Source organism: Rousettus aegyptiacus, unplaced genomic scaffold (assembly GCF_014176215.1).
Source record: "Rousettus aegyptiacus isolate mRouAeg1 unplaced genomic scaffold, mRouAeg1.p scaffold_m13_p_16, whole genome shotgun sequence".
Lineage (NCBI taxonomy): Eukaryota > Metazoa > Chordata > Mammalia > Chiroptera > Pteropodidae > Rousettus > Rousettus aegyptiacus.
In genome coordinates, this window is record NW_023416291.1 from 48,716,508 (window position 1) to 48,788,596 (window position 72,089).

At 37.1% G+C, this 72,089-nt stretch overlaps 1 protein-coding gene across 1 annotated transcript; it reads left to right on the forward strand.

Annotated features, from left to right (window-relative positions):
• The first annotated feature begins 9,334 nt into the window (after positions 1-9,334).
• On the forward strand, positions 9,335-39,438 carry NAF1 (nuclear assembly factor 1 ribonucleoprotein). Its single transcript, XM_016154570.2, has 8 exons — positions 9,335-9,857; positions 13,821-13,992; positions 21,308-21,401; positions 22,774-22,856; positions 29,149-29,309; positions 32,524-32,575; positions 35,713-35,815; positions 38,539-39,438. The coding sequence occupies exons 1-8, from the start codon at positions 9,511-9,513 to the stop codon at positions 38,982-38,984; spliced, it is 1,458 nt and encodes a 485-aa protein (XP_016010056.2). The 5' UTR covers positions 9,335-9,510; the 3' UTR covers positions 38,985-39,438.
• The last annotated feature ends 32,651 nt before the right edge of the window (positions 39,439-72,089 follow it).

A 72,089-nucleotide genomic window follows, 5' to 3' on the forward strand; every position in this document is an offset into this window, starting at 1 on the left:
GGTTATTTGAGGTCAAGTGTAGATTCCGAAGCAGTATTAGCCAAGGTGTTCTGAAATGTGTTGATGGAATGAAGAGATAGCATTTAATGGCATCAAAAGTGTAATAGATATACGCTAATAAATGAAACGTCTGATGAGATGGGATTGGAAAAAAAAATTACCAAAGGCGACTAGAAGAAGAGAGAGTTAAAGATGGATGTAGAGTTAGTTTACATCTAGCAGTTACATACAGCTCAGAGATGCCTTGTGACCTGGAGCCTTGAGCCTGCCGTGGAATCTGGCGTGTCAGAAAGGGCACAATAATAACTCACTCCTTTCTGCTTGCCCTATCCGTCATAACCACAGACATGCCTGGTCTGGAGTGTGCTCGAGGGAGCAAGAGGACCTGTGTATCCCTCGGACCTATAATCTAGCCATGCACTGAAGCCAAGTGTCAGGACCGCTCTGAGACCAAAGGGAGGAGGCAGTGTCCAGAAGTTAGGCATAATAGTGAAGACTAACATACAAATTGCAGTGCTTAAGGCAAGAAGGGGATGAGATTGATAACAGTGAGTCACTGGTACGGGCAACCTAGACTTCCAGCATTTACCCTCTGCTCTCAGAGAGGCATGCTTTCCTGCAAGGCTTTGAGGGGTCATTGGCCTTAGTCATAAAAGAGTGTGCAGCCGTAGGGAGCTCTTCCAGGACTGGATGGGCAGGTGGCTGGGAAAGTCTGAGCACTATAACTCTGTCTGGCAGACTCACGCCTTATGACCCAAAACACAGCTTTCCTTCGGTCTTTCGCTCTCGCATTAAATCTGCCCGGTAGATGAAATCCTTCTCCTGCCGGTGTGAAAACTCCATCCCTCTCTTCGGTAAGAGAAAGTCCTATGATCTTTTAAAGTGGCAGATATAATTGCAGCTCAGAAATGTCACATGTACTAGATAATGATCGAAATTCTAAATTTGATTTCGACATAAAATGTCATTTCCAGCTGAGGCTTCCTCTGAGCGGGTCAGTGACGGTGGGAAGGAGGACATGATCTTCCTTTTGCCTTTTATCCTAGCTTGTTATCATTCTAGGTTTTTCGGTCCTTCCTGTATTAATGAGACGACAGGAAAAAGATACAAGAAACTGGAGGAGGCAGTGGTAATCACAACAGTCCACCAACTTCGTCTTCCAAAACCTTCTTCACAAACTCCTTTGAATATCTATCTTTTTTTTTTTTTTTCATTTTTTGAATGTGAGTGAGAGTTTAGGGTTTTTATAAATGACTTTTGGCTATTTCCTTTGAAACTCGACATTTAAGGAAGTCTAGTGTTTCATTCAAGGATGTCTAGCACATTCATGAATGGAATACCTCATGAATTCTGGTGCCTCAATCGAAAGTCCCAATTTATTATACTGTTACAACTATGCTCTGTGGTGCTGGTTTCTGAGTTTGGGCTGCTATAACAAATTACTAGAGACTGAGTGGCTTCTAAACAGCAGACATTTATTCTCACAGTTCTGAAGAGTTAAAGTTTGAGATCAGGAAGCCAGCACAAGGGGGGGGGGGCGGTTCTGATGAGCCCCCCATTCCTGTTTGCAGACTGCTCACTGTTCCTTTTTAATCTCACTGCCAGAAAAGTAAGGAAGCTCTCTTAGATCTCTTGTCTAAGAAAAATAATTCCATTTACGAGGGCTTGACATTCAGGACTTAATCACTTCCCAAAGTCCCCTCTTATTAAATACTGTCACATTGGGTGGGGGATGGGAGGGTGGGGGGCAGTTAGTGTTAACATATAAATTCGAGGGCTCACAAACAGTCTTTAGTAATTGGTATATGTGAATTTTGTCCCCAGGAAAAAAAGTAACCTTGTAATCCTGCCTAGAGAATTTGTTTTCCTGGAGACAATTTTTTTAGGGACCTGATTCATATGGTCCATCTGCTAGCTCTAGGAGCAGTGGGCAATGGGGATGTCTATTTATCATAAGAGAGATATGAAGTCTTTGAAAGACTGAAACCAACTGGTGCTCTTAGTCATATTTAATGCGGTTAGAAGAACTTTAAAATGCTTGCCATGAAAACGAGGTTCTAGTGGTTGGAGCAGAGGATAATATAACACTACAGATGGATGATCATTTTTAAGGGTCAACAATAATGTAAGTGGCAGTCTAAGCCAAAGTTTATGTTTCCAACTAGCAAAAGCACTCAAGTTTTAGATTACATCCTGTATATTTTGACATCTCTGAGCGCAGCGCGTTGGGTGTAGAAATTGCAAAATTTCCAGCCAAAAGAAAGTAAAGCAGCCCAGTATTTCTCAGTCTCCATTCTTTTGTTAAAATTGTCTCTGACAACACCATCTTCATTCTCATCACTGCGTTGGCGATGCCCTTATAAACCTACGTTTTTATGTCAGACTTAGAAGTTTGCTTTTATCTTAAGACAACAGAGAGTTAGTTATTGGAAGGTTCTGAACCAGAAAAACTATACGATATTGGCATTTCAGAAATCTCACACTGGCAAGAGTGTAAGGATGAATTAGAGAGAGGCGAGACTAATCGGTCAACAACAGTTAAGAGAGAATGGAGGAAAAGTCAAGAATAAAACTGAGAAAACAAAAATAAAGCAAAGGGGGAGAAATACAAGATGATTCCTCAAATAGCAAAAGCGGAAAGAGTGATAAACAGTGTCAGACGCCTCGAGGCCAGCACAGGTGAATGCTAGAAAATATTGATTGGATTTGGCAATTCAACTGAAGTCATTTATGGCTTTAAAAGTTCTAGTGTAGCCCTTGTCATAAGTGTGCCTGTAATGAGCTAAGGAACGGAAGATGAGGAAGTGGATTAAACCAAGTGCAGACTATTTCTTCAAGAAGTCTTCCTATGAAGAAAAAAAAAAAGGCAAAAAAAAAAAGGAGGGGTAAAAAAAAAAGTTTAAGGGGGGAAAAGAAAAGAGAAGAGTAAGAAAAAGGTAGATTTTTAACTGAAAATGGCTGAGATGAGAATGATGAGAAAGGAAGAAAGAAATGAAATCCACAGCACATCTGAATCAGCTCTTACGTCATAAGGGACCTTTTCGTTTTTGAGATCAAAAGCTAGTGGTAAGAATGGGTATGGATATTTATAAATGTGGAAGCAGAAAGGGGAGGGAGTCCATAATCTAATGCTTGTTTGACGGGACTGAGGTTCAGAAGGATGGCGATGCGGCACCGTCATGATGCTGTCCAACACGGTAGCAATGGCGGCGAAATGGACTTTTGGGTCTAGACGGAATTACCATTCCAGTCACTGTATTAGCTGGAAACTTCAGGCCTCTGCTGAAGGAACATTTACCTTTAAATTAACATTAAATAAAAGTAAAAAATTCAGTTCTTTGGTTACCCTAGTCACAGTTCAGTTGCTCAGTAGCCAAATGTGGCTAGTGGCTACTGTGCCGGACAGTATAGGACCTTTCCGTCATTGTAGAGATTTCCACAGAACAGCACTGGTTTGGAATAGCCTCTTTGCGGGAGTGGGACATTTAGGTATTTGTTTGGGACGGGTTAGGTGTTGCCATTCTGCATTGAAAACTCATTTTTGTGTGTGTGTATGTGTTTCTTCCTCAACTCTGACCTCTAGAGGTTGAACTTTGGGTGGCCAGTAAATAACATCACTTTCTTCTCCTTTTAAGTACACAGCAATTTAGAAATAAGACTGAAGAGACGGTTGGATGGAGAAAAAAATGACCTTAATTACTGACAATCCTAGAGGACATGGTGTTAGATCTTTAGCAGAATGAACTTTTGGCACAAGATGGACTTCATTTATTTATTATATTTGTTGAAATCTTCAGGCCCCTGGAGAATGCACAGGAACATTTACGAGCTGTATAACTTTGGAAAACTCGCTCATCTACTTTGAGCCTCGGTTTTCTTATCTATAAAATGGCAGTGATGATTATATCTACTTCACGATATTGTGGAAATAATTAAACAGATTTATATGATGCGTAGAATAGTGGCCGGCACACAATTAAATGACACAGATGTGCCCGCACCTGTTATAGTGCATAATGGAGGACAGCTCAGATGCACCTTTCCTGCCAACAAGTAAAACTGAAGAAGGATCAAAAAGGTACTGGGCCAAGCATGTCCAGCTCCTTTTCCCAAGTTCAGGTGCGTCCCTCTCTTCACGAGCGGGATGTGAGAGGAGACTGGAAAGCGAGAGGTGTTGCTTTCACGCTCTCAGCCCTGAGTAGTGAAGTGGCTCTCTTCCCCCTGCAGAAGCACGAGGAGCGGAGTGTAAGTATTTCCCCTTACATTCTTGGTACCTATTTTTTCTGCTTCTGTCCACACTCAAATAAGTCTGGTAAAATGATTGGGGCCGAAATAGCATGTATGCCTTTCTTTTCCTTACTGCATTAGTCTGCAGCGCAAAACTCAGGCATTGACCCAGTCTTCCGAAAACGGGAATAATGACTTGCTTAAATAGTCAGTCACACATCCTGCCTCTCTAGTCACTGTGTGATAAATATTAGAAGATCATCTCATTTCCATTTAATATGGGCATTTAATAACTGAACTGTCTGTGTGTCTATTCATGTCTTTTTAAACACCGAAATAAACTAACATTGATCAGTATGTCATCTGACTTAAAAATTTGGAAACAGAAAACAAACACTATATAAAATGACATTTCCCGAAAAGCATTAAGTTTTGGGTATATTTTTATTTTACTTATTTTATTTTATTTTATAATTTTATTTATTTATTTTATTTTATTATTTTATTTCGTTTTATATTTTATATTTATTTCATTTTATTATTTTATTTTATTATTTTATTTCATTTTATATTTTATTTTATCATTTTATTTCATTATTTTATTATTTTATTTCATTTTATATTTTATTTTATCTTATTTATTATTTTATTTCATTTTATATTTTATATTTTATATTTATTTTATTTTGTTATTTTATTTTATTTTATTTTATTTTATTTTATTGCCACTAAATTCTTTCTTCAAATGAAATCTTACTTAAAACCAACATGTGTAAGAGATCTGGAATGCCAGTCTTCCCATCCTCCCCATTCCCTAACCCAAACCTTGATCAACTCCTGCCTGAAGGGTCTATGGAGCTCTGCTCTGCTGGCCGTTCATTTTTTAAAACTGATGTTTTATATCGTGAGTTCCATGAACTGAAGGGCCTTTTCTGTTTTGTTTACCATTTACCATCCAACCTACCACTAGTTGGTACTTGGTAAATATTTACTGAATGAATGGGTGAATGAATATGACTTGGACTATCTATCACACGAAGCAAATAGGTGAGGCTGAAACTTAGTACATAGTGAGTGACTAGAAGGATGTAGGTGGCATTACCAGGATAGGAGATGAAGGAGGAAAAGTACGTGGGAAAGGATGCTGAGATCCATTTTAGATCTGAGCGTATGAGGGGCTTGTGGGGCATCCAAAGAGAGGTATCGACAGACAATGAGCTAGTCGGTTTATTCAGCTTAGACTCAGTGGTCTATATCACTTCAACTCCTCCTTTAAAAGGCCTTTTCGTTCATTTTACTTTCAAGCACTATGCTGCTCTGGGGATGTTTCCTGCCCTCACATAGTCACTAGGGCAGCTTCTTGAACTTTAATGTGCATGCAAATCACCTGAGGAATTTTGTTGAGATGCAGATTCTGATTCAGAAGGTAGGGCCTGAGCTTCTGCATTTTTAGCAAGTTTCCATGTGATGCATTATGGTATTTTGAGTAGCAAGGCATTTCAAATCAGTGAAAATGGCACTAAGAGCTGGTTAGCTATATATTTTTTGTTCTTGTAACAAGTAGGGACTGGTGAACTTGCAAAATTCTATTTATTTTTCAAATAAATTTCTTCTCATAAATTTTACTTTTGATCTTTATAGAATATGTTTAGTTTTTTTTTTTTTTACATGTTAGCTTTGAAATGCAACATGGCTTTTAATTTATAATTTAACTCAAGACAAACGTTCTTAATTTTAATAATAATCCTATAGACAACTATTCTTTCAAGGTTTTTTTTTTTTTTTTTTTTTCTCTGCCTTTTTTTAGCATTTAGCCACAGGCTAAAGACTTCAGGCTAAGTTTAGCAGTTGTTAGCCATAATGCAATAGAGTGGCAAGCTCTGGGAAGTAGGTAAATTCAAGATATTTTGTAACATTCAAATGCTTAAAAATAGGAGTGATTGCATAATAGTGACCTAGTTTAAAGGTAGGCAGAGGTACAAGTATTCTCATCCTGCAACACAGAGACTGTCCCCATCCCCAAAACTAACAGAGATTTTTATTGGAAACCAGTAGCCGTTCTTAGGTTAAACTTATTTAAACTGAATTAATAACTTAGGTTTTACCTGTAACTTTATCTGTAAATCATTTCTCCTTCAGTATTATTATTTCATAAAGATAATTTGTTTTCTCTTTCTTTCAAATTTCTTTTTTAGGATTTGTTATGATTCTGGACACCGACAGTCAAGTGTAAATTAGACAAAGATCTTAAGTTCATGAGACTTAATTTATGAGAAAACAGAATAAAGAAGTAAATAAATACAATAATTTCATCCGAAGATATGTATATTAAAAATAAAAAGGAGCAATAAACTAGAGGAGGGACTGGTATTGGGGGGAGTCTTAGATTGTGTGGTCTGGAAAGCTGTATCTGAGGTGTAATAGAGTAGAAACATGAATAAAATGAGGAAACGAACCATATTAATACGAAGAGAAGAGAGAACAGCAAAGTGAGACTGCCTTGTAAAGAATAAGCTTGGTGTATTGAAGATCAAGATGATCAGCCATGAACAGCACAAGGCAGGGAAAATTGGAGAGACAAGGAGCAGCCAGATCAGGCAGAGTTTTGAAGACCAAGAGCAGGGAGTCTGGATTTTCTTCTAAGTGGGATGGCAAATATTTCCGGTTTTAAATACAAAATTACATGATCTTATTTATTCTCCCTTATGAAGTTCTCCTACTTTCTCAGATTAAAAAATTCATGGTTCTTTTTAAAGGCCCAGCTCAAATGTCATAGTCATTGTAAAGCTTTCCTTATCTTTCCCAGGACTTCCCTTCTCTGTGGTATTCCCATTTTGTACATTCCACTACCACAGTATGGGCTCTACTATATACTGACGCCCTTATCACTTGTTTCCTACTTGTCATTTCTACTAAAATGTTTCCTCCTTGAGGGTAGGGACTGTGTTTAATTCACCATCCTCTATGCCCAGTTCATAGTGCAGTACATAGACACAGTAAGAAGTAAATGATTACTGAGTAAATAAATGGGTATTTGAATTGTTCCCAAACCTATGCTTCTGGCTGCTTTAATCTTTCTATCAAATTCCAGTCTCATATTTTCAAAAGGCTACTGGCATTTTCAACTGTCCAGTTTTTCCTCAAACTCAGTTTCCAAAACTCATTATCTCATTCCAACTTCTCCATATTTATTGGTAATAGTAACTTCTTTCTGTTTCCTTGTTTGGAAATTTTACAGTACTATAATTTTTCTGATACTAGGGATTTATCTTCTTTACTCTATTTCATTGACTCTAGCCCTGGTTCAGACTTCCATCACTTAATTCCTGGAAAAATGCAACAGACTTTTGGCTTGGTAGAGGGTCATTCTGACTCAGATTTCTTCTCCAATTCATACTACTTATCTCTGCAATACCATTGCCATGGACGGATCGTTTTATTTAGAAGTTCATGCATTGTTCTATTTATCGAGTATTTTTGCACACTTATTATGTGTATGACAAGGGCCATTCTCTCATATAAAATGTTAATCATTGCTCAAAAGCACTAAATAAGATAGGATTTGTACCTCCATTTTGCAGATAAGGAAAACGAGATTTAGCTGTTAGGCTACTTGTCCAGGGTCACAGTTATAGCAACAAGGAAACAGGAGAGCTGAAATTTGAACACAAGTCTATTAGCTGGAACACTGAGCTCTGCTTAGTCGTTGCATTAGTGAGCAATACCTCAAGTTTAAACTCCTGCCTCTCTTTGGAGGATTTCCATGATACAGCCCACCAGTCTTACTTAACTTCTTATTACTGCGCCTTGTAGTCCACATTCCAAGTATCTTTCTAGTTATCTTCTGTGTATTGATCTTTTCAATTCAATTGATAGTATCCTCAAAACCAGAGACTATGTGTTACTCGTCTGGAATTTCTGTGAAGATCTATAAATGTGGAAGGCATACAATAATTCTCATTGAATATAGCAAGCCCTCTGTATCTATAGGTTCGATCCATCTCGGATGGAGAATATTTTTTAAAAATGTTACCTCGTTGCTGATGTACTATGTACAGTTAGGCCCATGATGGCTTCATTAGTATTGAACACACACAGAAGACTTTTTTCTTTCTCTGAACAATATAACAACAGTTTACACAGCATTTACGTTGTATTTGGAATTATAAGTAATCTAGATGATTTTCAGCATACTGGAGGATGTGAGTAGGTTGTATTCAAGTACTACACCATTTTATTTAAGGGACTTGAGCTTCTGTGGATTTGGTACTGAGGGGGAGGGGAAGAGGGTCCTGGAAAAAATTCCCCCCCACCCCAGGACTGTAATTGATAAAATTCTTAACACAGTGCTTGGGCATGTCCATGCTTAAACGGTAACGGTGATTATTTATTATTACTAGAGGTGCTGATGCATCCGATTGAAGTTCTAATAGGGACCCAGAAAATTCCATTCCACACCTTAACCTTTACAACTTTTTGCTTGCTTGCTTTATGACTTAGAGTAATGGTTTCCCAGGCTAAGTTACTACATTTTCGTCCTTCCCCACCCTTTCTATGAAACAGTGTCAACTACAACATGGACATCACCAAGCAGCACCATTCTGCCCACGGTCACTGCTCTTTGAGAGTGCTTTGGAGAAAAAAAAATACATTGAATAGTTGCGATTTTTCTTTTTGAGATGAATGGTCAATGTGCTTGTTATCTATCAATGGATTTAACTTCACTTTAATGACGTTTACTAGAAATTTTCTAGTGAACTATTTTCTAGAAATTACTAGAAATTTTCTGTTCAAGACTTCCTGGCTCAAGTTTCTGATGTACAGACCCTCGCACAATCAGGCATCTCCCTTGTTCTACAATCTCTCCTTCCATGTATTGGCTTGCGACAGAATTGACCCAGATCCAGCCATCGGACCTTACGGGCGTGCGCAGCACACAGCTCCGAGGAAGCAGAGAAAGAGGCGGGCTCAGGGCCACCTGCAGCCTGGTATTCGACGGTCCTGCGGCGCGCCCCGCCCCCAGCGAGCTCCGCCCCCAACAAGCCCCGCCCCCAGCGAGCGCAGCCGCGTCACGTGACGTCACACGCCTCCCGGAAGTGCCGCTAAGTCAACGGCGGGGGCGTGTCCCCCAGGCAAACCCGCGTGGAGTGCCCGGAGGACCGCGGGAAGTAGGGGGGCCGGGCGGGGCTCCGGCCACTGTCAAGGTTGCCTTATTTCCCGAGCAAGCCGCGACGCTGCCCGAGGCCCCAAACGCGAGGCCGATCGGGTCCCCGGCGCGACGCCATGGAAGTCGTGGAGGCCGCCGCGGCTCAGCTGGAGACTCTCAAATTCCACGGCTCCGGCGTGGGGGTTGGTCAAGGTCAGGCCGCGCAGCCCCCGAGCCCCGTCGCGGTCGCGGCGCCACCGCCGTTACTCCGGTCGGAGGAGGGGGCCCCGGACACCGAGGCCCCGCTAGCCGGGGAGCAGCCGCCCGAGCTCGTGCTGCCGAGCCCGGGTGTCGGCGGGAACCCGGCGCCGCCGCCGCTGCGGCCAGAACCGCCACCTGGAGGGAACTGCGTCACCGGCGCCGCCGCCCTGGCGCGGCCACCGGACAACTTGGACACCTCGGACTCGGATTCGGACTCGGACAGGTCGGGCGCCTGCGGGTCCCGAAGCCGCGCGGGGGACAGGGCCCGCGGAGCCGGCGTGGGGCGCCCGGGCCCTGGGCCGGACGGGATGCTCGCGGGCGCCGGGGGTGGGGGAAGGAGGAGGTCCCTGACGCTCGCTGCGCACGTGTTGACAAGTGACTCGAACCGCCCATTTGTCGCTGTTCACCGCAAATGCGGTTGTGGATCTTGAGCCTTAAGAATCAGATCGCTCTTCTCTACATGTGGTGGTCTGAGGATATTGGATTATTCCTCTAACCACTTAGTTGGGCGAGTCCTTTTGTAGTGATAACTTTTGAGTTTTGCGTCAGATCCGACTTCATCGAGTTTAGCGTGTGGTCTTGTTTTTGAATCAGGATTTTGTGGGGAGCGCAAGTTCTTGAAATTTGCAAGATATTGTTATGTATTTTATGTTCTGATTAGGTTTTATAAGCCCCACCCCACGTGTCTTTTAAATTTAAAACTTCTGTGGTAGGAGAGGACTTGAGTATGTAGGATGTTCCTAAACCCACACTGAACATTGTTTGCAAGTATTTGAGTGTGTTGTGTTGGGATACCCAACAGAGGTGAACAAAATAGACATGATTCCTGTCCTACGTTCTAGTGAGAGGGATGGAAAATATAAGTAAACATCAAATAAATAGAGTTGGTGAAAATTACCAAGGAGCAAGTAGGGCACCGAAGAACTATTAGGAGAGCCCAAGCCTGTGGGACCCTGTGGGACCCTGTAGCCAAGTTAAAGTTTTAATTCTAAATGCTTGAGAAGCTGTTGAAGAATTTCAGGTAGAGAAATGACATGCTCAGGTTCACATTCTAATAAGCTTTGCTCTGTAGAGGAAAAATTGAACTGGGTCAAGAGTAGAAGAAGCAGGAGTGGAAATCGTAGGAAAGATTTTGCATGAGTCCGTGCTAGTGTGGAAATAGGTGGAAAGATGTTGCTGGAGTCCATGATGTGACCACGGTTGTCTGGATTAAATATTTTGAAGTCACCCTGATCAGGCTTGCTAATCAATGTGGCAGTGGGCTAGACAGAGAGCCATCAACTGGGTGGATTGCTGTGCTGTTTACTGAGATGGGGGCTGGAGACCGATAAGAATATTTATTTTGAATAATTTGAGATTTCTCTGACAAGACAATTAGAGATGCCAGGTAAGCAGTAGTATAATGATGAGTTTAGAGTTTGAAGGACAGTACTGGACTAGAGACGTACCATTTCAGCATCAGATTACAGATAAAACTTTAACTTTTTATTGACATTTTCAAACTTGGATAAAGCAGAGAATGTATAATGAATGCTCATCACCAAATTGAAGTTTCCAATATTTTGCTAATCTCATTTTATCTCACATTTCTAATTTTTTTTTAACCTGATAGTTTTAAAGCAGATCTCAGCATGACACCTTACCCGTAAATTCTTTACTATGCATCTCTAATTGATAAAATACTTTTTACATAACCACCAACCTTAGTAAAAATCCTAATTCCTTAATATCACCTAATGCTCAATCTGTACTCAGATTTTTCTGGTTGTCTCAAGCACAAAAATCTATCATTTAACGGTTCATTTGAATTAGAGTTCAAACAAGAGTCAAACCGTGCATTTGAGTGTATGGCTTTTATTTCTTTTTTTAAGTGAAGATGGTATTTAAAGCCATAAAGACAGGACGTGAGGGATGAATACCACTGTAGCACAGCGGATGCCAAAAAATGGAAGTTTTTTGAGGGAATGGGGCACCATGTCCAATATTGTTGAGAAGTTAAGTAAGATGACAGAAAGGTATCCACCGGACTTGGCAACTTGGAGATTGTTGATGACCTTGTTAAAGACTGGTAGTGATGGAAGCCAATGGAGGAGTAAGGACTGAATAAGAAATCAAAGAATAGAGACAGAATGTGTTAATAGCTCTTTCAGTAAATGTTAAGGAGAGAAATGAGGCGCACAGCAGGAGGGATTGAAAAGAGGTACTGCAGGACACAGGTATGCTGATGGGCATGACCTGAAGCAGAGGAAGAGATTCATGATACAGTACAGTGGGGAGGAGTTCACTTGCAAATGGGATGGGTTCCTCGGCCCAAGGGCTGACTGTGGCCTTTGCCCGTTTCCCCCTGTAACTGGAGGAAAGACAATACTTGCTAGAGCTAGTGTCTTGATTTCAGGCCCTTCATATCCATCTGGGAAGACATGTTTTTCAGTAAATTATGGCATAGTAAGGAGGACGTTTGAAAAAAGTGCTGTGGGAAATGTGGAAGGAAGTATATAATCCTACTTTTGCTGGGAACAGGTGGCTTCAGAGGCGATAATGTACGAGTTGAACCTGTAAAAAATAAAATTTCTTCGCATCGAAGACATTCTAGTCTAAGGAAATAGCACAAAGGGAAAGTTGCATAAACCTCTATGCGAGATGTAAAGCTCTGTATGAGAAGTGGTAGGAGGTGGGATTGTCATGGTTACCAGGAGCCTGGTTGCAAGGGGCCTTGAGATGCCATGCTGTGGAGCATGACCTTCACCTTGTACACAGTGCGGATTTGGGGAGAAAAATTGTTAAGGTTTTTCTCTGTGTTTTAATTTTTCTTAACGAAAGGGAAGGATAGTATAAACCTTTGTAGCCATCACCTTGATTTAACTGTTATTAATATTTCAGAGCTATTAGTTTCACATGTGTATGTTAATGAGCCATTTTAAAGTCATTTACAGCCATGATACTTTATCCCTAAATATTCCAGCTTTCATTCTCTAAGAGAGCATTGTCTTACATAATCACAATGCTGTTATCACATGTAACAAAATCAGTAATAATTCCCTCATGTCTAATGTCCCGTCTTGAACATTTTTTTAAAGCAAGAGTGTGAACTGATTAGGATAGAGACCATGTGAACCCGAAGGTACTAGCAAAACAGCAGTAGGATACAGGGGTGATTGTTGTGGGGACAGACCAGTATTGACATCAGTTATACAATTATTACAGAAAAGTAGGTGAGAACGGAAGACTCAACATAGGAGTAGCAGTGGAAATGAGATAGAGAAGTGGAATAGGAGTGATATTTACTAATCTGAAGATAGGATTTTGTCACTGACTGTGAGAATGTGATAGCTCAAAATGATTCCAAGGCTTCTACCTACAGGGACTGGATTAAATAAAGACTAAGAAACAAATAAAATTGAAGCTCAAAGAGAAGCGATTCAATAAGGAGAATGTACTTCTTTTTACTCCTTTAATTTACTAGTGTAAATTCATTAACTTGTTAATTTCCTAGTGTTACTAGTGTGAAGTAAGTGTGCACCATTCATACAGACGTGGCCAGCATGCAGCTCGAGATTAGGCATGGAGGTAGAGATACCAGCACCGAAGATGTGGGCGTTGTCTGCACATGGTTGGTGTTGGACAGCATTGGAGTAGATGAAGTTTTTGATGGGCAGAGTACAGAGAGAGAAAAGAAGATGAAGATGGATGACCTTTTAGAAAAGCACATAAAAGGGGCCGAAGTGGGATAACTAGGGAAACAACTTCAACTTGTTACTGGTAACAAGAGTCGCTGTGGAAGTCAAGGGCTAAAGGAGTTTCCGGAGAGTAGAGTGGTCAGCATGGTTGGGAACTTTGCGTTTCCAAGGGTCTCAAGACTGACCAGAAACCCTTTTTTTGGCAATTAAGTGAACTGATTATTGGTGATCAATAAAAGTACCTTGCTTGCCCAGAGCCCTGTCAGTGATTTGTCACATGCTTAATTATATTCAGACATATGTGTGACACGTGAGTCTGTTGTAATAGGGGTTTTGAAAATGTTATCAAATGGATTAAAGACTATTTTCCAAACACCACAATCCAGTTTAAAACACTGGCTTTTGAATTACACCAGTAACAGTAAACATGTTAGATATTCTCTAGTTGAATAAGGTTAATTCCATCATATTAGTGATATACTAAGTTTTCAACTCTTTATTTCTTACAGTGATACAGATTCGGATAGTTCGAGCTCCTCCTCATCCTCATCATTTTCCTCATCTTCCTCTTCCTCTCGGATGTCGCTCCTCCCAGTGCTGTCGGATGGAGAAGATGATTTACAAGTTGAGAAGGAAAATAAGAATTTTCCTCTTAAAACAAAAGACGAGTTACTTCTTAACGTAAGTACTTAGATTTGTTACTGAACCTCATTCGGATATTCTGAAATATATTGTGGTACATTAATATCGATTTCATTTGGTCTATATCTGTTCCATAAATTTGAAAACTTCTCAATTTCTTACTTGACATACTTTTGCCATGCGTTTTCTTAAGTAAAAGAGAGGATTGATCGGAATGATTTCTAAGGTTGCTTCTCACATTTAATAATTGTTCTTCCCAGGGAATTAAATTTATCTTGCTATTTTTCATTTTTTATCTTTCCTAGAAGATATTTCTTATGTAATTTATAACCTTTTCGTTGTTGTCATCCTTCAGTCAGAAATTTCAATGACAATTGAAATTGTTCTTTTTAATTGATAGCATTTAGAGACATAGGAAGTGAAATTAAATGGGTTGAGCTTATTAGGATTCTTATTTACTTGATGTTTTTTGAGTGTTTTAATTATTGGAGTTGGAGAACAATTAACAGGTTTGTTTTGTAAAGTTAGCTTTTGTGTGATTATTTCTTCTTAAGCTGTAAACTGGCCCGAGGAGGATGATAGTCTGGTTGAAACCTCCTGAGTCAAGAGGAAAGTCTTCTCCGAATTTCAGAATATAGGCTATATGGCCACATTTTTATTCTGCGTATCCTCACGTGTACTATAGTTATTAATAATGCCTTTTAAAAATTTAATGATTGTTAATTTCCATTATTATATAACACTTAAATGAATGATAGTTTAATGCAAGATTTGAAGAAAAATTTGAAATGCCTAGAGGCGGCAGGGTGCCTTTTCAAGACGGAATTCTACCAATATTATTTCTTTTTCTATATTCATAAGACATTTCCTATCTCACTAATGTGTCATGTCTTGAAAACTCTTGGGTTTTTATGCAACTTCATCAGTGTTTCATCCTACAGACCTTATTTGGTTTGTGAATAATAATGTAGTATATTTTGTATATTTTGTCACGTGAAGGATGAACGCAAGCTTTCTTAAATTATATTTGTTTGGGCCATTTGCCTCTTAATAAAGCCTTTGAGTTGGAACTGTAAAGTTCTAGAGAAAAAATGATGGAATTGCTTTAGTGTGTTGAATTCCAGTAGTTCATTTGCCAAATGTTGTGATGTCTGGGGATTTTTATTTCCATGTGGCCTTTTCTTTTATAATGATATGAATGAAATATTTTCTTTCTTTATTTGCCTTTGTTATTACATCTAGAAGTATCAAATAAATATGTCCAGAAAAAGTATTTTTACTCCTGAATTTTGAGTCCGTAAACATAATTTTATTTCAATGATAGCATAGATATTTATCTCCAATTGTAGATACTATACATCTAAAACATATCTAGCTTCATTTTAATTTTGGGAAATAACAATTGTGAAAGTAGAGATTTATCACAAATCTTTGTTCCCAAGTGGAATATTCAGCTTAGCATTAAGACTTCATAGTAATAAGGCGCATGCTGTTATAAAGTGGTCTTAATACTTGTATTAATGGTCAAAAATAAATTAGTGTTATTGATACCTGATTAAATGCTTTATAATGGAGGGCTCTTCAGATGTATGAAAATGTAAAGCAGAAATGTAAAACAGGTCTTTCTGCAATGATAGAAATATTTTATATCCATGTAGTCTTAATGTTTTTAAGTCTTTGAGTTTAAGCTATTGTCTTAAGCCACTGAGCACTTGAAATGTGATTAGTGGGACTGAAGACTACATTTTAAATTTTATTTAATTTTAATTAATTATATTTAAATAATATAGGCAGTGTCTATAATTGGATAAGCAGAATACAAAGAGTCTTTCCCACCCACTCATCCATCTTTCCATGAGGGTTGCAGGGTAATCCAGGCTCACACTTTAATCTTTCTAACCTGCAATAAATAGCCTTCATCAGTTATTTTCAGTATGCTTGCTTGTTGCTGTCTAGATGATGATCTTTCTATCCCAGGTGTCCCTCACAGTCTCTGCCTTGAAGTTTTTAATTCATCCGTATGCATTTTATTTCTGATTCTTCATATCGTGTGTGCACTGTCAAAATGGTCACGTCCTTCAGTGTGTGTTCTGGCCATTTTTCTCCTTAGATTTTGTGTCTGTGTTTTTTTCTGACACACACATCATTTCCCCACTCACAGAAAATCAGAGTGATCGATTTTATTTCCTCAAAGGAGATGATGAGACTGAGGTGATTTATTCATTATCTTACTGGGCACAGCTGCTGTGTTTTCAGGGAGCAAGGTGTTAATCTAATAATCGTAATATTTGCTGTCGCAAACCTGAGGTATCTACGCATCAATCCTGGGCAGTGAAGCCTCCTCGGAAACCTGCCTTTTTTACTTTATTTTTTGAAAAGGTTGTGTCGAGGTCCTTTTTGCTCTTTGAAGATTCTCTTTTGAAGTCTAGGAATTATATTTTCAATATTTGATTTCGGCTACAACTGAAAAATGCCTGACTCTTCTGAGATTTTTGTTTAGCTTGGATTGATGAGATAAGTCAATTCATTCAGTAAGTTTATACTAAGCACCTCTAAGTGCTAGCCATTGTTCTGTGTGGTACAGCAATGAGCAAGGCTGACCAGGTTCTAGTTTTTGTGGAATTTATTGTCTAGTTAGGGAAATAGACTTTAAGAAAAGAAATAAATGGGACGTTAGGCAGTAATATGTTTACAAGAAAGAAAAGCAGCAGGATGATTTGGTAAAGAGTGACTAGCCTTGTGAGTAACCTGATACTTTAGGTTTAGTAGTTAGGGAAGGAGTGACACTTGACATTCAGACATCAAGACGAGATCTCTTATTGCCCAGTCTGACGTGGAACTCCAAGGAACATGCTCTTTGAACCTCCTACAGTTTGACCTCTTCAAACCTGCCAAAAATCTTTATGGGAAGCATGGCGAATTCTTGTTATTGGAGTTTGGGATATTTTCCCCCACTTCTGTTCTTTCTCTCTAGCTTGCTCACTTAAAAGGAACAAATATGTCTTTTCTCCGTTGATTCAGTCCCCCAAATGTCTGCCATTTTCAAAGCAAATATACTGCTTGACTTAACTAGACTTTCGAAGGCAAATTCTGTAACAGATTCTCACACTGGAATTGTACAAAGCTTGAGTTCGGTTATTGACTTCATTTATGTCTTATGTGTTTTTTGTACAGTATTTAGTTCTTTATATACCTTTTGTGTCCTGCAGAGTATTTGGGATAGAGATTTTAGGCGCATCACTTTTATAGGTAGGTCTGTTACTATTAAGAGCCAGCTTCATGTCTTCATTGACCTATTTTAGGAATGCTCATGAAACTGCATATGTATTACTGTGTTAACAAGGTCCTGGGGTCCATGAGCTGGAATTAGAGTGTGGTGATGTCTGTTTTTTCCCTAAGTTTGGTCCTTTATGAGACGGGAGGTCTCCATTTTTAGGTGAAACTTTTAGTTCTGTCCATATGTAGGTTGAAAATAGAGTAGCACCAGGAATTGAGGGGTGTGCTAGATTGTCCTGGACCACAGAATGAGTCTCTGCCCGCCACAGATATTCTGGCTTAGCGTGTCTTCCCTTACCTTCTTCATGCTGGATGTTTCTTAGACATCCTTAGAGCAGGATATCGGGACTTCCCTAGACCCTGTAGACTGGCCTGCTCAACACAGGGTAAATTATATTAATCTCAAAAAATAGTAAAAAGGCGTTTGATAAAATTCAGTCATTTCTGATTTTAAAAAAATTTGGTAAGATAGCAATCGATGGATACTTTTTAATCTTATTAAAAAATTCTAGTCAAAACGAATCATTATGTTTAATATTGAAACATTCCTAATAAAGCGTCAGACATCACAATTGCTTGACAATTGACATTCTAGAAATACCAACCAATGTTTAAAAGTGAAAAACGTGGTGTCCTAGTATTGAAAAGGAGGAGGATTTTTATTTTTAAAATATGGTAATATAGTGAATACACAAGAAAATCACTAGACACAAATTTCAGCATGTTTTCGTGTGTTTAAACAGTATCCATTTATAATTGCTGTAAATAATATTTAATAACTAGGAAGTTTTAATAGCAAGTAAGATAAAATGACTTTGAATGAACTTCAGGACTACTCAGAACCTATAATGAGACAGCTGTATTTAAATGTGATTTTAATCAATACTATTAACATTAATATACCAAACTGGTTTTAAAGTTTACCTAGTAAAATAAACATATGAGACTAGCTAGAAAAATTCAAAGGGGAAAAATATTGATGGAGTGAATAGGGAAACTAGCCCTTATTCTCAAATATTAAAACATGTTATGAAAGACACAGTTGTTAAACACTGAAATAGATCAATAGGACATAATGGAGATTTCAGTAAAAAAACCCAAATCTATAAGTATGTTTAGTCTATGTTAAAAATTGTTTTTCGTGTCAGTAGGGGAAGATAGATTATCCAACGAAAAATAACTGGCTAGTTATTTGCTTTTATATAAGAATAAAATGACAAGTGGACCAAATATGCAAATATTCAAAATGAAACTAGAGAAGCCATGAAAACATCAGTGAATTTTAAAAATTAATTTGGTCAAGTGAAGATCTGTCTCAAAAGCTAACAAAAAAATACAACATTGATATATTTGACTACATAAAAATTAAAATACTAAAATTCATTAAAACAAATGCTAAAAAACATGCCGGAAGGTAAGGGAGTGTATATTTGCTACATAGTTGATAAAGGGCAAATGTTCTTAAACCCAAAATTCTCTTATAAATTAATAAGAAGATAAGCCACCAGAAGAAAAATGTATGAAAAATACAGACAATTCATAAATACATAAAAATATCTATGAAACATGAATGATGGGTATTCAGTCTTCCTGCATAAAGAAGAAATTCACATTAAAGCAAGATACTATTTTGGGCCTATCAGCTTGGCAAAGATTTTCATCTCATGATGGCAAGAGTGTAGGAAAATGTCGTTTTGGAAGTGTGAATTGATGTAACTTTTTTGGAATGAAGTTTAGCAATATCTGTCAAAATTCAAAATGTTTATATATCTTTGGATCTAACAGTTCCACTTACAAGAATTTCTCACAGGAGTTTCTCAAAGATATATGTAAAAGAATGTCGTTGTATCATTGCAATGGTAAAAATTTTAAAAGGGCAGATAAATGTCGATATTTTATTAAAGTAAAACATTTTAAAATTAGGGAAGTTTATATCTGCATAGTAAATGTTTGAAAGACTAACACAGCTGTCTCTGGAGAGGAATTAAGAGTTTGAAAGAAGTATGGTAGAGGAATTTATTTTTTATTTGCATCCTTCTGTGCTTTTTTCCTTTTATTGAAAACGGAAATATGTATTACTTTTATTCTTTAAAATTAAAAAAAGAATTGAAACAGTATTCGACTTTAGATTTGTACCAAAACACAATTATATTGCATTTATTCCTCCTAACAAAAAATAGAAAACTTGGAGCCTTTCATTTTGTGGTCAAAGAGCAGTTATTCAGTATTTGGAAAAAGAGTCATTTTTTCTTCTGAGTGTTAACGACGTGTGGTCTGCCTCCTGTCCAGTTCAGAGGTTTTCATGAAGATCTGACAACACTTCCTCGTTTGGAAACTGTCCTTCCTACCCTTTCTTCTACCACCATACCCCTGACTTGACTTAATCAGTAGGCATTATCACAGCCCCAAAGTAATTAAAGTATTTGCTTTCGATCTTCCTGTAATTTGGTTAAGCTGCAAGGCGGGGCAGATTTCATCACCATCCTTCTGCATTAGAAAATATCATTAGAAAATGCCACTCCCAGGACCAGAATCAGTGTGAGACCTCTATCACCATTGCCCTCTAAATATGTAAAATATCACAGAAGCCCTCCTGTCTGCAGCCTCCCAACATGATAGTTCTCCAGTCTTAGATTCAACAGAGTGTGGGGTTTCTTTAGCTAAGAACTTCTTAAACAAAGCTGTTCCGTATCACGTTCTTTACCAGTTTGTTCTAACAACTGATCTCCCTTCTCTATACTGATATACACATGAACCACTTTCAAATCATGGTCTTGCCAAGAAAAGGCTTTCCATATTTAATATGATAAAACGACAAGTAGTTGTCCTCTTCCTAAAAGTACAGAAACATTCAGATACGTAAAACACAATCGTGTCTTCCAACACCAGCAGGAGGCTACCCATACAGAGAGAGAAGTCTTCTGCATTGAGTTGGTTGAGACCCTTAGTGTGGCTCTCCATAAGTAAGTAATCCTTGATAGGAAAATAACATCTCACTGAAGCAAGTTATGCTTTAATCTAATTAAACGATTTTGTTAAAAACCTCTTTTTTGAGCCCCTGTAGAGGAAAATCATTACCCATGATGCATTCATCCGCAGTACACTGTGTTATTTAGGTTTTCCTATCTTTTCCAATATTTCTCCAAATGTCATCTTCTCCCAGATTAACTTCTAACTGCCATTAATCGGATCTTTGCCCTTTTAAGGCTTCCTAAGGAAACACTTTATTCTAAGAGTTAATTGTGATCCTTTGGCAAAGGTCAAGATATAGAAAGCTCTTTTTATTTAATTTAAAGCCTGAGGTCAGTTTTATTCTTAGATTTCTCTTCTACTTCATCTCTACTTCAATAGCTAGTTTCTATAGCAACCGAGAGACAGTTAGGTGCTGGGTCAGAAAAGAGAACTCTTTAAATGTTAAGAAATTTAGTGTTTAACCTAGAGAGGGAAGGTGTCAGGCAACACCTTCACAGCTTTTCCAGGCTGGTGCTTAACATTCTGCTTCCAGGAATTTTATATTTTTTCCCGAAGAGGCCAGACATTTCTTTCTTTTTCACACAGTCCCAGAAAGAGTGCTGCACCTCTATTCAGTAACTTAATCACAGTCAAATTAATTGATTAACCAAATCAAGGCAGCTAAGAAAGAGAACTCTTCCATGGAGAAATTGTACTGACCAGTAGAATTATTTTTCTTCAAGTGGAATGACTCTGGGAATTATGTGCATTGTCTCTCTTCTTTACCTTGTATTTCTTAATAGTTTTTTTTCTATTGTTTATCGGTCTTTGTTCAAGTGTGATTGGAAAAATCTTGAATGGTACTTTTGTCTGTGCTCTCAGTCTAGGTTAGGGGACAGATGCTAGACCCATTGCATCACTTAGGTGGGGAGACGCAGGAGTGGAAGAAGGGGGTTGTCACACTAAAAAGGATGACATTGAAGACAGGTGCTGGACTCCTTGATGTAACATTTTCAGAAATGCACATAGTACTTTAAATGGAAGCTGTTCCTCCCCCGCCCCCCTTCTTTTTTAAGTTAAGCTATGAAGAAGCCGCAGGAAGATTAATGTTTTTTTTGTATTATAGGAACTACCTTCAGTCGAAGAGCTCACTATTATTCTCCCCGGAGATACCGAATTAAAGCCTCTTGGGCTGGTTTCAAGTATTATTGAACAGTTAGGTATGTATGTATCTTTATTAATAAAAATTATCATTTTTTTCCAAGCATGTACTAATAATCGAATCAGACTTTGACTAATAAATTTTAAACAGATAAATTCAGTTTTTACTTATACAAGTAATCCGTAAATACATTGTTATTAGAAAAATTTAAAGTATGCTTTTATGGACGTGTTTCTCCAGAATTTTATTCGATGTGTAATACTGGTTTTCTATTGCTACTAAATTACTACACATGTAGTGGCTTAAAACAACAGAAATGGATTATTTTACAGTTCTTTGAGCCAGAAGTCTGATATGGGTCTCACTGTGCTAAAATCAGGGGGTCAATCGGGGCTCGGTTTTTTGTGGAGGCTGTAGCCGAGAATCCATATCCTTGGCTCTTTCAGCTTTTAGAAGCTGCGGTCGTTCCTTGGCTTATGGCCCCTTTCTTTGTCTTTAAAGCCAGTGATATAGCTTCTCTGAAGGCAGTGTGAAAAGTTTCTCTGCTTTTAAGGCTCCTTACATCCGGCCTGTGTCATAACCCACATAATCTCTCCATCTCAAAGTCCTTAACCTTTTAGCTCCAAGATGGGAGGTAGGTACATGATTCTCGAGTCGTTACATTTACTAGTATTTGAGTTCTCTTATTAGGTATTTAATAAGATGCATAAGTAAGTCAAATAGATAATTAATTACCTGATTACACAGTGTTAGACTTGAAGTATATAGAAAAAAGTTAGGTAGTAATGTATATTCTCAAAAAAATGTAAACTCCTTTTTTCCTCTTTGCTGTGGTAGATCAGTTGTTTACTTAACATTTCTGGCACTTAAAAGAATTGGAGCATATTAGACTAGTGGGATAATGCTTTTACTTTTTGAGAGAGAAGTGATCATTTCTGTGAGCACTGTCATTCTTTACCTGTTTAGAGAAAGATGCTTTTGTGAAGTCGTTAACATTTTTTTTAACCTTTATATATTTAATAAGTAATCCACGCTTTGTAGAAAAGAATGTCTAGAATGAAAAAGAAACTAATTTCTTCTGAAACAGGAGTTTTGTAACTAAATGTGATTATACATATTTGGGTAAAAATTGCTTGAGAAAATGTACACAGCTTCAATTTGTTGGCTTTTTAACTGGTGACTCAAATTTTTAGTGAGATTTTATACTTTTTTTTCCCTTCACATTACAGCTTTTTTGCATGAAATAAAAACATGTAGAACCTATTTCCCTGTGCTATGTGGTAAGAGATTTTGTTTATCCAAGAGGAATAGTTAGAAGTGTATTACCTCAAGTTTTATTTTAAATTATATTGGAGTAAAAGCCTCAGCTCTTATTTAAATTCTGTATTCTGCCAAAATCTTGAAGTAATCTGTTTTGTTTCATTTTTCAGTAATAATTGAATCTGTGACTAACCTACCTCCAGTAAATGAGGAGACTATAATTTTTAAAAGCGATCGACAGGCAGCAGGAAAGGTTTGTAAAAAAATTTAAATCTTAACATTTTTCTGTTTCTTTGTTGGTTTTCTGACTTTCCCTGTCTGTCCTAAAACGAGTTCGTTAATTTTAATAGATGAGCAATCCAGAACTCTCAGATCGAACATTCTCTTAGTACCGTCCCAGTTTTCTTTAATACTACGAGTTTGTCTGTGTAAAAGGTTAAATAGTTTTATTTGCCTCTTCAGTCATTCAGTACACAGGTATAGAATGTTTTCCTTATATTCCTCAGGTACTTCGCTAGGCAGTGGCTCTACATATTGAGGAAGACACAGTTCCCTCCCCTCCAGGTACGAGAGTTAAGTGGAGGAGTCTTCCACCCTGTAGTAGTTCTTAATCTTTTTTGGTTTTCGAGTCTTTCCAGTAGTAGTTCTGAAAACTTTAGATTTTGGCTTCTTCTTTTGGATGCTGAAAGTGCAATCTTTTTAAGGGGAAAACAATTTCAGAGATGGCAGTAAAGTGTCACTGTAAGCACATTCCGAGGGTTTTGGTTTATGCGCACCTCAGTACTCACCATAAGGTTGAGTTCCTTTTCATATCTTGCTAACTGAACAACCCTGAATGTCCATCCTTAATATGGAAGGCCACAGTTTACCCATTAGGTACACATTTCTAAGCAGTCAGCAGAGGACATAAAACCTAAGATCAAGAATATCAATACTAACCAAATGTTCCTTTCCTGGCAGTAGGGACAGAGTTTTATTCACCTCAGTATTCTCCACCGCACAAAATTTAGCCCCTTGGAAATTATACGTGCTAATAAGTAAATGTGCGTTAGGTTGAAAACAAACTAATAGAAACCAGTTACTATTCTTTGGAGAAGCAGCTTTCTGGGGTTTAGTTCTACATGTGTTTTTTTTAGGTTGACAGTCTTAACTCACCGAAGAGATCTGAGTCACGTAGGATCGTAAAGCGATCAGAGGGAGAATTAATCAGAGTCTAGAGCTATATATATTTTGACAATTCTTGAGAAAGTTTTGCGAGGGAAAGAATGTCTTTTTTAATGCCCGAAGGATGGCGCTGTACTTTTTTTTCCTTTCAGATACTTAGGCTCAGTACTTCTGTTTCAAATATTGAGCACCACCAATGCCATTATAAGGCTTTAGAGAGATCCTAGGCCGCTTAACCTCAGAGGAAGAAGGTTGAGAGAAAAAAGGAATGGGAAATTAGTAGATGACTGTGCTCTGAGTAAGCTCTCCGTGCCAATTGGTACAGAACTTCTTTAGGAGAAATGGAACATTCTGCCCTCGTGCAAAAACAAAACGTTTCTTGCTGTCCTCAAGAAAGTGGAAGAGGGAAGGAGAGACTGGCAAGGGAAACATATTTCTTGATTTTTCAAATTATGTATTGAAACTGATTATTTCCACAATTCCTTTTATTTATGATTTCTTGACAGTCGCCTTTTCTCTAAACAGTTTAGACAATTTTAATTTCAATAGACCCAACACTTCACTAATTAAAAACTTCTAAATTCACATTTCTTATGTCTAATATATTTGCATTCTCAGTCCTGTAATTGTGACTAATATTGTTAATATTCAGCTCTTCTGTCATTTGACTTTAAAAGGAGTCAGATAAAAATGTAATATTTACACCTTTAACTTTAGCCATGTGACATAACTCTAGGGGGATAAATTCAATCTATTTCTAAATTTTACGTAGAGAGCTATGTAAATTCAAGAAATGAGAAGTCTTTTAAACATATTTGATTATGAATCTAAACACCTTGAAATAATTCCTCAAAATAATGGCGAGAGTTGGGGGGAAGGGTCGAGAGTATTAGTTAACCAAACCAGTGGCCAGAAAATGAAATTGAATCTGTTTTTGATCTTTATCTAGACACTAAATGAGTTTGTCCTCAATGCCAGGCTTTTGCATAGTCTTTCTTTTCCCTCTGCTCTTGAATAATAATAGTAATAATGAGTCATAGTGAAAAATATTTTGAGTATTTTTAGAAATTCACTGAAATCCTGTAAGGAAGTGGAACTATCTCAGTTTACTCAAAAATCACAGAGTTATAAAGGAACAAAGCGAGTTTACAATCTGCTTGCTCTGATCGACTTCCATTTACCTCCCTGCCTCTTCCCACTGACTTAGGAGGGCAGCCTCAGATTTGTGCTTCTGCTTCTGCCCATTAATAATGATTTAATAAGAACTTCATAATGCTTCGTTTCTTTTGATAAATGATGAATGAAATTCCATTTTTATTGTTTAGTTCTTTAAGGGATTGTTAAAAAATTGACCAACCTATACCACCTATTATTATAACATGAAACATGAATTTGTTGGTTATTTATTTTGCATTTAGTTTGGAGTATTTGTCAGAACAAGTTTTTACTGTTATTGTTTGTTTTACTTTTTAGTAGACCAAAACAAGATCTATTTCCCTGGCAAATATCATTGGATAGGAATATTAATGGATTTTTTTTTTTTTAAAGAATGCTTTATAGTACAGTTTTAGCTGGTAGCATCTGATGGTTTTGTGAAAGTCTCCGTGTTATATTGATATAACTTTTTTCCCCTCAGTAACTCATGTAAATACTTGTATAATACAGTGGTTGAACTAATCATTTGACTTAATAAATTATAATACTCTTTATTAATGGGAAGTCAACTAGTTCTGGATGGCTGTGGAAGTTCATTTCCCCCTTCCTCCTTTCGGTAGCTTAGCGAAAATCTGGCTCAGCTAAAGAGACAGTAAGGCCTTTGGCCAATGGCATTCTTCGAAAGCCATTCTCAGAGAGACAGCGTGCGGATCTAGGCCCTCCACACGCATAGGCCTCCAGCCGTGTGCCTGGGCCTGGACGTTCTTTCATGTGTTTCTTTTTACCTTGAAAAACTGGGAGTTACCTAGTCCCTCTTGGGCTCACCTATAAGTGTGTAACATGGTTAACATGGTGCGTATGGGGAGGGCAGAGAGTGATCTCTCTCTCTCTCTCTCTCTCTGTCTCTGTCTCTCTGTCTCTCTGTCTCTCTGTCTCTCTCTCTCTCTCTCTCTCTCTCTCTCTCTGAGCGCCCCCTGTGCATGTCTGGGCCGCTGACACAGGCAGGCCCCAGCTCCTAGGACTTCTGTCATGTTGCATACACAACGCCTAAGCCCAGCCTGTGCTGTGGAATGAGAATTTGGGGGACTGAACATACTCTTCTCTGCCGCTCAGTATTTTCCCAGCCAGCCCTATGCTATGTCTGTACTATGCGGTGCTAGTGGGGTGTGTGAGTGTGTGTGTGTGTGTGTGTGTGTGTGACCCCTTCGTGTGACAGGAATCCTTTCAGGTCTTTTACCAGAAAAATACTGCTTTTGAATAAGCTGGGAAGTATCATATCATTGGAAGGACGCTTAGAAAATTACCTCTCAAATGACAAGGCAAATAGAAAACATTAGTCGGATTACAGTTTTTTGGATTACATTTTGACATGACTATTTCTATAGAATATATACCATTTAAAGCATAAAGAAGGCTACTTGCCTACTGTAAAGTAAATAGCTTGGACATTATTCTCTTAAGTTCTGTTTCTCACACTCTCTCTGCAGCCTGTTCCTTCTTTTCCGTTTATGTCTAGTCAGGTAGTGTGGAGGTTTTGGAATCCCTGAAGTCTGATGGAAAGACTGAGCAGGTTTAAAGAACTGTGAGATGAAGGGGCTGGTCCGAGCCCTGCTGTGTCTAAACTTGTTCTTCACGGTACACTGTAGCTCTCAGGTATTAGCCAGTTGAAAACCTATACTTCGAAGCTGATAGTTGTTTAAAACATTGTTCAGTGCTTTTTTTTTCCCTATAACTTTGGGTGAGCTAAATTGCTTGAGTGAACTCAGTAAAGTTTTCCTGTGACTATTTGGGGTAAGATTATACATGTTCCCTAGAGGACATTTGGTCTGTATTTGTTTCTGTCCAAAATGTTCACACTTATAAATCATCCCTAGGTTCAAATAGCTCATTAAGTCTATTTCTACTTCAAGTTTACAGAATTAATACATAATTAATACATAAAAAGTACTATCATGTATTATCTGTTCGATCATTGTGTTGTGGCTGTATTGTCAATAATAACTCTTCTTGCCTCAGTAGCCTAGCTCGTCATGGCACGTAGGATTAGGTAGATGGGTCAGGGTTCAAATCGTGTAATATAGTAGGATTTATATTAACTATGCAAAAGAGTAGGGCTTATATTAACTATGGACCACACATCTCCATGGGCGTTTGGACCGGCCCAGATGTCTGCTAATCTAATACCTGTACTGATGTGTGCTACATCCTGATTCCATAATGCACCTTCCTGTTGCCAGCTGTGCGTGCTATTAATTTACTTAAAACTTTTTCATGATTTTATCGTAGCTGTGGCTCGTAAACACTTAGGATCTTACGAATAGACCACTTTAAGTGTCTTTTGATTTTATCCAAGAATTTTGAATGTCACTTACATTTTGGTGCAAACCAGCATTCCTGTAGGGAAATCATTTCTCACAGTTAGGAGATGGAATCGTGCCATCTAGGAAGTGAGCCCTTGGGAAGCACTTCTTGTACCAGGTCACAAACAATGATTATTGTACCTTATACTAATGGATTCATAGAACATTTTTTTAAAGATATTTTTTATCCCTGTCCAGACTTAAAGAATCAGATCTGTTGATATTTGTAGAGTTAAAAAAAAAATGAAAATCATTTTTAAGACTTTTTAAAAATGCGACAAGTAGGATGATGTTTTACTTTAATCTGTGTAATGTAGGCCAGTAAGAGATGTGATCCAATAATATATATTCTTTCTATCCTTGGCAATCTGGTTTGAAGAAAGAAGTCTGTTTTTTTCCTAACGTTTTTCAAAGGAAATTTCTTGCTGTTTTCTTGTTTGTTTGTTTTTAAAATAAGAAAAAAAGCTTACAAATTTGATGCTATTAGTGTTATTTCAGAATACATTGGCATTTTAATTGTTTTTAACATTGCTAGTTGTTTTTAGAGTAATCACATCTTCACAGTGTTGGTACCCTGATGGCTGAGTTATTTTATGCCTTACTGAAAATTAATAAAAGCTTGAATGGTATACTAAAGAGTGTAAAATGAGAACATTTACTATAAAAAAAAGTCAAGAACTGAGGATGTAATAAAACAGCTACTTTCAGTGCAGTTGGCTTAAAATGGTCCAAACTATTTGGAAAGTTAATTAGTAATTTATATCAAGAGTTTCAGTAGCAGTTATACTCTTGGCTCCAGTAATGGAGTTTCCTGACCAATCAATTTTCAGGAAACCTGAAGTGTAGAAATTTACATATAAATATGTTCATTATGGCATCATTTATTGAACAAATTGGAAGCTGCCTAAATCATCTATAATAGAAGACAAGTTGAACACATTGTACTCGGTCTATAAAGGGATCTTAAATAGCCACTGAATTTATACTTACAAAGAATATTTATGACATGGAAAAATTTAATGCAACTTTAGATTTTAAAAGGGAACAGTACACAAAACTATAGTTTTTGAAAAATTAATGGAAAAGACTGGAAGAATCTACAGTGAAATTAGTCATGGTCTAGTGTCTATAATATACATATATATATTATCAGAAACATTTTTAAAAACAGGTATTTGTTTTGTGAAGAGTTTGAAAATGAGAGACTTCTTGTCATTCATAAAACATTTTCAGAAATAAAATAAAATGTTTGTGTCGTAAAAGTAATTCCTTCACATAAAAGTTAAAGGCTGTATAGCATCTGTGGTTTTTGAGAAATAAGCAAGTTTAAATTCAAATCTACTTTGCTACCTTTTGAATAGAAAAGGTTGTGGTTTAATTTTATAAAAATGTTAAGCATTGTATGAAAATGGTAGAAATAATTGAATACTTATTAAAAACTTATTTTAAGTTTTGTGTTATAAGATTCCAGATGACAGTCAGCATTTTCTTTCTCAGACGTTATTAATTATAATTCTTCATACCTTAAACCTTAGAGTAATAATAAAAATAAAAATTCATAGTTTGCATCTAGTCGGTACCACTAAATGATTTGAATTTAGCACGGGGCAAGCTTGCTACACTTGTTTTAAGTTCATAGAAAGGAAATCTGGAAAAAGCTAATGCATTTATAATCAAAATATGAAAACTATGAATATGCAAAGATGATGAATATGAGTACAGTTTTACTCTTCTGACATTGACAGAAGTACCTTCTCATAACAATTATCAGTGTTTTCTATTTTAAATACCACTAATATTTAAATATTATTTTTGAGTCATTATTTACACGTTAAAGGAGGCCTTTGTGTTTCTTCTATTTTGTAGATATTTGAGATATTTGGACCTGTTGCACATCCATTTTATGTGTTACGGTTTAATTCTTCAGAACACATTGAGAGTAAAGGTATTAAAATAAAGGACACTATGTATTTTGCTCCATCAATGAAAGACTTCACTCAATATATATTCACAGAAAAACTTAAACAGTAAGTAACTTAATTTACATGTTAGTTGTTTGCTTATCTAATGTTTATATTTTAAGAATAATTCTCAAGGATGGTGGTTTGTTATAGTTAAATGGCATCTCTCTTCCAAAGAGTTTTTTTTTTTTTTATCTTCATAATAATACTTCCAAAAGCCAAAATTTGTTTTCACATTTTATAGGTAGAGATCATTTATATCTTTTACCCAAAATGACTATCAACTAGTAGGAATACATTTGGGTCATATAAACTTTTTGACTTCTAATTCATTGTGTTTTACGTTATATACATTCTTTTATATACATGTTACTTCAGTGTTACCAGTTAGATTTTTTGCCATTTTAATTTTATTTAATTTTTATTAATTTAAAATTATTAGGGGACATTGATTAATAAAATCAAATAAATTTCAAGTGTACAATTCAACAGCGTGATGTATATATATATTGCATTGAATGTTCACCTCCCAAAGTTAGATTTCTTTTCTTTGGATTACATTTGCAGTCTTAATGATTTAATAAAACTTTGTAATTCTCGAGAGAAAAAAATATGTAGATTTCAGGTTGTTATAAATTATAAACTTGTAGAAGCAGCAACTAAAATGTGTCACTGAAAAGTCGGGTATCCAGCAGTGATAGGCAGGGCTGACTGAATTAATAAAGCAGAGCTCCCGATTTTGTCTGTACATGTGCCGAATGATGTCTGTGGCAAATGGGTAGCAATATTTCTGAATACTTATGCTCCCACTGGTTTATTGTGTATTTTCATGTGTTAATTATGTTGCCTGGTGTTGTAGAGCTGTTTATAGCAGTCAGATTTGTTATATAATTTAATTTTTGTATAAACCAGTGCATATAGTTAAAGTAGAATAGCTTTCGAAGTAAAAATTAGTTGGATACTTTAGAAAGAAGTAATGGATATGAGCCACTAAAAATATCATCAAATTAGGAATGGAAGAAAAGACCACTAGAGGTGGCGAGGGACGGGAGATCTTAAATCCAAGAAGACTGGATTCAGTTTGACACACAGGCCCTTTTAGGTGTAGCTCTCTTTCAGTTGGAAACTCGAAATATAGGTGACGCATTAGGGATATGGTTTTTGTAGGAAATACAAAGGGGCTTCAGTCAGCGAGCACTGCTATGCCAAAAGTTCTAGTCCCAATCGTAGGGCATAAGAAGGTCTCTGTTCTGCTTATATATTAATATTAAATCAAGTCGCTGAATTTCATTTATTATTTCAGATATGAAAACTTTGTTCCGATAATTGATTTAACTCATGTTTAAGAGCCCACATAATTATCTGAAGGAACGTTATGCCTGAGTTATTCTTCAAGTTGTGTAAGGTTAATTTTTATAAATGACCACTCACTGACAATAACGGTGAATTAAGTAGACAGTAAAGTCATAAAGATTTTAGTGTGTTTTAAAATCATGCCTTAATCATCATTTTATTCTGCTTTGAATATTTTTATTTTATTTGTTTTATTATGGTGACATTGCTTAACGAAACCCAGTAAGTTTCAGGTGTGCCATTTAACAGTAAGTTTGTATATATATTGCATTGTGTGTTCACTGTCCATAGTTAGATTTCTTTCTGTCACCACAAATTTGACTCCTTTTACCCCATCTACCTCCCTCCTTCTCCCTCTCCCCATATGAAGATGTTGCTGTGGATGTGCTATGTATTTTGCTTGGAGAAATAAAATATTTTAACTTAAAACATAAGCCGAAAGCCTTTCCGAAGATGTTTATTGGATTTTAAATAACACAAGCAGTCTTTGTTCTTGATTTACAAGAACAAGACTTTGGTCATTGAAGGAAGTAACAATAATCTAAAGAATTGGGAAGTTAGGCCTGTCCTGTAGAAGCCCCACCTGACAGAGCCTGTTCTATTCCCGACTATATTTTATTTGTTATGGGAACTCAGTGCAGTACTTTACTTTGCCTTGGAGATGGAGAGGCGCCAAGCTAAAGAAGAGATCAAGTGCTTTTTGAAATGTCGATTGATCTCTTCTTCAGTAGTAGATTTTGATTTTTCAGTGAGAAATGCACTAGTTGAGGGTACTTTTCCTACTTCTGTCTTTAAACTCCAGGCTAAGGGCACCACAGATGGCATGTATGCAAAAAAAAAAAAAAAAAAAAAAAAAAAAGGAATACCAGACTTATGTTAAATGTGTAGGTACAGAGTGATTATTAAGAAGTAAAAACTTTTTTAAGTGGTGGAAAAATCACTGCTAATGCCTCATATACAATGTCAAAGTTCTGAATCTGAGTTTCAGAGCAAACGTAATGTCTTTCACATGGGGCCAGTCCTCTGACATCTGGAAGTCGATTTTCATGGATTACAGATTAATGGATTAGTGATTTTAATGAATTAATTCCTGAGGATCTCATTTGTTTTTGAGATGTAGTTTAAAGCAGTGAAGAGATCTCCTAATACTTTATAATATTTTACTATGATCGGATGTCAGACTGTGAAATAAAAAATTAAAAAATAAGGTTAAAATGACCTTTCAGAAATTGATATTATACTCATAGTTGACATGTACTTTTGTTGGTCATAAAGTATAAAACTTCCCACCAAAAGTAATTAATGCTTATGATTATGCCATCCTTCAGAATCTTCAAAACTCCTCCTCCTCCCCAAATTAGATACCCTTTGTTTTACCCTCTCTGCTTTGAGAATCACTATTGGAATGAGCCTTGGTTACTCATGGAGTAGTGTCGATATTCCTCAAGTAAATAGAAGGAAAAGCATTTCATGTTGTTATCTCTGCCATTAAACCTGTGAAAACTTAGATGAGGGAATGCCTCATGCTTGTGCCTTAGCAGGCAGAACAGCATCTAACCTAGAAGTGGTGCGGAATAGGCACTTGTGGAAGCGAGTTTTACAAAGCGAGCTCAGGTGTTATGAGCGTATTCCAGTCATAGCATCTGGAGATGCTTCTGATTGCAAAACCATTTCCTGTGCACACCTCAGCCGGGGCTTATTCTGCTCCCCCGATCCTAATACGTATATGTATCCAATGGTTCTATTTTTTTAGGAGCTTCCCATGTCTTCTGAAAAAAGGAGCTATAAACGATCCCTTTTTTGTTCTTATTTTCATATATATTGCAAAATCAAGAGTTATGTCTTCTATCGTATTATTTTTCACACTATGAAGTTATTAAGTGCTTAGCAGAATCTTAACCAGTACTTTGACTTTTTGTTTTCCTAGGGATAGGGGATCGGATGCATCCTGGAAGAATGATCAGGAACCACCACTTGATGTAAATATCAGTCTTTTTTTTTTTTTACAATACTTTAGAAAGTAAAGCAGGGCTTAATCCTATAAATTCATCATTCTCAAGCGTAAGGAGGGCCTTACCGCGGCTCACGCTGTCTCCTGTGAGCCCACGCACGCCCCCCCCCCCCACCCCCATGGCTGCTCTCTGCCTTTCAATAGGAATTGTTGGTTGATCATATAAAAAAATATTTTTTCAGTCACATTTTAATAATTATCAGCTTGTCATTGTCCTTGTAATTTCCTACCTTTTTAATCAGTTTTTTTGACAACTGATTAAGGCAGAATTGTCATTATTTTTTAAAATATTCTTCAGTTTTGTAATTTCACCATGTGAGACATGAAGACATTTATTTATTAATGGTGCTTTTAATATGCTGCCTTTCTTTTGGAAGTACAAAAAAAACCCACACATTAGAATCTACCTAATTCTCCAGTTTTTACAATGTAATTACCTTCTTAAAAAAGAGAGTTCTTGATTTTCTTTTTTGAATTTATGTCAGCAAGACTAGTTTTATGTCCCAAAATGTTTCTAGAGATGTGGACTAGAGTCAGGAATAATCTGTAGGATTATTTGATTTAATTCTTCATGGAGATGTTTAAGTATATTTTCTTTCTTTTTAAGTTGTTAAGATATGAACATTAAAGCAATGAGTGTATACATTCCTTAAAAAATAGTATGAATTTATACAATATGAAAGAAAAAGTATGGTTTATTATTAGTAAGAGTTTTCATATGTGCTCAGTAGTTCTGATGAAGTTTCTCAGTATTATAAATTTTTGATATTTGTAGAGATAACTAACTGTTTTAGGTGTTCTCACACAATATTGTAGATTCATGGTCTTTGTTAATTTCTAACTTTACTGAGGCATGAATTAGGTAATGCTGTCTTTAGAGGGTCACTTAACCAGTGAGTGATCTAAATTTAGTATCCACATTGCCATGGGAGTATATTTTCTAGTACACTTGATTTCCATAAGGACCTGAAGATTCATGTTGTTCGTTATCTATAGGGTATTTTATTACTGAAATTGCGTGCTTTTAAAGTATTCAAAACTTTACGAAGGTCTTGAAAGATCTTTCTTGTGAAATGCAGATATTTTTAAATATCTCTGTTGTTTCAGACCTAAACATTAAAGTTGTTAATTATGATACTGGTTTGATTAGGTTAATTATAAAAGTAAATCTCAACATACTTCATAGAATTTTTTTCTAAGTGGTTATCTGTCCCTTATTTCTATAATATGGAAAACTCTGAGAGTCCAAAGTTTATTTTATTATGATGACTTTTTGTAGTTTAGAATTTTTGCCTGGTATTGATCATATATTAGAATTTGGAATTCGTGGGGTTTGAACTTTCTCTAAAAATCATGCTGTGAAAACAAAGTGTTAGGCTTGCATAAAAGTGCTAATAATTATTTATTCATTTCTAATGTGAGTATCTAATTTGTAGTTGAATAAATATGTTTAATGCAGACAAATTTAAATTAATTTGTATATAAGGAAACTGTGAATTTTTTTTTATTTTAGGAGGTGATAGCAAAATATTGCCAAAAAGGTCTCTCTAAATTAACTGTTGCCAATTAAAATCCTTTAATTCTTCCTCCCTGCCCTTAGGATGATGCCCATTTCTTTAAAACGGCACAATAAGATTCTTTATTCTCTAACTACATTGTCTCTGATTTTTCTGTATGAGAAGCTTTCACTTTGCCATGCAGAACCATTTCATTTCTCGATTATACTGTTCCTCTCTCCACATTTCTACTTCTTGGAAATTTCCTTTTATTTATTTTCACTGCTAACTCATCATTAGAGATTTGTCTTGGGTTTCTCATACCAAGTCTCCCTTGCCCTTTTTTCTCTTTATATTTCCATAGCACTAAATCATAGCACTTATTCATTGGTGTATTTATCTATTTTCTCATTTCACTGAACAGTTTCAGAGAAGGGAATGTTTTCCATCTGATCTCAGTACCTTCTACTGCCTGGTAGATACCAGATTTAACCAGAACTTAAACATCTTAGCACATTAAGATCAGTAATAAAAAATCATGTATGTGAAGGTACTAAAATCAGTTGATGTTTTCAGATTTGATTATACATCTGAGATGTTTCATTTCATGAAAGATTTGATCTAGGGTATATTTCAGCAGCACCCTACTTAAATCCCATACAAAGTCTTTCTTTTACATTTTATTTCATCCTTTAAAATGTGCGTACATACATACACAGTGAGCCTGCTTTCATATATTTTCATGAAACTTAATATCTGTATTCTGATATTAATAGAATAATAAAATGCCTGACTATTGAGAAATTGTAAACGTTATAACATACGTAGCTTATAAGTCTCGTTTTTTTCGTAGATTGTAACATTGAATCTCAATTCTTAGTTATATCTGACTTTCCCTCTTGTAATTTAAAATGATTTCCCCTTGGAAGTCGGGTCATGCCTGTCTCTGCTTGTCAAACATTTTTTTGCAGTCCTGTCTAAATAGCATCCCTGGTGATTTTCTCTACCCTTACTTTGCCTCATTATTTATTTATCACCCTTTCTATACCTGACGTTATATTAATAAAAAATTAATACCTATTAAGTGTTTAGAGCAGTACCTGGAATATAATTAGCATGTGTAAGTTTTTGAATGAATGGCAAGTATAAAATTCTCTTCTACTTTTATATTAGATCTGATACTTTATGTTATTTGCATGTTCCTAACTAGTCTTTTCTTTAGCATTTTTGGCAGCTGGCACTCTGATGACTCTTGACTTTAAGTTGGAAGTCAGATTTCTAGCTAAGGAATAGCCATATCTGAAGGTTGTTAAAGACTGGCATTTTAAAGTTATCTGTGAAGCTTTCTAAGAATTAAAAAAAGAAAAACAATAACCAAAAACGCCTTGACTATTCATCTGATTACTGGACTGTGTCAATCAAGTGTCTTTAGGCATTTATCAAAAAATACTTTATTTTTCTATTGTATGTAATTCAAATATTACTGGAAAATGCTTAGCGTCAAAAAGAGTATTTTCCAGGGTCAGTGTCAAATAAATAGGCTTATTCTTCTCACCTCCAAGTACATACCATTGAATTCATGTGATGTAAATATACATTTTTCTGTCAGGCCTTAGATTTCAGTGATGACGAAAAGGAAAAAGAAGCCAGACAGAGGAAAAAAACTCAGATTCAAGGCCGGAAAAAGTTCAAATCTGAATTTAATGAATCAGGTGAGTAAATGCGATATGTAGTAATCTTTTATCTTCACTTACGTGTATTTCAGTAATAAAACCGAAGGAAACATCTGGGCTTTCTTTTTACTTCCTGCCATCCAGCCAGCATTGGAGTCATTTTACACGTGGAATGTGGTGGGAGAGAGTAACAAGGAATATTCACTGGTAGTTTTTCAAGCTTAATGACATAAAAATGGCTCAGGGGTAAAAGGCAAACTTAAGCTTTGTTAGAGTCATTTGTACTCGTGAGCACTTTTTCTTAAACATATTTGCTTCCTGTTTAGAATTAAATGATATGGTACTTAATACCTAATTCAAGATATTTTATTTTTTCACATGCATTTCTTTTTATTATCCCTTTTCTGTTTCCTTTTTTCTTTCCTTAAAACTAAACTTTTTTGTGGATTTACATGCAGTCGTAAGAAATAATACAGAGAGATTTTTGTATGCCCATTACCCAGTTTCCTGTAATAGTAATGTCTTGCAAAACTCTGCAGTAAAATATCACAACCAGGATACTGACATTGATACAGTCAAGATGCAGAACATTTCCTCCACAGGGAACTATCCCTCACGTTGCCTTTTCATAGTCGGCCACTCACACTTTCCTCCCTAACTCGTCCTCGACTCCTGTCAACCAGTAGTAGTCTATTCCGTATTTCTACAATATGTTTTGTGATGTCAAGAATGCCGATTTAAATGGAGGCATTTAATATGTTACCATTGGGGGTTGGCGTTTGTCATTGAACATAATGTTCTGGAGACTCATCTAGATTGTTGTACGTGTCAAGTTTCTCCAGAGTTACGGTATTCCCCGGTGTGAGTATACCACAGATGGTTTAAGCATCGTGCATTGCAGGACATCTGGGTTGTTAATGGGTTTTGGTTATAGGAATAAAGTTGCTTTGTACACATGTGTACCGGCTTTTGTGTGAACACGTTTTCATTTCTCAGATAAATGTCCAAGAGTGCAATTGTTGGACTACATGGTGGTTGTGAGTTTAGCTTCTCGGGAAACTGCCATCCCGGTTTTTCAGTGTGGCTGGTGCTGCTTTACCTTTCCATCCCCGATGTGACTCAGTTTCTCTACATTCTCACCAGCATATACTGTTGTCACTGTTTTGTATTTTACCTGTTCTCATAGTATGTGGCCATATCTGTGATTTTAACTTGCATTTTCCTAATGCTTCATTTCCTATCTATATATCTTTTTCAGTGATGTGTCTTTTTTCTGTTATCTAATTGTATTTCAGTTTTTTAACTCTTGAATGAGTTTGTGTATAATTTCTTCCAGTCTTTAGACTGCTTTCATCCTCTTAAAATGGTCTTTTGCAGAAAAAAAGTTTTTATTTCTGATTAAACCTATTGTATCAAACTTCCTTTTATGGAATCCAAAAATTTCTTAACTCTATCTACATCTCAAAGATTTTCTCCTATTTTTTTTCCCAAAAGTTTGCAAAATTATTTGAACTGTTCTAGCTCCTTTGCCTTTCCATATGAATTTTAGAATAATCTCTATGTTGACAAAAAGTCTCATTGGGATTTTGATAGCATATGCATTAAACCTGTATATTGGTTCAAAGACAATTGACATCTTAACTGTTCTATTGAATTTTCAGTTCTAAAATTTCTATTTGCTTCTTTGTATCTTCTTTTTTTGTTTATTATAGCTTAGGCTTTCTCTTTTTATTTGTTTTAGTGTATTCATAATTTCTCATTGAAATATTTTTATGATGACTGTTTTAAAATATTTCGCAGATGATTCTAACGTCTTTTGTCATCTTCGTATTGGCCTCGATTAGTTTTCCGTTTTCATCATTGAATTCGGAATCTTGGTATGATGAGTGATTTTTAGGTGAAACCTGGACGTATTGGGCATTATGTCAGGAGACACTAGCTCTTATTTAAATCTTGTTTTAGCAGTTTTGTTTTTCAAGCTGCTCCAACGAGGAAGGGAAGGAGGAGGGTGTCACCTCATTACTATTACTGTCAGGTAGGGCTAGACGGCCAGGTTTTCTTCTCAACCTCTGTTGACACCTGTGGCCAGAGGCCTGGTTGGGCAGGGGTAGGAGCTCCTCATTCTTGCCACTAGGACACTCATGTGGGGCGAGGAAAGCCCTGACTCTCTGCTAGGTCTTCTCCGACACCACCCAGGGCGTGGGTGTAGGAACCCTGTGTCACTGCCAGCTGAGGTGCAAGCCCAGGTTCCCCACGTGACCTCCAGTGCCATCTCAGGGAGGCCATCTCTGACGCCACTCTGGTGGGAGCCATCTCCTTACAGTCGGTGGGTCTAGGGCCCCCACTCAGCCTTCGGGAGTGTGGCTGCGGGTGTGGTCCAGTGTCCTGTGGCATCCGGCTGGGGACGAATGGTTATTGTCTGAAAGTCTCCTGTTTCGCTAGGCTTTCCCTTTCCTTATTCACTGGCCTTTTGGAGTCTTTAAACTAGATCATTTTAAGCCTTAGGCTTTTTTAACTACCATGAGATGTACTGGAAGTTAAAGAAAAGGCATTATTGAAATTTTAACCCGTTTCCCATTTGCCCTGAGAATACTCACCGATGGCAGACCTCGGAAAACGTAGCATCCGTACGCATGACGTTCAATTGACACGGCAGCGAGCTGCACTTTTTCCTAAATGGTTATTAGTATTTTTTTTTTGTTTGATGTATTAGGATGTGTAATTTTATTTGCATGCCTTTTTCTTTTTTGCGCTGCTCGAAGGTGACAGCTTCGCCGAAGTGCATCAGAACTGGACCGCGCACGGCGCCGCATCCGAGCATCCGAAAGGCCCCCGCGGCAGGGAGTTCCCACGCGGCCCGCCCCGGGCCGGGCACCCGCGCGCCTTCCGCGGCAGGGCGCCCCCGCCGCAGTTCTACAGCGCAGAGCACGGGGCCCCGGACACGTCGGGGTTCCCGCCCCCGAGGCACGACGGCCTCGCCCCGCCGCGGTACCCCTTTCCTCCTCCGGGGTTCGACATGCACAGCTTCCCGCTGCCCCCTCCGCTGCCGCCGCCACCTGCGAGCATGGGCTGGGCGGCGCCTGGCCTCGCGCCGCACCCCCTGCTCCCCCTGCCCTACTCGCTGCCCCCGCCGCCGCCCCCGCCGCCCCCGCCGCCCCCCGCCTCGTCCGCAGATAGCAGCTCTTCTCATTTTGGCTCTTACTATTAGGTGAACGGATGCATTTCCGGAGAAAAGTAGACTTTCTATATTTTATACTATGCGAGGATTTTTTTTTTTTTTAAATATGGGAAGGAATTTTTTTTTTTTTTAAAGAAAGTAATTATGGAGTTAGATTTTTACAAGATCGGAAAATAGTAAATACTTCCTTTAGTTGTAAGTCGATATATATTTGTAACCTTTGTGAAATTGTTATCCATATGAAAATTTCACTTTAAATTTGTGGCGAGCGAATCCAGTTATGTAATATTTAATTAAAACTTTGAATCCATGCTTTGGCCATCCCTTCCCTATTAAGCAATATGTATAGGCTTAATGGTAGATCTGAAGCAACTTTCATCATGTATTAGAATATACTGAATATATTCATTACCCTGGTATATATGAAAATAAGATGTTGAGATCCTATCGAGAGTCTTTAAAATAAACTATTTTTATAAACTCATACTTTGGAAATTGTTTTTAATTATAAATGCAATTTACCAAGGAGTTTAAATGTTCTCATTTATTTTTTAAACAAGACAAGGGTACAGAGAAGAGAAGGAAAGGCTAATGTTGGTAGAAGCTATGACTATTATTTATTCGTCATGCATAAGCAAGCTGTTTATTATTTATGCAGATTCCCATTTGGTCACTATTCAGCACACTTTACTATTTAACCACTTAAAAGGACCACAAGGATTATTCACAATAAAAGGTTATTTATTTACAATAAAATATATTTGACCCCATACTAGGACACTAGGAATCTGGTTCCCAGATTCTCACAGGCCTAGCACAGATTAGGTCCTTAAAAATATTTCATGAATGACTGATTGAATTCAGAGTTTGACCAGTTAAATGACCAGTTAGTATTATTTTACATCATGAAATGTAAATGTAAGGGAGATTATGGAATTTTAGGAACTGGGGAGGCTTAGAAGTCTAAACTAGTCCTCATTTAGTAAGGAGGAACTTAAAGGGTTAAGGAACTTACCTCAGGTCACTCCGATGGCTCAGTGAGGATGGCTCAATGAGCCTCGTTTTCTTGATTCTCAGATCGGCACTTTGTACTAAATTGGTGCTTCCTAGTCTTTTATTCCTGACATGGTTTTGCAGTTTCTCATTAGGAGTTACCTTCATGGATTATGGCACAGCCTTATTCTAGTTGATAGAATATTGTCAGAGTTAAATAAGATTATATCTAGAAGCACTAAAAAAACCCTACAAGAATGGAAAATCGAAAAGTGATGGTAAATCGACAAGTTGTTATCACCATGGCATTTAAAACATCTCTGGACCTCAAGTATTGGCATCTGATGGTAGAGATTTAATATCTGAAGAAACAGAGCTGAATGATACCATTTGATATCTGGTTTCAATTAAGTCGCTACCTTAAACACTTGAGAGTCAGTTTGCCTTCCTCCTTATACTTAATTCAGGGTTTTAAAAACTTCAAGGTGCCCGGAAATCACTTATAATTAACACTTGAGTTTTGGATAGCATATTAAAAATGCACATTCTCGGACTTTATCCCAGTTTCAAATCCAGTAGATCTGAGCTGAGAGCCAGGACCCCCCCCCCCCACCCCAGGTGATTAATTGCAAGATTTATTCTTAGTCTATATAGATTTCGGGGTAATTATACTACTCCAACTTTTTGGCCATTCGCTCTGAAACTTAAGGGAATACTGTTTGGAGTAGTTGTGAGGATGTGGGGTTGATAAGGAAGAAGAAATAAAATCATGTCTATTCAAATTGTATCTGACATCTCACGTGGTTATCAGTTGTATTTTGTCCACTACATCTGTCTCTAGAGTTTAAGAGGAAGAACTATTCTCTCTTATTTAGAAGAGAAATAACAATTTTCATCACCCCCACCTTATTTTACAGTAATCTTTTAACTACTGGCTGATATAAATACAATGTTCTACTCATACAATTTCTCACCTCAAATAGAGAATTCTTTATTTTGGCATTTTCCTCTGATGAAGTAGATTGACATTCACATGATTGAATGTGGATCATACCTTGGCACATCTACAGTCGTAACTGTAAAATCAAAATGATTGCCTAAGCTAATAAGTTTTATTGAGATCACTGTCTCCTTTTCCTTTTACAAAAAAAAAGATAGTGAGGTCCATGGTAACTAGATGGTTTGTCCACTTATTAGAAATAGACATTCAAAGAACTGGGTTGAGACTGTGTAGTGGAAATCGGGAATGGAATGTGCAGTGTCAGAACTTAGCAAAGAACATTTCTTAAAAGCCATGTGAGTAAGTCATAAAGGTAGATACCAAAATGTACCCATCTCTTCTGGGTAGCTAAGTTATTAGTAGATCCTCATTAATAGTACTAAGAGCATGGGAGATAGCAGGGGATGGATGAGCAGAGGTCTCCCTTGTTTGGGGGCAAAGAGGAGTATAGAGAACCCTTTCCCTTCCCAGCCACGTCTGATTTGCTAGTCCCTGCCCTCCACCCCTACGATTTCTATGCTACTTTTTTTGTTGTTGACTTAAAGCTGGTAAACACTACATTAAAAGAGGTAGCACATTTGATGAATAAGAAATGAGTAGAATCTGAGTTCTAGTCTACTATAATTTTAAACTAATAAGTGGTATTTTAAATCTCCAAGTGCTAAAAATTGTAGTGTATATTTTAGGGACACGTTTTTTAAGAACACAATGATTTGGGGAGAGAGAATCTCAGAAATAATGTGTCGTCTATATTCTATTTCAACAATAATGTCGCTACTTGTATTCAATTTTATAAATTTGCATCAAAATTTTTAAGACGATACGATTAACTGGTTTCAAAGCTTTCTATTAGTTCTTTTACACAGCTTCCCATCAATGAGTTTTCTGCTGCTAAATAAATAAATAAATAAATAAATAAATAAATAAATAAATAAAAGCAATTTTTTACCCCTTCAAAAGACACAAGTCAGGGAATTTAAGCAGAGGAAGATAAATAATTCTTATGTGTCTACTTCTCACTGTTTCTCAGTCGGTTTGGCTAAATAAGGTACCTGAGGGAGGCTTGAGAACATTTTTAACTTAGGACATTGTCTTCACATGCTCAGAGTTTGTAGAATTTTCTGAAATAGTCATGTACTTCTTTAAGGGCTAGGAAAAACAAATGAGTACATTGTTAAAATACTAGATTCTTTTAAACAAACTTTAAAAATGATTTAAAAACCTGTAAGATTAACATTTTATAGAATGCATTTGTGTTCACAAAATATAGATTCATAAAACTTTAGTTCTGATATTGCACATTTGATATCTATGATGATAAGTTCTGAGGTATAACTCTTAAAAAACAATAGATGGTCTGAATAGAATACAAACTGGAAAATAAAATTATTTATGAGAATTCATTGTCAGTTAATGCCGCAGCCACACTATGGTTTAACGCATTATACAGCATTTGTGACTTAATACGTACAGGGTAGAAAGAATTCCACATATTTGTGTTCTTTTCTGCAGATAAATTGCCAATATTCTAAAAGCCTTTCCGTACTTCTCATTCTGTGATCTAGTCTAATCCTAAATTTATGTTGCAATTACGTTTCAGAAAACCAAGGAAACAATTACTCTAGTGTGCCTGAAATTAAAGTTGAGAAATATCTTCTTAATACCATCTGTTAGACCAAAGTACTTGTTTTGAGCTACTGGCAGCAATGCAATTACATCCCAATTTTGACCCTGTGTGTACTCTGCGCCTGAATTATCGTCCGTGGATTAGACATGTACAATTACTTAGAATCTTGGAAACAAGGTAGAAATTTGTGTATCAAATGCTAAAATAATGAAAACAGGCTGTAAAAAAAAAATTCAATAAAAATAGTATGTATATTTTTATATTATACATATATACTTATATGTGTGTACACACACCCACATATTTGAAGGCTACTACAAAATCCTGATTATTACACATACTTTAGTTAGTACCTTTAATTTCTATTCATAAGGTTGGTGAAATGGCATTTAATATTACATTGGCTTATTTTGTAGTTGGTGGCATTACACCATCCCCCAAACAGAACAGACTGACCTTATGTGGTAAAAGCTTTTTATTCATATTGAGGCTGGATGGACTAAACATCGTTTCTAACAAGAGATGTGACCCAGATAATGACATACGACAAATACAGTGGAATAAAATCTATTCGCATAGAATTCCTATTAAAATGTGATACATAGATGATGATGGTCTATGGTGTTTGAATGGTACAGGTGAATTTCTAAAAGGTTCTCAGTATCAATAGCCACTACGGTGTGCACAATATATTACAGGTCCTTTAACCTTTCGTTGTGTGCCCCCGTAACATACAGGAGTGCTTGGGAAACATTTGCTCTCTCTCCCCCGGCCCATCACTCTTGCAAATATCCGTTTTACTACTCACCATGCAGTGTTTTATCTCAGATATGATTTAGGACTGTCAGGCTTAATTGTGCAAGCTAGCTGTCTTAGTAGCTGGCTGAGTCATGTAAAGCAAAATGATTGATTTTTTTTTTTTTTTTAAACATCAGTTTGGTTTTTGACCAAGTAAAATTGCTAGTATATATTCACTGGCAACGACATAAGTTCAAATGAATTGTTTAGCAAGATTATGGGCAGAAGAAAATAACTTTATTGATACAGTCAAATATTGTTAGTTTGAACCATTTGAAATGTTCTCCAAAACGGCAATTTCATATGGTTCAAACCACTATATGGACTACAGAATGTGTTTCCATATTCATTTTTCTTCACAGAACATCTCCCTGTACCATTACTCTCCAGAACACATTTTGGGAAATACTGTCATAGATGATAGCTAGCAATTCATGACAGTGTACATTTCTAGGTGATATTTCTAGTCTCGCTAGGAAGACAATCTATTAGAAGGTCATGGGCCTTAAAATACTTTTAAAATATTTCGTATTAGATTAGGAAACTGCTATTCTTTAGTGTAGACTCTGTGGTTCTTAACCTGGAGTTATTTGTTTAGCTCCAGTGTTAAAGAAACCATTAAAAACGTGTAAGATGTACACTTTTTTTTTTTTTAGGAGAGGGGGTCCGTGTTTCTCAAATTTGATAGTGCACAAATCCTTCAAATTTTTTTTTTGTTATGGGCATCCAGGAACATATCCACAGACGACAGTTTGGGAAACAGCGAGTTAAGAAACTAAAACTTCTATGAAAATGTCTTTTCAATTTCTTACACAATTGTTATACCAGTAAGATTCTATCTCAATTTAAAGAAATGTTGTCCTAAAGAATGTTGGGTTTCAAGTGGCTACATTGGAAAAACTTCTGAATGATTGTAGCCAGGAAAAATTTAATGGTCTTAGACATCTAGAAAATATCTAGCATGTATGTTTCTGCCCAATGAGGAATTTCTTTATAATTTAGACTATAAATAGGAACTCATTCTTACACCAAAAGGGGCGCCATCTTCAGCTTAACAAATGTCACTGTTTGTCTCTGCTTTACAGAGCTCATTCCAGGCATATGATGATGAACGTGACATTCGAGTATATTTACAAAGTCTAAGGACCTTCTGCAAATACTAAAACTTTAGCCTCTCCACAAAAACATCAGAAAAGGGAAGGAACCAAATAGAACACAAAATGATCCAAGAAAGTCTCTGGAAGGAGAAATGGGAATGAGGCCAGAAAGAGACCCTTCTTTTAGTCGTAACCAGCTTAAGCATCTGTCCATTTCCTCAGGGTGGAGGATGTGAAAAATTATATAAATACCTATTATAGTTACATAAATTACTTTTGTTATGGAAAGGCAAAATAGATTGCTCTTATAAAGTGGATTCAATCATGCTTGTTAATACTTTTTTTTCATAAATTTTTAGTTAAAGAATACATCTAGACACTTTTACATATAGCCATCAGAGCTGGATGGACGCCTGAAGACTTTTCCCAGTGTGGGCAAGTGCATTACCCCTTACAGAAAACTCATTTAAAAAGTTTTCTTTCTGTGAATGCAACATGAAATGTAAGAATAGAGTTTAGTTCTGATAGAGTTCTCCACTTACATTGTCATGACACTCGTGATATTTTATTGTAACTGATTGTATTGATCTTCCCTATTAGACAATAATCTTCTTGGGGGCCAGCGCTACTTGATCACGTTGGTCCTTACTGCCAGCACACAAAAGATATTTAAGGGACAGTAATCGAAAACTTGTTTCCAGATGCTTCTTGCTGATTCCAGATGCTTCTTGCTGATTCCTAACCTTTGAGATTCTCATTTGTATTTCTAGAATATTGTGGTCTTTATGTACTGATATCAGATGAATACTACAGGCATTGGTGATAATTTTTTTTTACTTAATAACTTGACAGTATTTCTCAGGCTAGCAACTCTCTATTTGGGCACAGTTTTTCAGATCAGTTGTGCCTCAAAAATGGGTCAGAGATCAATAGAAAATGGATTTACTCTTTTTTTTTTTTTTTTTTGGAATTGGTTTTGAGAGTACCCTAGCATTTTAGAACTGCAAAATTAATGACCTTTTTTTTCTCAAGATCATAAAAACTTGTTTTAAAATTCTGACTTTAGATATTAAGATATGGTTATCAAGTTCTTTATTAAGAATAATAAAGCTACTTCAGCTTAAAAAAAAATGCCTACAGCATCTGGTCTTCCTAGGTAGCCTCCCATCCAAGTACTAACCTGGCTCAACCCTACTTAGCTTCAGGATCAGACACATTCAGGGTGGCATGGCTGTAGGTTACTATAGTGTTTTAATGTTGATCTCTAAATCAATCATCCAATAAGCTGGTATCCATCTTGCTCTATCTGTAAAGATACCTTCCAGAGAGCTAACCTTATCCATAGCAAAGAATAATGGATGCTATATGTGTATATAACGAGGTTTCCAGGGAATTTAAAAATAAGAAGACAGTATTCTAGGAGATATTTTCTTTCTCTTCCAGGTTTTCTCTACCATGTAAAATAGCTTCAGGATGAGGAAGCCACCATGTACTAGATTTACTCGTAAATATGAAAAAATAATGAAAGCGCAGATCTGTAAATCTTTTGTAGCAACGGAAAGAGAATTACATATAATTTGCTGTTAGTACTTCTTTTGATTAACGATCTTAGTGAAATAAAGTTAGCCATCAAACTTATATACTCATTTATTCAGTAAACATTTATTTTGTGCTTTTTATTGGTCATGCATTCGATGCTGAAGGTACAATCTTTAGAATACAATAGTAGGAAATACACAGACAAGGGCACCAAGTGCCTGCATGCAAGTACACGTTTGTACAGAGTATAGTGGGAACGTACTGAGAGAGGTCAGTTCTACCTTAGGTGGGCAGGAGGAGAGGAAAAAGATAGGGAATAATTCACAGAGGACATGATCCTGGAGATGGTTCTTCGAAAATAAGGGATAAATAAGCCTGAGAAAAGCCATGGAACTGTAAAACAGCTCAGCATGTCTAGAACCCAGCAGGGAAATAGCTCTGACGGACCTAGAGGGCGTGGGGAGAAAGAAAGAAACTAATCTCAGAAGCTAGAAAGGGACTGAAGGCCCGATGACAAAGAGCTTTGAGGGGCCAACTAGGGAGGCTTCCCCCCTCCCCACCCCCCCCCCTTGGTCTGTATGGGATTAGTGATATCATTAGTTTCATATTTTGGAAATATCACTCTTTAGGAGAATGCGTTGGAGGGAGAAAATCGAAGGAAGCCAAGTAGGCAATTATTGATGGAAGCGATGCGTGGTTGAGACGGGAAGATGATTTTAGACTGTAGAAGTTTCAGGAACGTGAACCGATAGAGTTCACAATGTTAGGGAAGGGATGGCATCTGGAATGACTGTCAGGTTTAGTGTTTGAGTACCCAGGCAAGGTGTCAGTCCCTGAAAAAGGATGTCTTGGTTCACTCTTCACAGCAATTTTGTGAAGTAGGAAATACTATTATAATTTTATAAAGAATGAAAATGAAAGCGTGTAGCAATTAAGGGCTTTATCCAGTTTCTTACAGCCGATAATGGTGAAATCTTGAATACAGTCATCTGATTCTAGGACGTGAGCTTGGAGCCACCATCCTAGGCTGCGCGCATCACAGGGCAAAGATAAACTGCAAGATTTTCAAAAGCCGGAATTAGAGAGGGATAGAAAAAGTAGTGTTACAACAGAAACTAAGAAAATAGAACGATTACATTTACATTTACGGAGGCATTAGCGCTGAGAAAATCTACTGGAAATCTACAGGAACATGTTTAACACCCACACATGCCCTTGATATGAGGACACACAATCACAGCCACACAGATACACACACACATACACGTAAAAATGATTCAAGGTTAATTTACTGATATCATTTCCTACTTAGCCACTTAGAATTTTTACACATTTTCTCAAGATTCCATAATAAGAATACTTGTTATACCAGTTATATAATTAAGCCACACTATTTCCCAGAGTTTCATTCGTGTACACTCCGTGGGTTAAAACTTCACAACATTGCTGAACCTATTAAAGTACTTATTTGCAAATGCGGATTGCTTTTTAGGTCAGCTGTAAAGTGTTTTAAAAATTGATCTTGAGTAATTAGCAAGAAATTATAGCTTGTTTTTAAAATTAATATGCACTTTTCAGGTTGTACACATTATTCGCTGTTAATCAGAAACTGATGATATCTCTGTTGCTGTACTTTGTCAATTTTAGGAAATTATTTTGAATATTTTTCGCAACAACTTAGACTTCTGAGATCTGTTGACGTTGTCTGCTGCATTTTAATTGTATTAGTTTGTTTATTATAAAGCAATTTTATTTCAAGAGGCAATTTGGTATAATGATGCTTTTAATGTACAATATAACTTGGCAAACATTTATGTTGTTTTTTTCACCTTGAAAATGTGCATAGAAATAGATCCCTACAAATAAAGTCGACAGAGAAGTGTTATGTAAAATAGCTAGCTGCAAAATTTTGTCGCGTGCAGACACATAAAAATGTACAATTTGTAGTGTTTTAAATTAGAAACAATGTCATCCTATTAGTAACACTCTTTCTTCAGTAGTCATTCTGAAATAGTTTGAAATAGTTATTTTCCTGTTTGTAGAGTTTGCCTATTTAGTCTTTTAAATCAAAATGTAAGTCATAGGATGTGGATAGTCAATTCACAATGAAACATATATGACTAATTAATACAAATTTGGAAAAAGATTGCTCAGCCTTTAAATAAATTTAAAAACATGCAAATAAAATTAAGTAGAATATATTTTCAGTATATAAAAATTGGCCAAAAAGAGAGATAAAAAGGAACATGAGTATTATATGAAGTATGAGCAAGGCTACAAAAAAATGCATTGTTCTGTATTGCTGATAGTATCAAACTTTTTAGTAAAATGTATAGTCTTTCAGGAGCGTTTGGTCCCAGTGATTTTACTTTTTTGAAATTTATTATGATGATAATATGAAGCAATTTGCTTGAACATTACATTTATATAGTTAAAATAACTGTAGTGCTAATATTAGGGAAACAAAAAGATATTATGAACAAGTTTATCACAATAATTTTTTAAAAAGTAGATGAAATAAATATATTTCTAGAAAAAGAAACTCATAAACATGGACACAGGAAAAATAAATTATCAGAGGAGTTCTTCAGCTGCTTTAGTAGAATCCATATGAAAAAAAAAGAAATCTTTCCACGGAGAATACTCAAGGCCCAGATAGCTTTGCTAATGAATTCCACTAAATATTTTGAGGGAGAAAATACAATTTTATGCAAATAAAATAGTTTATTTTAATCAGGCTTTTGTCCCCATTGATCAGTGAGAACTTTTCTTGTCAGTCACCAAGGACCTCTACAACTCACAGTATGACAGTCTGATCTCAGCCTTCACCGTTGCAAACGTCTCACGGTTGATCATTTTCTACTTTGAAACTTTTCCCACTTGGCTTCTAGGATGTCAAACTCACTTTTTTTATTCTACCTCACTGGTCACGTTTTCTCAGACAGGCCGCCGATTGCACAGTTCCAAGAGATGCCATTTATCCAGACAAAACTACAAACGGTGTGTCCTGGAGCTGCATTCTGGACGTAGCTGTGTTTCTTAGTCTCCTTTCCTGGTTTGTTCTCTTTCTCTTACTCTTAATGCAGGAGTTCTGTCTTCGAAGTGTCCTCAACTCTTTTCCAGACGTTGCTCAGATTCAGAAATCCACAGGCTGCCTGACAGCATTCCTTAGACGACTAATAAATATCTTCACATGTCCCGAACCGAGTTTTAAACTTGCACTTTAGGCTTGCTGCACTGGAAGTTTCTGCTCTTGTAGTTGATGACAACTTCCTCCTTCCTGTTGCTCAAGCCTCAGGCATCGGATCCCAAACAAAACAAAATAGAAAAACAGTAAGATTGCATACTTTACTTTATGCTCAGAAAAGAGGAGGGAATAGTAGTGGTGAAAATAGAGAACTAACCAACTTTTCAGTTTTCTAGGGGTAGCTCTCTGATATTTTACATGGATTGACACGTGACCAAAGAAATTTACCCTCTGCCTTCTCTCTCTCTGCTGATAATCATTCCTTCCTCTCTGGCTTCTTATATTCATCAATTTGTTTAACAAGAAGTCAATCTTTCAACTTGATATCTAAAAGAGTATGTTCAATATTTGTCACTTTGGCAACAACAACAACAACAACAATGAAAGGTAGGTATGCAATAGCCAGGTCACATCTAGAAATCTACAAAAAAAAAAAAAAAAAAAAGGAGAAATTTTTTTCAAGATACACTTAGCTAGGGATTTCTTAAGGGGCCTTCAAAAAGTAATTTCTGAGGTTTAGATCATGTACATGAAAAGAAACACAATTTCTAGTTGTTGTAGAAGGGATAAGCAAACTCAGGAAGCTCTATCAGTTGTAATTTTTTAATCTGTTTTCTAAATATAAATAAATCCCTAGAGACGGGGTTCCTTATTCCTGGGGCCAGAGATATAATAAATATTTGTATTATAAAGTGACTAAAACTCATCCATTGTATGTTCAAAAACATCAATAGTAGAGTTTAACTTGGTAGAAACCAGTATAGAAAAACCCAAATCAAAACTAAAAGTCATCTTAAAATCTGTAGGAACGCACTGAAACACATCTATTACTTTTGCTTGACCTTAGAGTTTCAGAGCAGAGAGAAGACAGACAAACCCATTTACCAAGCAAGTGATTTATTATTAAAGTTAAGACGATGGGATTTGCAAATCTTAACCGTGGCTGGTGACGGTAACAACACTACTGCCAGCCTAGTCAGGCATTCTTTCGTATAGAATAGTTTCCATGGAAACCCTGTCTGCAACCCACAGATTTCATGTACTGTATATTCTGGCAAAATAAATAATGAAAAGCTGTTTTCTTTATTATTTAATGATCTCCAGATTTGCATACTCAATAGGCAAGATGCCACCTCGCACCTCATTTGTGTTGAAGAAAGACAAAATGAGAGACTGGGAAAGGAAAGACTCCATCTCGTGGTCCCTGTGGAGAAGTTATATTTTCATTTCACCTCAGGTCAGAAGTTCTTTCCTATGTCACTGGTCACTCGTGCCTCACCTTGATCCTATTTATGGGCCACTCTCACACTCACTGAGGATGACAATAACCTCTAAACATATGCAAGACTGCGAGGTGGTCCTGAGAAATGCCTTCCTATGAAGACTGACGTCAGGTTTTAGCTCCTCATGGAGACTCTTCCTAATAACAGGGTCTTGGCGTGTTTTTCTGGCTCTCTGAGGTAGGCTTCTGTCCTCGTCTCCTTGTTGCCATCTGTATTCTTTATGTCCCTAAATGTTACTTTCTTTATTCACTAACAAAGGAAAATACTTTAAACAAATATTAAACTCACAATAAAAGGATTTTGTTCTTCTTTCTAGACAAATCAAAGGTAAAAATAAAGGATTTTTAATGAATTCAGAGTGCATAGTGACAACTTCGCCCTTCTCCCCCAAAGAATAACAATTGTAGGCCTACATTTTAGTATAGTCTAGCCTGGTAGTATCAGCATTTTTAACGAAGAAATTATTTTAAGCACTTCATTTTGAGGGAACGTATGGTATAAATTATAAACTTTATATTGCGATAGGAAATATAAAGTTAGGAGGTAATGGAGGAAGAAGAAAGAAGTACTCTTGAATCGTATACGAAAGAAGTAATTTTCTCTAGTTGTATTCTCTCAGCCCTTGCAAGATTATGTTCCTACTTGGACAGAAAGAGGGTAGAAGGAAGACATCAAAATGCAAAGCCTATTTCTACTACAAACGGAAATGTACTGGGATGCAATAGGTATACAGGTGGAAAGTTATAAATAATTCATTGTCAACTTATAGAAAAATGTGGGGAAAGAGGAAAGGAGGGATTGGAGCTCTATGTCTTCCTAATATCCCTAAGCAACTATAATTGAAGGAAAAGTCAATAAGCCCCTTTCTTGTGAGAATCTAACCTGAAAGGATGAGGAAGAATGATCTCTCAGCATCTGCTTCTTTAAGATAAATGTGTTTTCTTCTGCCACATAGTGCCCACAGTAAATATTTGTTGAGTGAATGAATGAATGAATGAATGATAAGATCAAAAAGTGTTCTTTTGTATGTGACTTTAACTGAATACATCTTAAGAACAATATCTCATTACACTTTACGATTCCCACATTTCTTCTTTTTATTACCATGTGAAGAATAATAAAGGAAAATATCAATGAAAAGCTTTATTTATTGTCTTAATTGTAAAGATTTGTTGATTTATCAAACCTGAAAAGAAGAAGTTACAACTAAATGATATATAGGTTAGTGTAAATCTTTAGCAATTATTACCTTAAAGTATGATAGACTTTCTCGGATTGAACTCAGTGCTCAACATTTGAATATTATTTTCTTAGGAAACGGTGGGGCATTTTAATCATTGTGGGCAGGGCATTGGAGATGCTTTTCAAGTGCTAATCTATTATGTTAACAGGTTTCAAAAAAGAGAGGAGTAAGTTATTGGCCCATGAGTTTGAATGAATGGCTCCTGGAAAATTTTACAAATGTACCATATGCTATTATCTAGGTATCTTCATCCATTTCCTCCCCTCCTCCCGGGTCCTGGTCTCTTCTTCTTTCCACAATATTCTCCTGCCCATAACAATTACATTGAAAATGATGGAGTAGAAAGGATAGGATCTCAAAGGTCAAGGTCCTGTGACTTTCAGATACTGCGGTTTCTGTGACTTCTCAGAAAGCCCAAAGAGGTCCTTTCCTTACTAAACTACTAATGTATGCAAATTATGATGTATACAGGAAGGGAAAAATTTCTAATCGCCACACTCAAGAAAGCTGTAAGCTTTGAAATCTGCATGACAAAGTACTGCAACATAGGTAAGGGATCTTGAAAGTAGTATTTATTTGTGATATTTCAACTCCTGATTATCAGGCATTATCAGAAAGTCAATATTGTCTCCAAGGAAATACAACTTGACTCTCAGAGAGTGAAAAATTCTTATTCTTTTTATGTACGAAGCACAGATACACATAGAGTAATTAGATATACAGTGTATCTGAGGTATTAAAATATCTCGATGGGGGGATTAGGGAGCATATTTTTTAAAGTTTTGTAGAGGGGCAAGAATGAAAAAAAATGGTTAAGGAACTACTATATTGTGTTTTTAGTTTACTAAAGGCTTTTATCCTCTCCCAAGTCCTGGCTAATGGAACAAACAGTAGGGAACTAATAGCCCTATGGGAACCAATTTTTAAAATAGTTGAACCGATGGAGGACTTTCAGATAAAAGCTTATTTGTAGGATGTTCCCAGATCTGGGACTGAAGTGAGATCGCTTTTCTCCAAACTGAAGTCAGTTCACTCCTGATAGCTGATCTACCCTTGAAAAGAGAAAGAGGAAAAGGCTTCGCCTCCAGAGACGATGGCAGAAGGGAAGTGTGGTGGGCCTGGACTCACGAGCAGAGGAACGCGTTGGACCTGAGTGCGAACTGGGCCTTGTGCTCGGTAGTTCCTACCACCTCCATAAGGGCCCAGAGAGTGTCAGGATTCTCCGCGTTTCCTAAGAAAGACAGGTGTGAAGAAATAACTCTGAGTGTCCCTTCCTTTGAAAATAGGGGAAAAGGATGGAGAATTCTCTCTCGCATGTAGTACTAAACATCACAGTGAATTTTGTCTACTAATTTTGCCTAATTTACCAATGAAGAGCTCTTTCTTTTGGAGCTATACTTATAAATATTCATCTAACATGGAGTGTTAAAAACACCCTTTTTAATATTGTTCTCGAAATTCCTCAGGAAACACAAGATTTATTTGAAGCTGTTTTTCCTAAAATAATTTTTAATTAAATTATTTTCTTCCATTTCAAGATTCAAATCATATTGGTTGACATTGTAGTGAGATGAGAAACAAATAGGAAAAAGAAAGAAAAGAAAAAAATGAATGGAAAGGAGGGAAAAAATAAACATTTATGCTTTATGGTTTTTATAGACATTCTTTTTTAGCCTCAGTTTTTATTACTATAGAAGATGGAAAACCTAGTCTAGTGCTGAACGTCTTGCGCTGATGGAAATGAGCTATATTGGCACTTTCCAATATGATAGCCATTAACTGCAAGGGGATATTGAGCACTTGAAGTATGGCTAATAGGACTGAACAATTACATTCCAACATTTAATTTCAATTAATTTAAATTTAAATTTACACAGCTTCTTGGGGCTAGTACCTACCATACTGGTCAGTACAACCACTAGAATTTGAGGATGTTTATATATTTAACATTACAGTTAAATTAAATTACACTAACTACTTAGTCGGAAATACTATACGAAGAACACTGACAACTCATTGTGGGTTTTCCTCGACTTCATAGTTAGGCTTCCAGACTAATTATTCTTCCAATTATCCTTCTAATTATCCTTCTACTAGGATAATTGTCAATAGCAACACCCTAGTTCATAGTCCAAATAGAGAGGTTTCTCACGGGTGTAGTTAATGAAAATGCATTGATTACTTGTGCATTTCTTAAATAAAAAACTGAAATCCTATAAAAGGTTAAGTTTAATATCAGAGAATGTTATTATTAACATTCTCTATTATTAACATATTTACATGAAACATGCAACGTAGAACAAAAGGTTAACAAATAAATATTTCAAGGTATAACTGGCCAGTTATTATAATTTTTCTTATTCATGGTCATTACTTAAGTTTAATTCTCAACATGAACTGAACCGAAACTTGCATTCAGTGAGAAAAGCTAGCAGCCAATTATCGAACATGGAAAAATATGCATGTTTTCCACATTTAAAGGATTTAAGGTAAATACGAGCCAAACATGTGCATGTATCTTATTTATAAATTGAAATATAATTACTTGGCCAAAGATAAGTAAATTTTTAGCTTTTATTTATTTCCAGTTTTATTGAGGTATAACCGACATATAACATTGTCTAACTTTAAGGTGTACGACATGTTGATTTGATATATTAATGTATTGCAAAATGATTGTCATCATGTCATTAGCTAACACCTCCACTCCCATATATAATTACCATTTCTTTTTCTCTGGCAAGAACATTTTAGATTTATTCTTTTAGCAAAATTCCATTTACTCTCAGGGAAACTCTCTTAACAAAATTCGGTATTATTAAATATAATCACCATGCCATGCATTCAATCCCTAGAACTGGTTAATTTTGTAAGTGGAAAGTTTGTACCCTTTCATCAATATCTTCGCATTTTCTTCACTCTGCTAATCCCTGGAAACCGCCATTCTACTACTGTCTGTTTCTCCAAGTTCGGCTTTTTTAGATTCCACATATAAGTGATATCATATAGTATTTCTTTTTCCCTGTCTGACTTATTTCACTTAGCGTGATGCCCTCGAGATTCATCCAAGTTGTCTCAAACCACAGGATTTCTGTGTTTCCTGTGGCTGACTATAGAGTTCCATTATATATAGAGTTGACCTTGAACAACACAGTTTGAACTACATGGGTCCACTTAAACAGTTCCATCGACCTGCACAGTTCAAACCAGTGTTGTTCAAGGGTCAACCTCATTGTTGGGATCCATGTGTACGGAGGGCCGACTGTAGTTATACTTGGATTTTCACAGTAGGTTCTTTGAATCTCCATGTTATTCAAAGGTCAAGCTGTGTATACTACATCTTCTTTATCCATTTATCCACTGATGGACACTTCGGTTGTTTTCTTGGCTATTGTGAATAATGCAGCAGTGAACGAGAGAGTGCAGTCATCTCTTTGAGATTCTGATTTCAATTTCTTTGGATATACACCCAGAAATGAGATTACTGGATCATATGGCAGTGTTAATTTTAATTTTTTGAGGAAACTCCAGACTGTTTCCCATATTAACTTTACCAATTTACCTTCCCACCAACAGTGAACAAGTGTTCCCTTTTCTCCATATGCTTGCCAACACTTACCTCTGAAAGCATGTGTATAAATAAATAACTCTTTCCGAGAGTTAAGTAGGTATTTTATTTTATAGGGATGAAACTTTGCTTATAAGAAGATGAAAATGCTGTCCAGAATGTTTGTTGTCTTAAAAAATTGTCATTTCTGACAGAAAATTACAGGCATTATGAAAGACTTATCTTCTAAAATCTAGATATAGTATGAGAGAATATTCACATTAATAAGTCAAACAGTAAATAGCTAACATTTTTAAAAAGAATCAGATAACAGGTTCAAAAGTGTAAGTTTTAGCTTGTGACTATTTCTCTTGTTTTCCTCCCATTTTCACTTTATGATCTAATTACAGGTATCAATTATTAAATGTTTAAAATTATATTCTAATTTTATAGGTGCTATCTTGCTTAATGCTCGTAACAGCACTATTATCTAAGAGCTATAGTCCTGATGTCTTGGTGTGACACATGAGTGTAGAACTTGATAAAATCAGGGATGAGGAAAGATTTGTATTGAGCCTAATAATTAAAATTTCAAGGGCCTGTTTTCTTTTCTTTTTTATTTTCTCTTCTCTTCTCTTTGTATTTCTTTCTTCCTTCCTTCCTCTCTCCCTCCCTCCCTCCCTTCCTCTCTCTCTTCCTTCCTTCTCTTCCTTCCTTCCTTCCTTCCTTCCTTCCTTCCTTCCTTCCTTCCTTCCTTCCTTCCTTCCTTTTAATCCTAAAATGTCCTAATATATGAAAAGGCACTAAACCAATTATTGAGTAGTGGCTATAATGAAGTTGTATTTATCTTATGTACAAATTATAAGTTTCTTAGTCATTTAAGCTAAAGCTCCAGGAAAATCACAAGACTCAAGTGATCACTACTGAGCTCAGAAGACCACTCTGCTGGAATTCTCATGCAACTACTTGCTCTGATATTATCCAGAAAGCGAAGTTTCACATTTTCATGGCACCGTGAATTATTTCTTAGTGTTCATTCATTATGACTTTGTTTAATAAATTAATGAGCTTAGAATTGGGATGGGTCATCTTAAATATACATGTCCCTCTAGTCTTGCCATTTTAATACAGATAAGTAATTTCGGAAATGCAAATTCAGCATCTTTTTGTGCTCATATTTTGTTCTACTTAACTAGGAACAAAATAAAATCATATGTATGAAATATAACAGAAAACAATACAATATTAACCATATTTTATGGGCATTTCTACAATAGCACCTTTTTTTTTTTTACTAAGTATATTCACTTTTATTAAAAACTCACGTTTATGAAATGATAGGTATCCTAAATATGGCATTAATAGGAACTATAGCCTTAACTACATATTCATTTACGCACATGTCCAGGGAGGCGTTGACATCACCCAGCGTATACTCCGTATTGTGTGCAGAGGACTGTGACTCAAGCAAAGTTATCTACACTCCCTGTCTGCAACAAGCTTACGATCTAGTTACAGACAAATGTCTAAGAAACAAAGAAAAATCCTGAGTCCATGCATCACTGACTCATACTTTGACAATCACAACTTGGGGTTGTGGCTCCATCGGAATGAAGCGATGCTTCTGCTGTTGTTTTAATAACAGAATACTTGACAGAGACTCAGGTGAACGAGAATATTGAATAAAAGAAAGAGACAACGGAACCAGCTGGGAGCCTGCGACTCATTTTAAACGGTGGGAAGTGCGGGGTGGAGGCTTCGACCTTTCAGTGTGGAGACAGAGCAGTGGGGCTCGTTTTCTCCCTTTCCCTTCCCCTTCTTTAGGCCTCATACGTGGAAGATAAAAACTGAAAGGATCAGAAAGGAGATGAGCTATTTTCCTTCTCCTTTGGTACTTTGTCCTCTGATGGATGAAAAGGGAAAAAAACTGAGCTTGAAGTCAGCTTGCGGCAGGAAGTAAAGCCTGCAGGAGCTGGCACCGGGAGAAACCTCAGATCACTCCTGCTGACGTCTTGATCTCAGAACTGAAGCCTGTGAGAAGAGGCGAAGGGCGTCTCTCTGAACTAGAAAGAGAAGAAGCAGTAAATAATGAGAACCACCAACGCAAGTTTGGTGAGAATGGCACGAATTTTTACTTAGGTTTTCAGTGAAAGACTTTTTCTATAAGATGATGGACTCGACTGTTGAATGCTTAAGCTGACTTGATTTATTAAAGGTTTAGTTTTGAAAAATGGAGAAAACCCACTTACCTTTCATTGAGACCAAACACTACAGTAACATAAACAGCCTTTGGCCTTCTCTCCAGGCTGAGACCAATGTACTTTTGTCAGGTAATGAGTAGCACAACTTATTGTACAGAAAGTTTCCCAAATTCTACATTTTTCTTAAGCAAAATATCTTGAAGGCTAGTACTGAATGACTCATGAAAACTCACTTTCAGGACCTCTGTATTAGCCTGCTCAGAATGACCAAATATCAGACCGAGCAGCTTAAACAAAAACTTTTATTTTCTTTTCTGGAGTTTGGAAGTCCCAGATCAGAGTGCTGGGCCATTCCTTGACTGGGGACACCTCTCTCCCTGGCTTGCACACAGCGGCCTTCTCTATGTGCCCTCACAAGGCCTTTCCTCTGTGCGCGCGTGACGAGAGAGTGAGATCTCTTGTGTCTCTTCTTCTCCTGCTTTTATACTATGTTGGCAAATTGTTGAAACTCACTAAAAAGCACTGGGTCTAGTGCTCAGATGAATCCAGAAGATAGAAATCATTTTTTTTTTCCACCTAAATTCTTACGAGGTGTCCAGAAGCCACCAATATTTCTGAAATTTTTATTTGGTCATCAGTTTTCACATTTTGTGAACTCTCTGTGGTATAGGATTGGAATTCTTCCTCCAGGTGATCCTTTCACAGAGAAGATATTCCCTAAGGTAAGTTTCCTTATCATTTCTGGTCTCAGTTGATGGACCAGAAGCATAAGAAGAAGATTTACATTTTCCTTCATTTATTCCATAAATATTTATTAGAGAATCTCTGTTCCAGGCATTGCTTTAAGTTCTAGAAACACACAAGAACGAAGCCACAAACTCTACACTTAAGGAGCTCATCATCTAGAGAGAATGACAGAGAAAGGAATAAATGATTTTAGTTCAGTGCGACGAGTGCCTTAGTAGAAATAGTTACAGGGTGCAATGAGATACCAGAAGAGGGAGAATGGAAAGGCATCACAGAGGGGTGACGCTGTGCCATGTCTTGAAGGATGAACAGGAGTTTTCCAGGCTCAAAAAGAGGGAATAGCATGAAAAATCAAGCTACAATACAACATGCTCTAAGGCAGAACGTAGTGAAGGAACATGACTATAAAACTGCATCTTTATTTTAGTTATATTCTGCTTAACTCTAAGCACAATCGAAATAATTATGTTAATAAATCTTGCGAATTAATCTTTAAAAAATTGAAACCAGTAGCATATCCATTTTTATACATTGATCTGTGAGGGTGAAATTCATCCTTACAATCAAAACGAAGTTCAGGTTCATCCAAATATTTTACAATATGTCTTCCTTTTACTTTTGCAAAAACAGAGATAAATTGCAGTTAAATGACAGTAATACATCGAGATGGAGAGGTTTATATAGATATACACCATTATTATGGCACTTTAATCTACCCAGAAAGAAACCTTTTCAGGGAAATGTATCCTAGTCTGAGGCAGTGTGGCTGGCTGTTCTTTTAGGTCACATTTTGTCCACCTAAAATGTCTTTTAGGAGGACATTTCTGTCCTGTTCTTCCCACTTGCCTTCCAGCACCCAGCTGAGGAAGAGGAGCTGCTGCCCTGATGTGTAAATCTAAGACATTTTGCTTCTCTCGGCAAAAGGTGAGGTAGTTTTAAGTTAAAAATACATGTTAGTTCAGAAACAGCCTCCTCGCTCCTTTTTATATTTCATGGTGCTGGGTTGGAGAATTCACTGAGGAGCTCAGCTGGTCTCACTTCCCAGTGTTTTCACCTGACGGCCTGATGTAATGGTTGGTAACTCAGAAGATATAAATGTGAGTGAAGCCGGGGGTGGTGTGGGAAAAGGCCATGCTTGGCCAAGGCTATAACACCCCTGCTGGAAATCTGCCTTTGTCAATGACTTCTTGGTGACTACCATGGTACTTTATTTTCCATTGAGCTACGCTTGCTTTTATAGAGCTACCTTGGGAAACGTGTGGAAACGAGGTGGAGAGGGGAATGATTGACAGCTGTGGGGCCTTTTTCTAATTTTGGATATAATACCACCAAATATTGTCAGATGTATGCTCTTAATTTCTAACTTTCCGGCATAGTCTCAACAGGCTGGAGAGTGAACTAATGCAATAAGCATTTGGGAACCAAAATGGCGGACAGAGAGGTCAGAGCAATGCCAAGTCAGCAGGTACTGGACCATGCTTGAGGTACTAAAAGGAGAACTTCATTTTGAGGTTAGGAAAAACGTACCTGGTATTTGCTGAGGTTTTGGGAAATACAAACTCATCTACTGTTGTGGGCCTGTTACTTCATGCGATCCTTTAAATGAATAATTAACTATTAAAAATTGGATGCACAAGCTTAGCAACCTAGAAATTTCAGTGTGAGGAATATCCTTTAAATGTACTTGCACAAGCAGTTAAATATTTATGTATGAAGACTTTGCCGCCCTGTTTGTAAAATTAAACAACGCAGATGATCGTAATAGAGAAATGATTAAAAATGACGCAATAACTTATGGTATGTTTTACAATAGGACATCAAACATACGGTGAAAAAAATGATATTTATGTGCCTGTATTTATAATGCAGAAATTCATTTTTAAATAAAAAGTACAGTACAAAACACTATGTATAATATTTATGTAAAAACAAAAGTATATCTATTCTTGCATATTCATAAAGTTCCAGGAAAAAATATCTTTCCTAAACACGTAATACTGCTAATAGTAGTTATACTTGAGAAATGAATGGAATGCATGTGTATGTATTTTTTAAAAATTTATATACACGCATCAGTTGTAGAATAAAGTAGTTTTAAGAGCGAAGTAAGGTAGGACTCAAAAATGATAAAAGCATAAGATATAACATTATACAGCTCTGGTTAATTTTTTTTTTTTTTTTTGAAGCACCGTTTATCTTCAGGGACATCACTCCGAAGTGCCGTGTTTTTCTCCTAGGCCGTGATCGTTCTTGATTCTTCTTTGTTATTGCCTTGTCTTTTACCCTCTGCTAAAGATTTGTATTGGATCTATTTTCCTCTCACCATACAGATTTTCTCCAGAGAAACTTATCCGCCTCATTTTTTTCTGGTTCCACTTATTATTTTTGTGTTGACGACTCTCTCATCTATCGGTACAAACTCTTTTTCTGAGTCCCAGATCTAATTACTGTCAAAATCTCACCTCACGCTCAACACGCACAAATCAAAACTATCATCTTATCTTTAAACAGTCCTATTCTCCAATATTTCTCTTCCCAGGAAACGTCACAAAAGGCCACCGGGAGATACTTGTAGTCCGACGAAGTTGAGTTTCTCACTTGCTGCAGCAAGTGAGTTGGTTTAGGAGAGGATTGACATAGGAAATGGGCTCGTGTGAGGTGACTTTGGAGAGGGTTTACAGAAGTTGGCATTGGCTCTGGGTTGGGTATATCGACTAGGAGCAATTCCATAACTGGGTATCTTAAGACTTTTTATATATCAAGAGAGAGGAATGGAGCGGGGTGAACGTTGTGACTGATAGAGAAGCAACAGTTACTTGTGTTTTCAGGAAGGTCGTGATTTGTCATTTTTGTGGTTTGCATTGTCAAACGAACAAATCATTTAACGAGTTCGATGTCCTTTATTCAAGGGTAAACGATCCAGGGATTAGGGGCACACGGTGCCTCATAGCAGGAGGTCACTCTTTCTGAGGGATTTTGGGCAAGAGTGTGTTTTGTAGCGCATGAGGGGAGGCCGTGTGGAAACGTGTAGTTGGCTCGGAGGTTAGGGACTTCCTTCCAAGACTAGCAGGTCCTGTTTTTTAGGGGAAAGTAAGCGAGTTAAGGCTGAGCTGGGAGATCGTGAGCGGAGGTATGTTGGGTTTCCTTCACAGGTGTTTCTTAAGAGCTCAGGGTGACAGGTTTAGATCTGCGATGTGGGCAGGGCCACTGTGGTGGCCTGTCTCATGGGTCCTGAGACATGAATGAACTTTTCAGCATGGCGTTTTTCTTTTATTTGTGCTCAGTCATGATCTCAGAGGGGCTTGTTTTTGTTATTATCCGTTATGATCACAGAGCTAATTCGCCTTATGATGTAAAATTGTTTATGCTCGGCCGAACACCATGGCAACAGGAAACAGGGCTACTATTTTTTTTTTCCTCCTCACAATCATAGATCTCGTTGTTTTTAATACTTTGCATTTACCCAACATATTCAGTGAAGGAGCAAGCGCTCTCGGTTACCCCGAATGACCGAAATCCATCAACGTCTCCTCTACCCACTCCCGCCACCCCCCGGTCCTCTGTCCCTTTCTTGGCTCTGACAGTTCTAGCTGGTCTCGGTGCCTCCGTTGTGCGTCTTCCTCGCTGACTTTGTCGATTCCTTTCAGAACGTCCTTCCCTTTAAAACATCTCCTCCCTTTTACACAGCGCTTCTCAGCATCCGCTGCCAGTTAGGATTACCTCGAGAGGCTCCAAGACAGCTCCAAGACAGTACTGACAATGGCCTTTTGAGCCAGGCTTCTCTTGCTCAGGCCGCTTCCACGTCTGGAAGTGAACTTTCCCTTCTAATGAAGCTTTTTTTAAATTCTGCTGGGGAAAAAAAAAAGAAAGAAAGAAAAGAAAAAGATAAAAAGAATCCTGACACGATTCCCTTTCCTAAGGGAAAAGAACTGTACTAGTGATTAATCACATGCGTTTTATGTAAGCGAGTCTTCTACGTAAGCCGAAGCCTTGTCACCTAAGTGAACTTTGAAGGGCATGGTGACTGCCTGGACAGGGGTGAGTGGACTGGCTGGGAGGTCGTCTGCGAGGGAAAAAAAAAAAAGACGACAAGGAGAGGAAGCCTGAACAATTCTGCAAGCAGCTTGGGAGTATGATAATATAATTTATAATAAGAAATGCACATTTGGTCTTCAACCGCCCAGGGTTGGTCACCAAGGAACAAACAGTGTGATTAGAGGGCTGGATTTGTCCCACAGCAGTTTGCCGACCCGAGCCCTAGACCTGGTCCTTACACCTAAATATCTCCCTTGTCTCCTTTTCTGGCCAAGTCCCACCAGCACTGTTTTCATTACTCTTGCGTAGAAAGCTTCTTTGATTCCAAACCCAGTGATACCTGACTTACCCTTCAAGACTCAGTTAAGGGGCCACCTCCTCCGGGAAGCCTTCTCCCCCTGCCGGCCTTGACCTCTCCTACTTCCGAGCTTTGCAGCTCTGTCCGTTTCTTGCATCCTTCTCATTATTTTATTCATTTCTGTGGCCCTCTCTCTTTTCACAGTTCTTAAACCTCGTTTGATTCACTTTTGTTGTCTTTCCTGAAGATTCTAACTCACGATAGAAGTATAGTAAATGTTTTTTAAAACCATGGAAGAATAAATACATCTTTCCATCTCTTCACCGCATCACTAGTTCTATTATGATGAAAGAAGGAAATTAGTGCCAAGCCAATTAACTGTCTCAAAAAAGTGCTTTAAATTTAATTTTGCAGATGACAGCCATGGTTTCTCATTCTAGGTTTACCTTTAGCTCTGCTTCAGATAGAAAGGACAGAATATGTGCTTTTCGAATGTAAAATGGCATCGTAATACGGAGAAAAATAAGAGGGAGAATAGTCTTAATTTTGTCAGAGATCAGGAAAATATACTCCAAAGGAGAATGAATGGAGTCTTATCTTCCGAGTTTTAAGAGTACACTTAGACATCTAGTCATTTGGTCATTTATTTAACGAGTACTATTAAGTCTTATTATGTACTCAAAACTACCTGAGACTTTAGCACTGATGAGGACTGGGCGAAATTCTTTCTTTTTGTCATTGTAGCGGCTGAAAAAAAAATTATTTTTTCTCTACCCTTGTAGTTTCTTTTGGCTATTAATTAAATTGGCATGACACAGAATAACAGGAGAGTAACAAATCTAATTTTGTGGTATAGTACATAAGAGGTTCAAAGACAGACAGGCAATTGATACTTATGTACCTTCCTGAGCAAAGTCAGAAGTGGGAGTGAGGGGTCGGGGTGGGGGTTCGGGGGTGGAAATCCTTGGTAAGCAAATGCCTGCCAGGCAATGGAAAGATAACAGGACATAGGAATTTGAACGAAGGGCCCTGACGAGCTCCTGGCCACCACAGCTAACCCATAGTCTCTGTAGTTATCTCTGGTGATAGTTTTCTTCCTGGACCACACCTTCCACCTAATTTCTTCTAGGCAGTTAAGGGGGAGGTAAAAAGCTCTCCCTGAGTCTTTTGGGCCTTAGTCATCTTCAGCTCAAAATCATTTGCAAATATGACACATTTCTGGAGAGACTCGTTCTGAACCCTTTCATAACATACCTGCTTCTTAATATTCAGAAGATCAGACTGGTTTTCTGTCTTAGGATTTGTGGGCGCCATCCCAGACAAATGGACATGCTTAAAGGGCGCTTGACACATCCTTTTGCCATGACTTTGAGATTGGAGGCGGTGAGAGGCAGACATAATTCCCAGCTCGTCCTCCTGAATCCCAGAGTGTCTTACCTTGCCCTCTCGCTCCTGCATCCCAGTTTTCTTCCTGATCCTGGGGGCCTCGCTGATTTATCGTAACTTCAGTCCCTGAGGCAGACTCAGAGACCTTCCACAGAGTTCTTTGTTAGATCTCACAGTCATGTAAAGTCTAATGCCTGCGACAAATCCCCTGTTCTATGCAGAAGGAACCACAGAGGAACAGGCAGGTTTTGCCCTAAAGTGCTCACGTGCCCGGCTCAGGACTTGGAGAAGGTGGAGAGCTACAGGCTCCGTAGGAGCCAGGCCACCAGAAAGAGCAGCGAAAACACGTGAGCAGCAGCCTCCTGTCGTCAAAAAGAGCCAGACCAGCAGTGACATCACATCCGGTAACAGCATAGCGCTGGAACCCTACGCCAGGATCCAGAAGATAATGGCAGCTGCTTCACATCTGCCTTAGCAAGTTCACGCAGACTGTTCTTGTGGCCAGTCTTTGCCTAGAACTCTATGGGGAAGGGTATCCAGTCCCAGCTAGCTCAAACGCACAGTGCAAAACCACTACAGACTTTAACCCATCCTAATTTTGTTCAATCCTTTATATTTTGTCATTAAAAATGATTTATTACTTTGTTTTTGTATTTGGCATGCTTTTTATACAATTATTTTTATTGGCCAAATGTAATCTTCCCAACAATTCCCGTCTTTCATTCTCCTGATCTTGTTATTGGTTTCTTGTTTATCATTCCACATTGAGTCTCCCTAGATAGGAATAACCGTAAACTTATTTTCTTTATCTGGCTTCACGTGTTTATTTTTCTGATACCTGATGAGTTTTGCAGTCTGGTGTTAGTTCCCTAAACAGTTACCTCGATTACTATGACTTTATATAATAATTTTAGTTCTTATTTCATCAGTGATGTTAGCTTGTTGATTATTAAGAAGGATGATAAAATTAGCATATAATTTGACATCCTCATGCCCCTGTTCCCTCTACCAGCTGATTTTTGTTTATATTTTACCTGATTTTATATTATTAATATTATCTTTTTGTATTTTATCTTTATACCTTTTTATTTATCTCTATTACTTGATTTATCAGCTTTAAACTACATCTTTTGGTCTCAGGTTATAAAAAGATGAAACTAACAGCATACTTACCCTGCTTCGTATGTTCTCCGTCCTTGGCCATCCCAACTTTTCTTAGTTACATTACTACATCTACTGTGCCACAGTTTATAACATTAAAATTCTCTGTAAGCGTAACTCTGCTGGTAGTTTTAGCCTATGTCCTATATTTAAGTGAATTCGATTTTCTGTGTTAGTAGTTTCTACCATAGTCTCTCCACTTAATTCTCTTTCGTTTTAAGTTCTCCCTCTAGTACATTTTTCAAAAAGAGATCGTGTGGATTACATTTCCTGAGTTCTGTATATTAAAAAGATTCTTCTGTGGTCTTTAATCTTATTAGTCCGCTCGGCCAGGAAAATTTTTCTGGCGTAATCATTTTTCTTGAGAAGTTGTCATGTGGATTGTTCTGCTCTTTCCTGGAAATGAATGCCACTGTGACGAAGGAGAAGCCACTCTCAGTTTCGTAAGAAAAGCAGTGTCTTTTTTTTTTTCTTCTTCTGGATTTTCAAAAGTTCTTTCTTTTCGTGGAAAGTCAATGGCTTTTCTAGTACGTGTATTGGAGCTGAAGATGCCGTATCAGTATTTTCTGACCCATGGCTTACTTGTTTAAGTTATAATTTTTAATAATCTGTTCATTTCAAGTGCATTTTTTTATTTCAAGAAAGTTTTTTTGAATTAAATTTTATGAATTTTGTTTCTCTGATGGTACATTTTATTTTCTTATCTACTTCTGTATAAACTCCACATGTCATTTTTCATTTCCTTTGACCGTCTTCTCATTTTTCCTCAGGGTTTATTGCTCTCCTGATCTCTTGTTTTTAGGTACGATGTTTTCATTACCGTTTTTGAGTTGTTAGGAATGCTTTTCCTCAATATTTTTATGTATTTAAAAGTACCATTTTTCTATGTATTTTTCACCTCTCATTGTTATTCCTTTTATTTTGTCATACATATTCTATAAATGTAATATAATTAAAAAGATTACGGGTGATTTCTCCCTGGACCAGCAGTAATTTAGAAGATGGTTGGTAAGGGGCCAGGGCTCATGGAAACCTTTCCTGGCCCACTGAGAAGCCTCCAGCTGCTCAGCTGGGGGAAGTCAGAAACCCCAGAGCTCCTGATCAGTCACCCATCATGGCATCGCAGCCCATTTGCAGAGATGGTGTTTTCTGGACATTTCCAAATGTAGCTGTTTCTTCTGCTAGAAGGGATATTGGAAGGCCTCAAGGACGGCATCTCCGGACAATCTACGTGTCCCGTTCTTGTCGTTTTCAGTACGACCGTGTGCCTGACCTTGTTGCCCTTGGGCTTGCCATGCCGCTGGAGAACGCTGTGCTCTGTCTGGTGTTTACGCTCACTGTGTTCTAATCTTCCATTTCCCAACAAGCCGTCCTGTACGGACCTGGGCTATGGCTGTATCCTCAGTCCATCAAAGATGGAGTTTCTTTGTCTATTTCATGTTCTCTCTATTGTCCTGAGATGCAATTTCAAAAGGGAAAAGGAGGTGAGATGCCTCTCCGACTTCACCTTTTCATAAAGGCTGGACTTTTTCATAAAAATCTGGAGAAAATGCCAATGCTTCCTCAAACATCTTCATAATATTAAAATAAAACTCAGCTATGTTTACACAGAGCTGGCTCATCTACTTTGTGAGTTCAGTAGAGAGAAATGTTGATTTTTTCTTATATGTATTATTTATGTCAGATGAAGAGGAAAAAAGGCAATACGAAGATTAACATCCTGAGAGCAGGCAACCGGGGCTGGAGTAGGATTTCCTCTAGATTTACCCTGATTCTCTTTGATGGTGTTCATATGAATTTCCTTGAGTTTTTTTGTGATAAAATATTTTTAAGGTTTCTGAGAGTCTTGTTTCTTATTGCGCTCCCCACATGCTAAGGATATACATAATGCTGAGAGCCACGTGGAAAAAAGGATGGCTCTTCTTGTTCATTTTTTTGCTCCATTCTAAATGCTATGCTGAGTGAGGATGGATAAATACTATTGGGCCGCAGAGTCTTTGGGTCTGGTGAGAACCTTGAGAGTTTTGGAGAACTTGGCAGCAAAAGGGATTGAATCCCAAGGATGCAGCGAGGCATTGGAGAAGGGGTTGGCCGTGGAAGGGTGATTAGATCTCCTCGCACAGTTTCCCATGCAATGGAACAGCACGAGGGGAGAACTGTGGTCCTTAGGCCCTTAGTATGGTATGATAAATAATGTAGAGATTCTCTGAGTTCAGGGGCCCTAGGTCAGACATGAAGGTGAGTGTCTTGGCAGGTGACTGCTTGCACAGAGGACGTTGAAATCGAATGTATACACTCTGATACTTTGGTACTTTGTAGGCTTCTCAAAACAGATAAAACTCTGAAGAAACGGAGGGAAACTGCAAATGGAATGGAACTGTTTTCTACCATTTTAGTGGAATGGGATATCAAAAGAAATTAGTTTGACTAATGCAATAAAATGGATAATATTTTATAGCATTCTTGGGTTTGTAGACAGCCATTTTTTTTTTTTTTTTTGCTTTTAGATATGTCCAGATACTTTGGCTGGGCAAGTACTTGCCGATAGAATTGTGGATGGTTAGCATTTTCATCCTTTAATCAATATATCCATTTTGTTTTCAGTCTTTGTTGTTCCTGAGAGAAATATTTTGTCTCCCTCCCACATGTATTACTGAATGTATAATTTTACATAAGCATAAAAAGGGGTTTGGACCTTGAATTGCCCTCTACCATAAAAATCAATAGACTTCACAACGTATTTTTAAAAAGTGAGATAGCGCCCATCAATGGTATGCTATAGGAAAGGACAATTTATGCTTTTAAAAGGGAATTTACTGAATTCGAGGCTTGAATCTAGACATGTGACTGGTACTTACCACAAAAGCAAGTGTTATTGGCGGGACGTATATGGCTCGTGTGAACTCACTCCGAAGTCGCTTCATTCTCTCATAGCACTCATCACAACACAGAGGTTCACACTGAGGAAAATGCCTGTGATTAAGGTACAAAAATTTAATTTTCCTTCTTCTGCAGCTACCAAGGGAAATCTGAAAATTGCTTATTGATAGTCACCTCCCTCTCTTTCTCTAATAAAGAAATGAGTCCTTCCTGCTGAGTCAATCCACACAAGAAAGCACAGAGAGACAAAGTCTGGGGAACAGAAAGAACCAACAGTATAATTTCATGGTTGGATAAAAAAGGTTTAATGAGAGACTGAGGGAGGATATATTGGAATAGCTGTAGAGTATGGGAAATACGTAGAAGTAGAAAGGCTATTTTTATAAATGACAATGTGGACTCTATCTGGATGTATTTAATATCCTTTGTTTTAAACTACATTGTAGTGTTCGTTCGAGTTGACCGAATTCAGCACAGCCTTGAGACAAAAATATGAGAATCTAAGATATGTGATTATGGCAATATGTGCCTGAATTCAAAGACCAGGGAATTTTTCTACAAGACCTCCTGATTGAGTATTGCAAGAAATTGCCTCCCTGTCGTCTAAGGTGGATTGATAGCACCGGCAGTAGTGACGGGGTGCCTCACTACCAAGCACGGGGTGATGGTGGTAAAATCAGTTAAGTCCAGCAGAGGGCCTTCGGATATGGGGTCTGGCTTAGACGTGAGAGTCTTTGTTCCTCAGTTATCTCGGTTAAGTGTTAGCAAATGATTCATGAACAGGTGTAAGCCCTCTGAGGAATCCTAGTATTTGGAAGGAAGCCTGGAAAATTAAAAATTATGTCAATAATTAGAGAAGAAGTTTCAAAGCTATTGTAACCTGGATATAAATATAAATGAGATTTAACCTGTAGATGTAAGCTAGTGGCATGATCTATTAGTGATGTTTTCTATAAAGGCCAACATTTTTTTCAGGCACATTTCATTCGAGCTATGGTATACCCCAAGAATATTTAGAATACCTGTGAGCTATAAGCTTATAAAATGTTGGAGGTTTGCTACTGAAAATAATGATTTGACATTTGGAATAGTTTATCTCAAGTCATTTCTCATGATGGTAATTAATTATATAGCAGGGCTAGGCAAATGGCAATCTTATTTTATGACAATAAAATCATGTTTAGCTTTCTATTTACTATAGAAAATGGAAATAGGACATTAACCCAACTCTTAATCAGAGTGATATCAAAATATAAAATTAAAAAAGAATAAAGTAAAAATCTAGCTGTATATTGTTCCTCTGGAAACTACTACTGACCATAGTAAATTCCAAATTTCTCTGGAGATTCTATTGGCTCGTTAGCCTATTAATGGTGAAGGACACTCCACGAAGTTAAAAAATAGCTTCCTAGTTAAAGATTCTGGGAGTAAGTTGGAATACGAAGGCAAAAAATTAAAGGGACCTCAGGTGCAAGGCCATGTGGTTCGAAAGAATTGCTGTTGCCTTGACTTATCTTTCTGAAACTGAACGAGCATGCAAATATAATAATGGCAGCTTGCCTCAGTATAGTCTGATACCACTATTACTCTCACTGCGGAAAGAAATGGAGGGTGATATTTATGACTGAATTATGAGGAAGATAGTTTAGAGACAAATTGTGCTTAGAATATTATCTCTCTGTTCTAAATCTAGGACTTCCAGGTAAAGCGGTGAGTGAATGGTTCATGGTGCTTTTAAAGGTTTGCAGACTCTTTTAGGAAGATGATAAAAGCACTAGATCTGTTTCCAATTCAGCCCAGGAAAAAAAGAGACTTTCTTTTTTTTTTTTGCATTAAATTTTGGGAAATTCATGGATTCGCTGAAATACAGTTAAATATCCCAGATTAAAAAAGAATATAAGCTATAGGGATTGGAAAGAGAGATTAGTTCATGAATGATTGCAAGACTATTATAGAGAAAAAACTTATAAATGACCTTCTTTACATCAATATATGTTATGTATGGGTGTTGAGCATACATTGTATTTTAACTGATAGATGCAATTCTTGTAGAGAGTGAAGAGGATGTAATTTAATGCTTACTTTCTCATGATCTGTCTAGATACAGAATCTGGAAGAATGTATAATTAAGAAGGTGCTTCGATTTTTCTCAGTTATCAAATGTCTCAAGTCATTTGACAAGCATTAGATGGCAATTGATTCATATCCGGGTAATGACCAATGAGTTATTCATAAACTTTACATAAAGGAACAGTGGACTTATCCGAGGGAGAGAAGGCAGCAATTGCTTGTTCTTCTCTTTCCTTTTCTCTTTTTGTCCTTGGTCCCTTATAACCATGAAGACTACTAGTTCATATTACAGGCAGAGGGTCAATGTATCTTCTACTTTCATTTCCTTGTTGTTATATCACTTACCTGAACTAGGCTTTCACGAAGGGTGGCATTTTAGAGAATTTGTGGTGGGATCCTTAGAACCTGGCCAATAATAATGTCTATGTTTAATTCAATAATCAATTACATAAGTGCCCCCGCCTCCCCGCGACCGCCACCCCCCCTCAACCCTGACCCCGACCCCCGCAGTCCTGCCCCTGCTGCGGTACCAGGGCGCTCCTCTCCTTGTTACCTTTCAACTCTTGTCTTTTCTTTTTTGATACTTTTAGGATGATTTTCTAGCCGACCTCGCCTTGCAACATTCAAAAGACAAATAGATTTTTCTCATATTTTGAGCTCGGAAAAGACACTATAACCTCTATCTTCTCGTGTTGCTAATGTACACTACTTAGCAGGAACTCAGTAAATATTTGGTAAATTGTGTGGGATTTAACATACGAAGCAACTGGAAACCAGAGAGATTATGTGAGTTCCTTAAGGTAATTTATCTAGATAATAATGGAATAAGGATTGTAAATTTGTCTATAGACTTAAAAATAATCCTTTTGCATTAGAGGCGACATTTTAAGATATTTTGCATGACCACCTGAAACCTACAGTATCATTAGGATCCTAGGAAGCCTTTCCTTTGGGAATTTCAAGGTCTCTGATTTTGCTGGTTTTATCTATCTATCTATCTATCTATCTATCTATCTATCTATCTATTTATTTATCAATCGATTTGAACCATTATAACAGAAACAAACACCACTAAAAAATATCTTATTAATATTCATAAGTACATCTTTGCCAAGTTCAGATGCTGGTCTACTAAGATATCTCAACATCAAGAGATTCATCAGACTGTGCAACCAGAGCTGATATTATCTTGATTTGGTGGAAAATTAGATCTTTCTCTTTTCTTCTTTATTTGATTATTTTGTCATTTGGTATGTTGAAATAAAATTGCTTCGGAGCTCCTTCATGGTCACATTTTTCTTATCAGCTTCATACAACATACATACCAGGCACAGATTGTTCACGAAGACATCCAGCATGAAATAAGAGTGCATGACCTACCTATGTACAAATTAACATGTTATTGGTTTAACTATTATTTTATTGTTGTTTTTACTAAAGAAGAAATGCGGGAGCTCATTTAGCTTTCTATTCTGTAAAACTTTTTTATATACACATAAAGTTAAATTCCCTACAGCGTGAAATGTTTTATTACCTGGTCATTAATGAATTAATTGATTATTCATAATACTGAGTATTCTATGTATGGAGAGTCATCTTAGACACATTTTTTCATGTGTCTCTCCTTTTGTTTTTCTCTTTAAAAATCTTATTGACATAAACATTAAGAGAATTCGCTCCTAATGAAACATACAATGGAAACAGACGACTTTACTTATCTTTTTTGTTCAGCTCTCAGGAGAAATATCGCTTCTTATTGTGAGAACAAGATATGACTCTGCTTATTGAAAGGGCCCTAGTGAATGGCTGTTAGGAAACTAAGTAACGCTAGTCACTCTCTGAGCTGTCACTTCATCAGAGAATACTTTACAGAATGGAGCAGATGTTCAGTCTACGTTCGAAACACACGGAAAGCGTAAAGCCAGGCTAAGAGCACTTGTTTATAAATGGAAGGCGCAGGCTGTAACTACAGGAAGTATGACA

Coding starts and splice junctions, on each gene's coding strand:
- NAF1 (XM_016154570.2), top strand. CDS start 9,511: ATGGAAGTCGTGGAGGCCGCCGCGGCTCAGCTGGAGACTCTCAAATTC. Junction 32,576..35,712: donor ATCAGGAACCACCACTTGAT/GTAAATATCAGT, acceptor TTTTTCTGTCAG/GCCTTAGATTTCAGTGATGA. Junction 35,816..38,538: donor ATCTGAATTTAATGAATCAG/GTGAGTAAATGC, acceptor CGCTGCTCGAAG/GTGACAGCTTCGCCGAAGTG.